A 72,089-nucleotide genomic window follows, 5' to 3' on the forward strand; every position below is an offset into this window, starting at 1 on the left:
AGGGGTCATCTCTGGTAGGAAAACCGAATCAATGAGGGACTTCTACCTGTGTTATCCTGCAATTCTCACAAACACATTAGTCCCTCAACCAGGTTTGTCGTCAATACTCCAAAACCAACTAGGGGTGGCACTAGATGCACTTACACTAACCAACTGTTTGAAGGAATAAACAAGGCAACAACGGCTGCTGTTAGGAAGGCATACATAGTATTTTCTGAAAGATTGAATCATTCCTAACCTTTCCTCTTGTTTTGAGCATATTTTGTGTAGTTCAACTAAAACAAAATGCCATCACCGCCTTGACAATTTAGTGACACTGTACAAAAAGAAATGACTTACCATTACATCATGATGTCAGGTATGTAATCGACAGGCATTAGAGACAAACATGCCGACCTCCTCCGATAACATAATAAGCATTAATTTTAACAAAGGTGTGACTAGATTTACCAGCATAATTTGAGTGAACTCTACACACGTTGTTCCTTCATATAAGACGTTTTCGCAGTTCAATTTAAAGTACCCAAACGTCTAGTATTTAGAAAAACAAGTAGTAGTTTTCTTGAGCACATATCTGGAAAAGCTTGCCACACCTTATATATGTCCATACACTAATGCAACACCATTCAAATAGTACAAATACACACTAATCTAGTGGCTAGTGCAATAGTAGAGTAGTTTTTTATTACGGGGTACAGTACAATGGTTTTACTGAACATATTTCCATAAGCTAGCACTGGAAGATTTCTATAAGCATTAACTATAAAAAATGTAAAGGTAACAAGTTTCAGCATTGGTATACTAGCTATGCAACAACATTAAACCAAATACAAATGTCTGAAGGTAACTAGCATTATTAATTAATGAAGTGTTTTTTGCAAACTATGTACCTTCAAGCACTACTGCAGGTTGCTGCTAACGCGACACTACAATCAGAGACCCTTTGACGAAACTGTGTGCGATGCAATAATCGCAAACTGTGGTGTAAAAGAACCGCCAAAAAGGTGCAAAATGTTTGCGATGCCGGACGCATCAAAAACGGTTCTAATTTTAATTGTGTGTGCGATGTAGGGCATACGGTTTAGTTCAATGAACTATTTGCGATGAGGCGGAACAAAAGAAACGTGCAGCGAGATGAAGGCATGTGCAATATACTCCCTCCGGTCCTTTGTACTTTGCATATTAGGTTTGTTCTAAGTCAATCTCATCCAACTTTGACCAAGTTTATATAAAAAATTATAGACATTCACATAACAACACCAATATCATTAGATTCATTTTGGAATATATTTTCATATTATATTTATTTGATATTATAGATGCTAACAATTTCTAATATAAATTTGGTCAAACTTAGCAAAGTTTGACTTTCGGCAAATCCAATGTGCAGAGTAAAAAGGACCAGAGGGAGTACAACATATAGTTCACTCGGATGAACTGTTTGTGATGAGGAGGAACAATAGAAACGGGCAGCTAGATAAAGGTGTGTGCGACTGAGGGCATATGCTTCAGAAGGATTTACTATTTGCGATTAGGCAACAGAACAGAAACGGGTCAGCCAGATCAAAGTGTCTGCGATTGATGGCATACACTTCACATGGATGAACTGTTTGCGATTAGCCACAACAAACAGAAACAGTTAGATAGATCAGCGTGTGTGTGCTAGACGGGCACACACATTCTAATTAAAAGAAGTGTGCGCGATGGTAATAACGAGCGCGCACGGTTGTTGGAACAAGACGTGTGCTGACATTGCCTATTGCGGTGCACCCTATGGTGCAAACGCCACATACGCGGCCGAGAAGGCGTGCCCACGTTACGCCTTCTGTGGAAGGCACTTATAACCGTTCATATATTTTGGGCTTGCGTCTCGTCACATTCCAAATTACGGACACACTATATTTAATTGCAAACATGTTCACACCGATCATAACCTAAATGGTTTCACACTAAGGAGCGTATTAGTACACGTTTATAAATACTACTACTCCAAGATGACTGCACATTCCTCCTCAACTCCTCATCCACAAAAACAAAGTCATTCATGATTGTTCCCTTGCATCTGCCATGGCCAGTGTGAGTTCTGGGTCGAGAGATTGCCACCAGGGAGATGCAAGCATGGAAGTGGAAGCACGAGAAATGTCCCGCCTCATCGAGAAAGCAACCTACATGTCCCGCCGCGCGGCCGTAGCATCACAGGGGTCCTGCCGTGCCGCCGAAGCAGCACCGCCGCGCCGTCGATGCATCAGACTGGTCGGGCCGCACCGCGGAAGTAGAAGAGATGTCCCGCCGCACCGCAAATGCAGCAGAGATGTCCTCCCGTGCCGTGGTGGCCTAGGAAAATGTCTCACGGGCAGGCGAGGACCCTTACAGGCGCATGCATGCGATCGTCCATAGCCGTATGGATCAGATCTCCGGCTGGGCGAGGTTGCAGGATGACATGAAAGCCTCTTTTGAACAGGCTACCGGCGTCATCCAACAACCAAATGAGAGAAATGCGAAGCTCCTGGCCAAGTGCGGCCTGCTGAGGGCAAAGATCGTGGGAAGTGCGGAGCAGCAGTAGGAGACCACTGCCTTGTTGAAGAGGACCGGCGTCATCATCGATAAATTTATGGACGAGAATGACATGCTGCGGATCGAGCGCAAAAGGCTAGTGGAGGAATCTATGGATGCTCTCAAGTAGCATCTTGAGGACAAGAAAGAGCTCATCGCCGCTCGGCGCGGAGACTAGTTCCCGCGGCATGCAGCAACGCATCAAGAAAGTAGAGATCGGTGAGCCGGATCGTTGTCTTCCTTCTTCTTTTGCCCTTGTGTATTTCGGGCATTGCTGCATGTGGCTTTTTTAGTTATGTTCCTAAATATGTAAGACAATTATTATCCATTGTCATCGTCCTTATATTCACCATGCTTGCTATAAGTCACAGTCGATGCTATATAGGTCCGTTGGATCTTACAGCAAGATCCGTGCAATTTTTTTTTCAGATTTTCATTTTTCTCTCTTAAATCTCAGTCCATTGAGACATATATCCACGCCGTAGAACAGGGGCTCCGGCGCCATTAATGGAGACGTTGGGAGGGAGGTGCGCGGCGGGTAGAGGTCAAAGGGCTCTCCTCCCGATGAGCACGTGCAGGGGTATGATCGCACGCCTCTCGTACTCAAATAGCTACCCCGCACGACACCTCCTAGCCAATAAAAAGAGGGGACGCGTGAAGGCATGTAATTGGTAAGTAGCACGCCCGCGATTTCAATAAATACTTGTGTTTCGGATTTGTAACATGACAACAATTATTCCAAAATGACTTTGTTGATTGTTAATGTGTGCGCTTTCGCATATCGGACAGAAAATTACCACAACATGTTGGTGCCATGTCATGACATCATGCCAACTTTCATGATTTTCAGGCATGTTTTGGATTTATAGGAATTAAAAAACCAAGTTTCTCAATCTTTCCGGTCGAGCCACGACGCCCAAATGTTTGAATTTCATTCCCACTTCTTGCATGGGACCTAGAAATTCACCCAAGGACACACATGTGATTTTTCAACCAACTTTGGTGCACTGGAGCATGTGCTTGTACTTCAAATTTGAATTATGGACATTAAATGCCTAGAAACTCAATTAATCTATAAAAAAGGCCAAACGAACCCGGAATAATTCCAAAATTTAGCACGATACTTCTATTTAGTCTAATCTGCCTGTGTAAAAAATTAAGGTGGGAGAAGGCACTGTACGTATGTCGTTTCGCACACGGAGGTGACACGTTCCCTCTTGGAACCACGAGCCTTCTTGAGAGAAGCTCCGGTTTGCAAGAAGCTTACACCAAAGCTTGTCCCAATTCGGCCAAAAAAAATTACCGTAGCATGTTGGTGCCATGTCATGACACTATGCCAAGTTTCATGATTTTCAGGCATGTTTTGGATTTACAGGAATTAAAAACCAAGTTTCCCAATCTTTCCGGCCAAGCCATGGCGTCCAAATGTTTGAATTTCATTCCCTTTTCTTGCATGGGACATAGAAATTCACCCAAGGACACACATGTGATTTTCAACCAACTTTGGTGCACTGGAGCATGTACTTGTACTCCAAATTTGAATTATGCACATTAAATGCCCAGAAACTCAATTAATGTATAAAAAAGGCCAAACGAACCCGGAATAATTCCAAAAATTAGCACGATACTTTTATTTGGTCTAATCTGCCTCTATAAAAAAATTAAGGTGGGAGAAGACAGTGTACATATGTCGTTTCGCACATGGAGGTGACATGTTCCCTCTCGGAACCACGAGCCTTCTTGAGAGAAGCTCCGGCTTGCAAGAAGCTTACACCAAAGCTTGTCCCAATTCGGCCAAGAAAATTACCACAGCATGTTGGTGCCATGCCATGACACTGTGCCAAGTTTCATGATTTTCAGGCGTGGTTTGGATTTACAGGAATTAAAAACCAAGTTTCTCAATCTTTCCGGCCGAGCCACGACGCCCAAATGTTTGAATTTCATTCCCATTTCTTGCATGGGACCTAGAAATTCTCCCAAGGACACACATGTGATTTTTCAACCAACTTTGGTGCACTGGAGCATGTGCTTGTATTTCAAATTTGAATTATGCACATTAAATTCCTAGAAACTCAACTAATGTATAAAAAAGGCCAAACAAACCCGGAATAATTCCAAAATTTAGCACGATACTTCTATTTGGTCTAATCTGCCCGTGTACAAATATTAAGGCAGGGGAAGGCAGTGTACTTATGTCGTTTCACACACGGAGGTGACACGTTCCCTCTCGGAACCACAAGCCTTCTTGAGGGAAGCTCCAGTTTGCAAGAAGCTTATACCAAAGCTTGTCCCAATTCGGCCCAAAAATTTATCGCAGCATGTTGATGCCATGTCATGACACCATGCCAAGTTTCATGATTTTCAGGTGTATTTTGGATTTACAGGAATTAAAAAACCAAGTTTCTCAATCTTTCCGGCCGAGCCACGATGCCCAGATGTTTGAATTTAATTCCCATTTCTTGCATGGGACCTATAAATTCATCCAAAGACACACATGTGATTTTTCAACAAACTTTGGTGCACTGGAGCATGCGCTTGTAGTTCAAAATTGAATTATGCACATTAAATGCCCAGAAACTCAATTAATGCATAAATGCCAAACGAACCCGTAATAATTCCAAATTTAAACACGACACTGATGTACTAGTTGCATGTTCACTGTACGTAAATGTTCTAGCAATTCAAACACCATCCTTTCCCTCCGTAACACCATTTTGTCTTTCAAAACATAATGAAAAATCAGGTATATGACAAACAGTTTACTAGAAAGAATAGTGTGGGATGCGATATAAAATATCTTGGGGCAGCATCTTGTGTGGCTTACGCAGGAAGCTTCATCGTCTACAGTCCACCGCCCCCACTTGAACCACACTTGCGCGCCAGTTTCTCGTGGCCCCGAGCGAAATTTTTTTTCCAACGCGGAAATATCTATCTCCCCGCCCCCTCCATCGCACCAAAAGTCACATTTCCACTGTTCCTCCTTGCTTTCCAAGTTCAAACCTTCACTGCTGCTTACTGGCAGCCCAGCCTCCTCGCCGGCGACCCTTCTTCTTACACCGCCGCCTCCTCGCCGGCGACCCTTCTTCTTGCAGCGCCGCCTCCTCGCTGGCGACCCTTCTTCTTATTGTGCAGCCTCCTCGCGGCCGACCCTTCTTCTTGCCACGGGGCCTCGTCGATATGGTCACGTAATCCATGCCCCACTAATAACCCACAAGTATAGGGGATCGCAACAGTTTTCGAGGGTAGAGTATTCAACCCAAATTTATTGATTCGACAGAAGGGGAGCCAAAGAATATTCTCAAGTATTAGCAGCTGAGTTGTCAATTCAACCACACCTGGAAAACTTAATATCTACAGCAAAGTATTTAGTAGCAAAGTAATATGATAGTAATGGTAACGGTGGCAAAAGTAACGTTAGCAGTTTTGTAGTGATTGTAACAGCGGCTACGCAAAATTAACTAAGCAAAGAACAATATGTGAAAAGCTCGTAGGCAATGGATCAGTGATGGATAATTATGTCGGTTGCGATTCCTCATGCAATAGTTATAACATAGGGTGACACAGAACTAGATCCAGTTCATCAATGTAATGTAGGCATGTATTCTGAATATAGTCATACGTGCTTATGGAAAAGAACTTGCATGACATCTTTTGTCCTAGCCTCCCGTGGCAGCGGGGTCCTATTGGAAACTAAGGGATATTAAGGCCTCCTTTTAATAGAGTACCGGACCAAAGCATTAACACTTAGTGAATACATGAACTCCTCAAACTACGGTCATCACTGGGAGTGGTCCCGATTATTGTCACTTCGGGGTTAACGGATCATAACACATAATAGGTGACTATAGACTTGCAAGATAGGATCAAGAACTCACATATATTCATCAAAACATAATAGGTTCAGATCTGAAATCATGGCACTCATGCCCTAGTGACAAGCATTTAGCATAGCAAAGCCATAGCAACATCAATCTCAGAACATAGTGGATACTAGGGATCAAACCCTAACAAGACTAACTCAATTACATGATAAATCTCATCCAACCCATCACCGTGCAGCAAGCCTACGATGGAATTACTCACGCATGGCGGTGAGCATCATGAAATTGGTGATGGAGGAAGGTTGATGATGACGATGGCGATGGATTCCCCTCTCGGGAGCCCCGAACGGACTCCAGATCAGCCCATTAGGGCTTGGCGGTGGCTTCGTATCGTAAAATGCGATGAATCCTTCTCTCTGATTTTTTTCTCCCCAAACGTGAATATATAGAGTTGGAGTTGAGGTCGGTGGAGCACCAGGGGGCCCACGAGGTAGGGGGCGCGCCCCCACCCTCGTGGACAGGGTGTGGGCCCCCTGGCCTTGATTCTTTCGCCGGTATTTTTTATATACTCCAAAAATATTCTCCGTTGATTTTCAGGTCATTCCGAGAACTCTTATTTCTGCACAAAAATAACACCATGGCAACTCTTCTGAAAACAGCGTCAGTCCGGGTTGGTTCCATTCAAGTCATGCAGGTTAGAGTCCAAAACAAGGGCAAAAGTGTTTGGAAAAGTAGATACGATGGAGACGTATCACCCACCCACACCATCCTCCTCCTTTCCCGTCCCACATGCCCCGACCGACGGTGCTATACCATACGCCGAAATCACTGCCCCCCTCCTCCAATTAAGCGCCGCCCATAGCCATTTTGCATGCAGTATAACATGGAGCTCGGTAGCATGCAGCCGCATGATCGCACGAGGTCGCTATGGCTGCCATGCGTGCCAGCCGCCAGATCTTGGAGGAGCACCTCATCTCCGAGGCCACCGTCGACACCGCCACACGGTTGTCTACTTTTAAAATATAGTTCATGCTTTTTCTTGAGGTCACCGTCAGTGCCTTCTAGTGATTTGTCCTCTGTAATGTTAATATGCAATCTGATGTTCAGTTAACAGTTTGGTCCTCTTAAATGTAATATTTAGTTAACACTTTGGTCCAATAATTGCTACATTTTGTAGTACCATTCTCAAGCATTCTTTGTTTTGTTAACTGTCTTATCTTCTAGTACATGTTTCTATTCTGCAATGTCGTGCTCAGTTAACTATTTTGGTTCATTTGGCCTGATGTCCATTTAACTGTTTGGTTCAGTCCTGCAATTTGATTTTTATTTGTTGTGGGTACAATTTTGTATTGTTATGCATGTGAAATAAATTGAATTTGGCTATACTCAATACACATTCTACTGATAGTATGGCAACTCTCAGTTAACCTGATGAAGATCTTCCTTATGTGTGTTGCAGGGAAACAATGGGAGACACCGCGATTTACCATCGAGGTTTGTTCAAGCATGGTCCTTTGGCTAATAGCACACTATGGTGCAGTTGTAGGAATCATTCTAATATTTAGGTTTCTTACAATTTGGTCTTGCACATGTAGGTCCTGCTGTCAGAGGCTTAGACTCACTGTTCGACCCATTTTGCATATGGGGAAATGAGATGTCCATGAATATCAGTCAAGTCAAGAAACTCAAAAAGATTGTTAGGATGAAGAAACTTGCAACGAATAACAGCAAGATCTTTGTTTGCACAATGAAGAATAAACCAGTCAACTATAGGATGGTACTAACTCTTTTACCTTGTTTTTACCCCTTGTGCCATTTCAAAATTTAGAACAGCGATTTATGCATATCTTTGTTTTCAGTACTTTTCAAAGCAGTTCACCGATGATTACCTCTCAAACCACCTGCATGGTCAAGAGGCGAGGAAGGTATTCATTCAACACCCACGATACAATATTGAAGTCTTGCTGAAGAGGACGAAGGTCGGGCGGGCAATTATCCATATCCACTGGCCTAAAGTTGCAAGGACATTCAACATCATTGAAGGCTCAATATTTTCCTTCCGCTTCTGCAGTTTCCCATATGAGATTCATTTGTCTATTTACCGTGTATGATGCTAGTTTCCAAAGGTTTTTGATGTTGCATATGAAACTTGGTGCTGTTGTGTAATGGCGTAACTAAGTAGCAAAGCTATCTGATGTAATTCGATTATGAAATCCTGGTTGCTGTTATACGGATATGAAATATCTCGTGTGTTTTTTAAGAAATATCAATTTGGTTAGTACATGGATTATCAATAATAGGCTAATTACCCTGCTTATTGGGGTTTTCTATTACAAATGGTTACTCAGACAACACCGTGGGCGATGAACTCAAACAACCCGCGCGATTTCTAGAAAGCAGGCGTGTTCGATCAAGTAACAATCACACACGACTTCTGGAAGAGAACTGTTTGTGTTAGGCCACCTTGCACAAACGTTTCCACACAAAAAATAGTGTGCGATATACATACGAACAGAAATGATTTTCTGGGATTCACCATGTGGGATGTACATACGAACGGAAACAATTGGGTTTCGATGCCCCACCAGATCGCCCACGAGCTCATTTTGTGTGACAGGAGGGCCTATCCCTGACGGTTTCTGGGTCGTGTGGGAAGGACCCCCCCTATCGACCACACTCACTTGGTGACGATATGAAATGCCGTCATGTAAAGGGGTTAAAAACCATTTGTATAGCACGCCGATGTACCAGTGAAGGTAGATATCATTTCGGACTCGAGCGGACCTAAAAATTGCTATCCCTATCTTGATAATCGATCAAACATAAAAACTTGATCAAGCGAATCAAGAAAACAACCGGAGGAGGAGGTGCCCACTCTTGACCTTTCCTCTTCTCTTCATAATTTTTTGTGCAGTTCAGCCAAAATAAAATGACATCAGTGCCTTGGCATTTTGGTGACAATGTACAAAAAATTGACTTGTGTCATGAAAGTGAGGTATGTAATCTATAAGCATTAACAGTGCAAAAATCTGAAGGTAGTAACAAGTTTCATTGTTGGTATACTGGCTATGCAACAACATTAGAGTGCCTTAGCTGAAAAATCTTTAATACATCCACAATCAATAGCTAACCCTAAAATAATATAATGATATTAAATGCCATTGCTTAAATTTATTGGTGCCATTAGACTGAGTGCGACATTAGTTAAATGTGGCATCACTTTAGCAGTAGCATTGCTTGACTTTATTGGTGGCGTTATACTAACAGCAAAAAAAGTGGCAATAAGAGCATGGGAGGCCCATTCGGATAGTGGGCACACCAGTACGATGTACCACCACGGACGCATAGAGTGGTGAGGAAAGTATGTTTGCCTAGAGCAACAAATATCCAGGCAGCATATGTGGATCATGTCCCATTTTTGTTCTCTTTAGCCACCTTTTTCCTATGTAAGGACAACAAACCTATCGACCTCGTCCTTCTCTATTGCGTTGTCATGCCTTTCTACCCTTTTTCAACCAAGAGACACGAGACTCATTCCTTAGCTACTGGTTTCCCCTTTTCCACCTAGACGCGGGTTCGATACCTAGTCTCTTCGACAGTACTTTCTCCCTTCCTTTCCTTATTCAACTCAGACATGGATTAGTCTGCATGAAGTAGGGTTTCCTTTAATAGTTCAAACTAAGGTTTTCCTCTACGTGACCAGTAGAGCAGAGGATAGAAAATTGGGGAGATGGTGGAGTGGAAAAGATCCACATGCAGCAACGTGGAAGATGGGGCAATAGAGCAAGGGTATGGTTCAAAAAAAGGTAGCATACCTGAGGGTCGGTGGGAAGTTACTTCGCTCGTGGTAGTCGTCCTTCGCACACACTACGCCAGCGAGCTTGGGGATGGAGGCCATCCCGCGCGGGCACTAGGTCTAAGACGACGGCCTTGTCATCAGTGTGTGACCTCGCTCGCTGACGACAAGTGTGTCAACAGTGCACGTCCTTTAATTCCCCGACGGACGAGATACTGGCGGATCTGTGACCACCGGTGAGGAGGGAGAGAGAGGGTCCACTGCCATCTTTTTTAGATCTGGAGAGAGGGTGATAGTGCGAGAAGCAAGTGGGTAGGCCTTAGCAAGCAAGCGATGAAGCTCCAACCTATATAGTATCTTTTTATACGTACTAGTACTAGAGGTGGAGTAGTGGTAGAGTAGTTTATATTTTGTCTACATACAGTACCAATTAGTTGTGCTTCAAAACTTAATGACACGCCATTAATTAAAAAAATAAAGTCAAGAAATAATGCGGAACCTCGGGCCAACGCGGCTAGATCGCATTTTGCACGAGAAATGACACACCATGATTCGTTGACATGTGGACCCGTTCCAACATGTTAGTGAGACGACGACGAGTCCTTTTGTACAATATCCAAACGGACGTCTATGTAGGCCGGGGCACCTCTTCCTGTACCATGGCAACCGTCCACCTCCTCTTTGCCTTCCCCTTTCGATTTGGAACTGTTGTCGCACGCTCTTCCTCCCTCCATTTGCCTTCACCCTTCCTTCTGTCATTGTTCGATCGTCTTCTCCATGAAGGGAACAGACCGGAAATGACCCCATTATTCTTGCCCCGATCTGAAAGATGATGTGGTGGAGGAACTCATTGATCGATGCGACATCATCACCTTGGCTAGCATGGCAGGTTCATTCAAGACCATTCTCAACTCAACAAAAAACATCATTACAAAGAACCCAAGGGTCCAGGAGCGGTTTGATCTCCCCTATCTTCTTCGCCATGACCCTGCTCGCTGGCGCGCCGACGACGGAAGCCTCGCCTTGTGCAAGTTGATGCCGCTTGATAATGATACGTGTGATGTTAAGATGCCATCGCTTAAGGGTAAGGCCTGGGCAGGTGCAAATGGAGATTGGGTTGTTTATATTGGGTACAACTGCGAGTGGGAACTTGTGAATTTGTACACTCGTCACTGGGTTCCACTTCCAAAAATCTCAGAGTGCCCTGAGGTTGAGCACACATATGATCTGCGTATGTTCAAATACGATCATGGTGACTGTCGTCTACGGAAGATAGCAATTTGTCGAGTTCCCAACCGCTCTTGGGATTACACGAATTATGATGTTGTTTCTATCTTCGACAAGCTTATTGCCATCCTTACTTCCACGCCTCGATGGATATTGCTCAAAAATGAATTTCTGTACATGGATGAGTAGTGTGATGCAATTCAATATGAGCATCTTGTGTTTGGTGCCACCACTCATGGCATTGTTTTTGCATGGGATCCTTATTGTTTCGGTACGTTTGTCTTCCACCGTAATTAGAATTTTTTCACCCACATGCATGCAAGTTAGTATCCCCATACTAACCAACCTTCTTGTGTTTCCACGGACCTGTGAACATTCCACCACCTATACTTGAAATTTTTTGTAACCAAGGGGGAGGTGACGATAGTGATGATCACAAGCACGAGGACGAGCAAGACCTACATACTCAGTGGCGCCTAGCAACTTATTCCGATGGATCACCTCTTCTTGTATGTATATAGGGCACTGCTGATGTTACTAATGAAGTAGGTGTTGTCTCCCATGGTCGCACTCTCCAGACCTATTCCAACATCCGTTGCAGGGTATTCAGGATGGATACTAGTGTGCTAGCGCCAACACCTTCTCCCTGGTTCAATATTGATAGTCTTGGAGAAAACTCGCTCTTCCTTGGACTAAACTATCCAATGATGGTGAACGACGATCTAGCTGTTGTTGGCACAATGTTACTATCATTTATGAGAAGCAACTGTATCTATACATTATACATTGCTATGGTTCCCTACCCTGGCTATCACAATATGCGTCCTGATATAGGCAGCTTCAGCCTGGATGATGAGTCCTACGTTGGTCTCGCTACTGACAATAGCTGGCGCTTCCCAGAGGCTTACTTATGGTTCAAAGCAAGCGTTTCCAATGCCGAGGATTGGTTGAGCTGAAGTTCATTTGATTGCTTGTTATTTGTTGTGTGATAAAAACTTTAGTATTTACTAGAACGTTTTGTTGGAAATAATCTATAATCCAACATGTATCCTCATTGTCGTTGTGTGTTGATGACTTATTGTATGTAATAAATGGTACATTTGCATATGCATGTGATAAAATCAATTTATGAATGGTTTTTGATTCACTTCTTGGAGTGTGAGTACCGTAGTAGTATAGCCAACATACAGTTATACGAAGTTGCCACATCACATAGAGCCAACCTAATAGTATGCTAGTACAATAGTTAGTCCTAGTAGTAGTATACCATCAACTAGAGCTAGGTGTCGCACGGAGGCCGAGAAATATGGTGATAGCGTGAGGTGGGCTTGTATGTATGATGTAGGCACATGGCTTGACGTGTTCCCTACTCCTCCGGTCTAAATGTGGAGAAGATTTGGTTGAGTTCTTCCTTCTTTTGCCGACACGTGGGACATCCAACATCCAGGTCATGTCATGCAATAAAATGGAGTGCTAGTTGAAGCCACATGATGTGCATCTTAGGTTAAACTGTAAATAGGATCTTACTCTTTAGTAACTCCAAAAGCGGCCACCGAAGATCTTTATTGTATTTGCTTTTCATCACCAGCACGTCGAGGTGAAATATGTGCAGGTTCAGTGGGTCATCTTGCGTTTTCATTGACATGTGGAACCACATGTGAGAAAACAGACGATGGGCACACTCCGCACGTCTGCTGGTTGGCTGAAAACAGAGAGGAGGGCTGAGCACAGACTCTAGGAAATTTTGCGATAATGTGAGTAGTACTAGTGGTTTACCGTACTCCTGGAGAGATAATGTGTTCGCTCTACGTAACCAGCACCTCGATATAGTAGGGTGGCATGGGCCATAACTAGCATTCACATCTAGTAGTATGGCACATGCCACCGACATGAGTCCCATCTGATACCAATTTTCTTGGAGTCCATGCTACAACTATCTCTTCTCCCTCCCGTTTTCTCTAACTCAGCCATCACGCGGTGGGTGGGGTGGGGTTTTGCCGATAGTCGGTTTTCTCAACTGCAGTCCCACTTGTAAGTGAAAATGCAACACAACATGCATTCCCCCTTGAGTGGCGTGCCGGAACAACTGTGTGGGGGTGCGATGCGAACACGACAGGATTTTCCTTTTGAACTTGTAACTTGTAAAATTTGGTTCTGCTCCTTGGCGCGACCAATAGATAGAAATAATGATTTTCCCTAGAGTAATGAGAAGTTTGGTTCTAGCGCGGTTCATGCCTCTGTTCCTAAATATTTGTCTTTCGAGAGATTTTAACAAGTGATTACATACAGAGCAAAATGAGTGAATCTACACTCTAAAATTTTTCTATATACATCCGTATGTGGTAGTCCATTTGAAACCTCTAAAAAGACGAATGGACGGAGAGAGTACGTACAATAATTATGAAGTTGATGTGAAAGGTAAGATAATTACTAGTACAATACTACTAGATGGAATTGACAGAAAGATAAAGATACATACGGATCCATCAACGACTTCCTCACGCCCTAGTGCACTGGGTCACCAACCAACGTGTGAGGAGCAGCGGCGTTGGCGGAGAGCTCAACGTGCTTCTGAACAATGCCGTCCAAGGTTGCTCTGTGATCCAAGAAGGCCAGCATCCTATCGTCCTCCTCTTTCACGTAGTAGTCCTTGTGGACGATTTGCTCGTAGACGTGGGTGACTATGTCGTTGGTGTCTTGCTGCGCCAGACGCTGCGCGGCGAGCGCGACCTCGAGGTGGACATTCTTCGGTGTGCCAGCGGGCAGTCACGGGGCCCCCAGTTCGTCGAAGAGGTTGTCACCATAGAGGCCATTGAGGGCGGCGGGCATCGCAGAGCCTGGGTGTGTGTGCTGGAGGCGTACGTCAAGGTCGTCCATGAGCTTCTTGACGATGGTGAACTTATCGAGGAAGCCGATAAGGACCTCATCGAACAAGGAGACGAAGCTGTCGTCCAAGAGCCTCTCGCCCTGGCGGCCTCAAGCATGACCTGGAGACGTTCCTCGGTGCTGGGCCACAAGCTGGCGTCATGAACCATCTAGCACAGCCGACTCATGCTCGCGCTCATCGCCTCCATGGGTCTAGCTTCTAGTCAACTGATCTTACGATTGGAGTGATCACTCTTGCCGTTGGTTAGGGTGTGTAGGTGCGTAGGATTTCGTAGATTGGACTGACAGAGAGCCTTTATATGAGAAGTGCATACTGCGTTGCATTCACGTGTGTGTTGGCCATCTACTCCTCGTCCCTCCCTCTGTGCTGGTGCAGTGTAGTAGTCCTCTCATCGATACCAAGTTGGGGGCAAAACGAGAGAACTTTCATTATTACTACTCCCTTCGTCTAGGTGTATAAGTTATGAAAACAAAATAATCCCAAAATACTTAGGCGGGGTGCATTAACTCCCACCTCATTTCTTGTTTCTTGACATATCAACCAATAAGAGATGCGAGGCGTGCATGCTTTCAATGACTTGAGACTACCAAACACGACAAGCAGTGGTTAGTTCATTGCATGCAATGCTATTAATTAGCAAATAAACATTAAGTTCTCTCGTTTTCCCGTCTTCCTTGGTCACGGTGCATAACCTACACTTATTCACCTACACAGAGGGAGTAGTATTTTGTAATCAATGTCATTGCATGCAGAGAATTGAGCACTGCATGTTGTGCTGAGTAGTCTCAAGTCATTGAATGCATACGAACTCCACGTCTCCTATTGGTTGATTTCTTTTTTTGTGGCAAAAAACAGGGAACGAGGTGGGTAGTAAATGCATCACACCTAAAAGTTTTGGGATTACTTGGTTTTCATAACATGACTAATGCACAAGTACGGAGGGAGTACAATAGTAGTCTGATTGATGAGATTTCAGATTTGAGCCATCTATCAAAAGGGAAAGGAGTAGGGAGAGTGTATAATATCACCGGGAACTACATTCAAAACCGAATAAAACAATACTCCATGTATTTATTTACAGAGGGAGTAGTATATTTTCTGTGACATGCATTATTAGATATTGCTAGTGAAATACTAAATCCAGACGGAGGTGGTAGTACTACTAAATCCAGACGGTGGTGCTAGTAATAGTAGTACTACCAATGTAGTAGTACTATACTACCCATTGGTCAAATTAATACGTGCTGCTCCTCACAGTGAAGTGACAAGACCTTGCACCGGAGATGACACCTGAGTTTAGGCGCCGTGTTCGGCATACCAAAGTCAGCCTCACCGCGTGTAGTCACTATCATCATGGCTGTAGAGCTAGCCTGCTTAACTAGCCGTGTTCAACATAATTTCTCGTCCGTTGCCATGAGTAATAATAAATATTGTACTCGAGCAATGGGTATGTACGCGAACATTTATCGTAACATAGTACCTCGTGCTGGATAGTCAGAATATTACAAGTTTCAAACTAATATTACAAATGCTAGGAGTAATGTTGCACCTATGAAGAGGGAATTACTAGGAAGTTTACATATGAACTTTCGTTACTTTAGGTGACTACAACATTATTGTACAAACTAAAATCCACCGCCCTGACAAGTCACTAGTGGGCAAATAAATTTTTTAGTCTCTGGCAACTTGATGTTTCAAAAATAAATTCAGCTTCTGTGGAGCCTTTGTCGTTTAGGCTTAGACGCTTGCGGTGATCACCACACCATTCATTGTTGCACTAGAGAATGCCAAACCTCATTACCTTGAGCACACTTGCCTTCAGAACAAAGAACCTCGCCAATTTAATCTCAGATGTGCTGCATGGGTGGTTGATCAAATCAATTTCCGTAAGATGGAGATCAAGGCATTCGATGAGATTGTTATAGTGCATCACATTTTTCACTTTCGGGTCTTTTTTTATCTGCAAAAGAAGAGAACATATTATGGCAGATGGTTGTATAGGATTGCCCTGTCATCAAGAGGTACCAATATCATTCGCTCATACGATAGGATTGGCTATATGGTTGTCTCTAAGGCTAGTGATATTCTCCCCCCCCCTCTCTCTCTCCCTTTCCTCTCATTTACCTAGGAGCACGTGAAGAACTTGGCCATTTGTTGCCTTCCACTATGTGGCTGATGCCATATTTCTCAAAAGTATGCCACATACAATACACATCAACGTCAAATCAAAAGATTCTCTAGCAATGTGAGAGAGTTGGCACCGCTCTGCACACAGACCCACATGTACAAACAAATTAATCAAACGAACTACACCAGCCTCTCCCTCTCCCAAACAAGTGTTTTTATTGCCTTAGTCCTCTCCCTCTCCCACAGAAGTCTTTTTCATTGCGTGAGTTAATTTGGCACCAGAGCAAAGTAGGTGATCCAGATTGGGGCACCAGGTGAGAAATGGAGGGCATCGATGCCAAATGCATCAGAAGTGAATTTGGCACGTGTTTTGGCCTACATAGTGGAGGGCTGTTATAGCCCACTTTTGTACTACCTCGTATTTAGTGTCAAATTTTGACCATACATTTACCTAAGAAAATGCCAATGCATGTCAACATAAATTATACCATTTGAAATTATGTTCAAATATGAATCCAACAATATAATTTTTAGTGACATGCATTAACATTTTGTCAGTTAAATCTATGGTTAAATTTTGACACTACAAAATACGTACGAAGAGTAAACCAGGACGGAGGTAGTACTTGCTCTTAGGCAAACCATAGTAGAGTTACTAGTCTAAGTTACTTGCCACTATGACTAGCCTAGGCTACTAGTACAACAACAAAATGATGTACGTGATCACGTGAGAAAAAAATACTAAAAACATTTCTTTCGGTGCAGTGCGTAGATGCAGTTTTGAACACTACACTTATCACCGTAATTTGGAAAAATTACGAAAAAATTGAGCTACATTGTGGTTACCGTTTACTAATCGGAAAGAACTTTCACCTTGATGAGTAGCTTCTTCGTGGATGGAAACCATGTAAGGAATCCAACAACTTGATCCATATAGGGGCCCGATACATTTTATTGCCAAGATATTCACTCTACGCACAGACTGGGTTAAGCTTGTGTGAATCATTTTCTGGTGACAGTTGTAAATACATAAAGAAGAAATTTAAAAATGTGAATTTCAAGAAGACAGAGTAGAAGATGAGTGTTGTACGTGAATGATTACGGATCCAATAAAGAGTTCGGAGAATTTGGCAGATGATTACACCAACGCTGTCAATTTCAGCGGTCAATGACCCTGATTTTTGTTGGACCTTCTAGATCAGATTCAAGCAATCTCTCAAGGAACGGCGCATTCTCAATGACCATAACATGGAATAGCTCGAGTAATCTCCTCCCAATTGATGTCTTGTTGCAGGGCCAGCAAGACACATAAATTCATCAGAGATTCGTCGAGGCAATGTGGAGGCTAATGAACCCGTGGATCTGCCGAAGACGAAGGTACTCAAGTGCAGTACAGCTGTAGAGCAGGTGCTCCATAGCCTTCTTCGAGATGACAGCATCGAAGAGGTTGAGTTGCTTGAGTTCAGGGAGAAGAAGGGCGGGCGCGACATTAATTTGGGGAAAATAGCAGGAGCTGAAGTTGGCACGATGCAGTGTTGGCGTGAGGTGGAGCGCAGATGGTGGCAGAAAGCGACATCATCCAGCTTCAAACTTGAGCTCCTCGAGCTGATCTAGGGCGGGGGATAAGAACCACTCGTCGAACTTGGCTTGGACCTTGCAGTTGGTACTAAACATGCAGATGTCAAGCCGTCTCGCTGGCCTAGGGTGCGATGCAAGGATTGGAGACTGTAGCCATGCGTTTGCAATCCCCATCGCATAGGCAGCTGTCGACAGTGACGGTGAGGCTGAGGGGGACGTGGTGCCAGAGGGGGCGCCACCACCGAGAGAGCAGGGACGGCAGATTTGGTGGAGAGGAGGGCAATGATGACAAGAAGCATGTCGTCGGGGAGGCTACTGATGAAGTCCAGGCTCGCCGGATGCGGTTTTGGCTCGAGCTGCCTTCGCTTGTTGTCTGCCTCGCCGTCCATCCCAGCCGGCGGCAACGCCAGTGTACACGTGTGCTGGTGTGTATTTTGTGCTGGGTGTGCACGAGTGCGTCCTTGATACGTCTCCAACGTATCTATAATTTATGAAGTATTCATGCTGTTAGATTATCATCCTTGGGTGTTTTACAATCATTTTATAGCAACTTTATATCATTTTTTGGGTCTAACATATTGACCCAGTGCCTGATGCGTCTCCAACGCATCTATAATTTTTGATTGTTTCATGATGTTATATTATCCATCTTGGATGTTTTATAATCATTTTATAGTCATTTTTTGGTACTAACCTATTGACATAGTGCCAAGTGCCAGTTCCTATTTTTCCGTGTTTTTACATCGCAGAAAATCAATATCAGACGGAGTCCAAATGCCATGAAACTTTACGGAGAATTTTTATGGGCCAAAAGGAACACAACGGGCCCTGGCTGTGCCAAGGGGTGACCCGAGGGGGGCACAACCCACTAGGGCGCGCCTGGAGGCCCAGGCGCGCCCTGGTGTGCCCACCTCGGGTGCCCCCTCGGGCCGCCTCTTTGCTCTATAAATACCCCAAAAATCCCAGAACCCTTGGGGAGTCGACGAATTTCATCCAGCCACCGTAGAGTCCAGAACCACCAGATCCAATCTAGACACCATCTTGGATGGGGTTCACCACCTCCATTGGTGCCTCTCCGATGATGCGTGAGTAGTTCTTTGTAGACCTTCGGGTCCATAGTTAGTAGCTAGATGGCTTCATCTCTCTCCCTTGATTCTCAATACAATGGTCTCTTGGAGATCCATATGATGTAACTCTTTTGCGGTGTGTTTGTTGGGATCAATGAACTTTGAGTTTATGATCAGATCTATATTTTTATATCCATGAAAGTTATTTGAGTTTCTTTCATCTCTTATATGCATGATTGCTTATAGCCTCGTATTTCTTCTCCGATATGTGGGTTTTGTTTGGCTAATTTGATCTATTTATTTTGCAATGGGAAGAGGTGCTTTGTAGTGGGTTCGATCTTACGGTGCTTGATCCTAGTGATAGAAAGGGAAACGACACATATGTATCATTGCTACCGAGGATATAACGATGGGGTCTATCTCTACATTGATAGATCTTGCCTACATCATGTCATCGTTCTTATTGCATTACTCCGTTTCTCCATGAACTTAATACACTAGATGCATGCTGGATAGCTGTCGATGTCTTGAGTAATAGTAGTAGATGTAGGCATGAGTCGGTCTACTAATCTTGGACGTGATGCCTATATAATGATCATTGCCTGGATATCGTCATAATTATTTGAGGTTCTATCAATTGCCCAACAATAATTTGTTTACCCACCGTTTGCTATTTTTCTCGAGACAAGCCACTAGTGAAACCTACGCCTCCGGGTCTTCTTTCTCATATATTTGCCTTTGCAATCTATTTTTATTTGCTTTTATTTTCAGATCTATTAAACCAAAAACCCAAAAATACTTTGCTGCAATTTTTCCTTATTTATTTATTTGGCATTCGATCTATCAATCTACTACAAATTTATCTCACGCCCGTTTCCCTATCTTGAGGTGTCGTACCCCGAAAGGGATTGGCAACCCCTTTAACACGTCGGGTTGCGAGGATTTATTATTGTGTGCAGGTGCTGTTTATGTTGTGTTGCTTGGTTTTCCTACTGGTTCGATAACCTTGGTTTCATATCTGAGGGAAATACCTACCGTCGTTGTGCTGCATTATCCCTTCCTCTTAGGGGAAATACCGATGTAGCTTCAAGCGACATCAAAAGGAATTGCTGGCGCCATTGCCGGGGAGGATCTTCAACATATACCAGGTTCCTAATCACAAATCTCATCTCCTCACAATTTACATTATTTGTCATTTGCCTCTCGTTTTCGTTTCCCCCACATCACAAAAAATTTCCATTTTATTCGACTCTCTTTTCGTTCGCCGTTTTCTTGCTGGATCTGTTTTTGTGTGCACTCTTGTTTGCATAGTCATGATGCCTCAAAGAAAGTATTATGATGTTCCTTACACAAATATTTTTCTTCAAATTGAGAAAAGTACTAAGGAATATATGACTACACAATTTGAGCATAATAAGTATTTTACTGAAGAACTAAAGGAGCAGTCCGTTGTGCTTGATGCTATTACAAAACAACATGATGATAGCAGTAGAGAAGTTTGTAATCTCCAATCTAAGTATTCTTTTGCTGAAAGTTTGCTAGGAAAAATAAGTGATGCACAAGCTACCTTAGTAAATCAAATGGCTGCTAAACCAATCTCGTTAGAAGATAAAAGTGATGAAGATCTTAAAATGATCGGTGTTTTTTGCATTGATTCCTTGTTTAGTAAAGTTAAGATTGATGAAAATGGGACTGGAGAAGAGTCAACTTTAGGTAGAAGGCGTCCCAATATTTTGGAGGGTGGAAATCTTGTTGAGAAAATTGATGAAAGTGGGTTTGGAGAGGTCAAAACTTTAGCTAGTGATGTACCCACCCTTTTGGATTACAAAGACTTTAATTATGATAGTTGCACTTTGATTGATTGTATTTCTTTGTTGCAATCCATGATAAATTCACCCCATGCTTAGGAACAAAATAAAGATTTTACTAAACATATTGTTGATGCTATGATGAAAGCTCTTGAAGAAAAATTGGAATTAGAAGTTTCAATTCCTAGAAAATTGCATGATGAATGGGAACCCACTATCAAAGTCAAGATTAAAAATTATGAGTGCTTTGCTTTGTGTGACTTGGGTGCTACTGTTTCTAAAATTCCGAAATCTTGAAGAATGTTTTGAATTTTCACTTGGCGGATTCTACTATTAAAAAGCCTATGGAAGAATTAATGATGTTCTTATTCTTGCAAATAGGAATTATGTGACCATAGATTTTATTGTTCTTGATATTGATTGCAATCCGTCTTGTCAAATTATTCTTGGTAGACCATTTTTACGCATTATCGGTGCCGTGATTGATTTGAAAGAAGGCAATATTAAGTTCCAATTTCCTTTGAGGAAGGGTGTCGTGGTTTTGTCACGGCAGATGTCCTCGTGAAAGGACATAGTCATGGAGCCATCGCGACGGGTTAGATTGAAGGGGTTAAAGCGGACAAGGGACGCGAGGAATTATACTGGTTCGGCCCCTTACGGTGAAGGTAAAAGCCTACTCCAGTTGTGATGGAATTGCTAGGGTTTCGATGACCAGGGAGCGAATCCGCTTTGCCTGGCTCTCGAGTTATTGTTTGTTGTCCCTAAACCGCCGCCGGGTCGTCCCTTTATATACACAGGTCAACGCCCAGCGGTTTACAGAATCCCGAGGCCGGCTCGTACACGTGCCCGGCTCGGTTTCTACTTTTCCTTGCCTTACAACATAAGTTACATATCATATGGCGGTTTACGTTTACGGGCCCTAATCCTCCTTCGGGCCCTTGACCTTCATGTTAGATGCCCTCCTTCTAGCGCCATACCTCTTGTCTTCATGGGCTTCAAACATGACTAACTCACTGTGGGCATAACCCGGCCCCTCATGCCCGGTTTATATTTAGTAGTAATATCCCCAACATTAGGCCCCAAATTGATTTGAACTTGTTCATGTCAATCTTCAACACTTAGAAAATTCCTCCTTTAGCACCTTCACATAAATTTTGTAAATCGCCATGACGTTATCCTCCCAGATTGTAATAAACCACCATGACGTCACCTATTCATTAAAACCGAAGATACCCTTCATTAATGATCCTCCAAAAATCGAGGCGACAACTTTGCTGCATATCCATTTTTTGGGCTCCTTGATTCCCGCGCTTGTCGCTTATCTCTTTGTCTTATGAATAGGGCCGAGGGTCCCTTTCCTTTCCTCCCGTTGCCTCTTCGTCTCTCTTCTACCTCGCGTCGCCTCAGCACTCAAGCGCCGCCGCCGTCGTCGACCTTCGCTTCTGCCTCAACTCCGGCCGCTGCATCACCATGACCGTACCAGAAACCCGCAGCGCCTCTCCGCTGTTTCATAGCTTCAGTAAGTTGTTCTTCCTTTCCTCTGTATATTCACTAGGGTTCGCGCGTGTTCATAGAAACTCCATGGTGTTCTTCCCTTGTTTTTCATTAGATCCTATGTAATGGACTCCAAACTTGATGTACTTCCGTGCGGTAGTAATGATAGCCCTTATTTTGTCATCAAACCATGTTCTTTGTGCATAAAAATCCGATCTGGAACTTCACAAACTGCTCAGGCACCAATTTTTAGGTCTAAATATTTTCCTTTTCCTGACATGTAGTAGATCCAAAATTCCAATGTGAAATTGTGAAACTTGTTTTTCCTCACTTAGTCATCCCTTTTGCTTTAGATATGCACTTTCATTGTTTGCATAGGTGGTTTATCCTTCAGAAAATACTCTGCCATATACCATTAGTCCCCTTGTAAACTGCCAACTGCTTTATCATTTATAATAGCATCGACTTCCAGTTTGAATAATTTTGCATGCTTGAATACTTTTTCGTTAACCTGCTACGCTTAATGCTTGCCAACCATGAGTCTTAAACCGGCATCAATCTTTTTCCAGCTTTTCATTCGAAATGGCCAAACAATTTTATGCTTGTAACTGGGTCCCTTCTCGGGTTACTGAAGAGCAGCTAGATGGATGCGTCAGAACTGGCGCTTTACCAACACGAAGCAAAATCCACTGGCGCATTCCCGGTCCAAAAAATCCTCCTACCCCCAAGGACGACGAGGTAGTGGTATTTGTTGATCACATGAGCCATGGTTTTAAACCGCCCAGATCCAAGTTTTTTCGTGATGTGCTTGCCAGCTTCCAGATCCACCCTCAAGATATTGGACCCAACTCTGTGTCCAATACTTGCGACTTTCAAGTGTTTTGTGAGGCCTATCTGCAAGAAGAGCCAACCGTTGAATTGTTCAGGGATTTTTTCTATTTGAACCGTCGTACTGAATTTGTAGACGGGCCCAACACTGAACTTGGCGGCGTCTCCATTCAGAAAAGGAAGGACGTCAGCTTCCCTCACACCAAACTTCATAGCCATCCTAAGGATTGGAACCAGACTTGGTTCTACTGTAAGGATACTTCCCCTGAAGATGAGAACCCTCTGCCGGTTTATCATGCTCACCGGCTTACCAACACACACCCATTTCCGCAATGTCTGACTGCCAAGGAACGGGCCACATATGCACCACAAATCGCCAAGCACAAAGCTTTCATAGCTAACGGTTTGACAGGAGTTGACTTTGTTCGTTGTTGGATATCTTGGAGTATTTTACCGTTAAGCCGTCGCCACGGTTTAATGTGTGAGTACACAGGGGACTCAAAAGATCCTCAACGACATATTGATATTCAGCTAACAGAGGCTGAAGTTACTGAGTCTGTTAAGAAAATACTAAATAAATCAGAGGCTGTCTGTAGCAAGACCAGGTTAAGTCTGTTTTATACCTTGAATAAACTGCCAGCTGTAAGAATTGCCTCACTCTTGCTTATACTTGATATTCTTAACTATGTAATCTTTGATATCCTCTGTCAATCTTTTAACAGGGTTACGACCCATTTTGGAAGAAGAAACCTCAAGATAAACCGGCCAAGACCCCTCGACCTAAGACGAAGGTTGTCAAGAGATCTGCCAAGAAGAAGGTAGTTGAATCCACCGAGTGGAACCTCGATGATGATCTTGATAATCCGGCCTCAGAGGTAGAACTTAACTCTCTTGGTTTGTTTTTCATACACCTCATTGACAATGATTATTATCAGGATGATGCTGAAGGCAGCCAAGCCGATGACGTAGAGGTAATTATCCTTTCCTCCGGTTCAGACCCTCTGCCAACACAAAAAATCCGGCAAGCAGTCCGGAAAGTAAGATTTTCTCACCCCCTAGCTCACTTGGACCCACACTTTCTTTTGAAGAAGCAGCAACACGAAGCTCGCCGCACAACCAGGCACAACGGCAAAGTAGTCACTTCAGCCAGTTTACCGAACACTCCGGTTCGGAAACGTCGATCTGAGGTCTCACATACTTCCGATACTTCTTATCCCAAGGTGGGTTATTTCTGACAACCTCTTAATCTATCCGATTCAAATTATCAGGGAACGCCTCATTCATCATGTGGCGAGTCAATGGCCACACAACTCCCTCCTCTTAAAACTGTTCGTGGGTAAACACTTTAAACTTAATCCTTTGACGCTTTATATTTGCGTGTTATACTAACCTTCACATCTTTTTATTTCAGAGCCAAAGCCAGACCCAGCAAGAAAGCTCGGGTAGATAAACCGTCTGACGACCATGTGGTTATTGAACCGGAAAGAACTCCAGAATCGGAAGGAACAAATACTGACGTCGTGTTTGATGATCCCCCCCTCAAGATCATGACTTTGTTGTTGAACAAGTAGAAGTTGATGCAACAGGCCATGCTGATAAACCGACAAGCCCGGTCCGCACTGATGATAAATCGTCCAGTCCAGCTAAGGCAACTGATAAATCGTCAACTCCAGTCAAGGCTGCTGGTGACAAGGAAGATGACATTATGATTACTGGTGTTGGCCACACCACCCCTGGCAATCCTGTTGCGTTATCAAAGCATAGTGCCAAGGAAGAGTTTTCTGCTATGGGCAAAGGCAAGTGGAGCACCGACTTGTCCAGCTACTCTCATCTCAACGCCCAAGAACTTCATTCTGGTTTTTTAAACCGTCTGTACACAAACCATGACTACGAAGCCAGTTTAGTGAATCTGATGAAGGAGTGTTATGAGGTAACTACTTAACCTTTTCTCTCTTATGTCCAATTTCAAGTACCAACTCTAGTAGCCCCCAAGGGCCGATTTATGATGCCAATCCAAACCGGTACTTTGCAATATCTCAACTTTGCATGCTTAGCCTCCAAGGGCCGGTTTATCTCTTTAAGATGAACTGGTACTTTAGAATTGTAATCTTTAAACTTTCACCTGTGTAGTCCCCAAGGGCCGGTTTATCTTTCCAAGCTGAACCAGGAATTTAACCAATATTACTTTGAGCAAACGTACATTATCCCCCAAGTGTCAAGAATAATACTTGTATTGTGCTTGGGACTTGTTAAAATTTTTCTGATAATCAAGCAAATAGGCATTAGCCCCCAAGTGCCAAGTGTATAACTTGTTATGTGCTTGGTACTTCCAATATTCACTGCCACCTCATAATATTTCTTTCTCTTATAGGCTGAGCTGAGCAAAAAGGAAGCCCAAACCGATGACCTTCAAGAAACTATCAAATCCCAGCAAGCAGAAACCTCCAAAGCCAAAGAGGAACTGACCAGTACCTTAGCAGCCATGGAGAAACTGAAAGAAACTTTGAACAAGGAACGAGTGGATTGGGGCATAGAGAGACCCGCACTACAAAAGAGAGACGAAGACGCAGAAGCAGCCCTTAAACCGGTGGTCGAAGAGCTAACCGTCTTAAAGCGGTAGATAAATGCCATGACCTCTGCTGTGTTTGGTAAGTATCCTCATCTAAAGTTTTTTTCAATATGCATTATCTCATCAGTTACCGGTTTACTGATGCTTGCAATGACACAGGAACTCACATTACCCATCTAGGCTCTGACACACGGATGAAGCTGAAGGCTTCCTATACTCTGATAGAGTAGTTATATTCCGGAGCCCAATGGGTCATCTGCACTGCTGCTCACAACAAACCACCTCCAACTTTGATAAAGGAAACCATTGAAAAACTGTCAATGTTGCCTGCCCGGTTGGACGAGCTAAAAAGATCAGTTGCAAGGTCAGGTGCACTGACTGCCCTAATCCGGGCTAAGGCATGGATACTAGATCTTGAACCATCGGATATAGGCAGCGGCTACCCTGGCGTAAAGGAGGACGGTTCAGAGTTTAACAACGACGATCTTCGAAGGTTGACAAGGGAAATGTGCCCCTTAGCGAGCAAATTGGCTGAGGAAACAGATCTCTCTCACTATAAGCCGGTTTATGATTCTGATCATAAAAGATATCCTGCGCCAACACATGATGTAGAGGATCTTATTCCGCCAATCCGTAAGCACACCTATGCCCCTGATGTTGACCCATCCAACCTTATAAGTGATGAAGTTGTGTTCCAAGCCTTAACTGGAATCGATTGGGCAACCATTGACTTCCAGCCACTGGGTAGAGAGGAGGAGGATGCACCAGCGCAAGACGACCCACAGCCTTCAAGTCAGCATGGTGACGAGCCATGATCCGTAGGCTGGTTTAGCCTTGTGCATACTGCCACAGTTGCTGAAAACAATTATTCTTTGTGGGCATTAAAGCGCCTTGTAATAGGCTAGTTCAAAATACTTGGTCTGCTATGCCATCACGCATATTTATGTTTCCTGATACTGTTAATCCATCCTGCTTCAGAATATATTATGTTCATAATCCGTAGCAGTGTTATGCAAACTGTTCCTGCATACAAGAAGTTTGAAAGTGTCCTAGCGGTTTACCGCTGGACGGGTCATGATGCCCAAATATATAGCCACTTCATAACCAAGGTTGTACTTTGAAAATAATCAAAGATGAAAGAGATGATACTTGTGATATTGAATCACTCCGTTGGTTGACCAACTTTTGTATATTTAGGGCTATAACCCCAATCTTGGGTATTGATAACTCCTTCCCTGTGTTGCCGGTTTATGATAAAACTGTACCGAGTTATAATAAACACCGGTGTATCCATATATAATGCTGGTGACTTGTAGTCGAAACCAGACCGGGTCAATAAACGCCAGATTATAACTGGTCATGTACTTACAACTTATTGTTGAAAGCCAACCCGGGTCCATAAACGCTAGTTTATCATAATATATTATAAATCTCACCAAAGGAGAAAAAACTTGGCAAATAAAAACATAAACAAAATATGCAAGGCTTTTCGTGGGCTGCCAGGCCCTAAATCGAGGCTTTTCATGGGCTGCCAGGCCATTGAGTTAAACCATTTTCGAAGCCTTTTAAGATGGACCTCACATTAACCAATCGTCATTTTAACTTTGACAAGTTCAGGGTCTATGAGATTTACATGTCAAACGTTCGACGAGTCATACCAGGATTACTTGGAAGAAGTGGCTTACTTAAAAAGGCAGGATAACCCGGGGTTTTAGGTGAATACACCTGGCTTCCAAGCCTGGCTTGATAGCCTATCGCAAGGGTGTAAGCTCTTTGTTCTTTGAGAAGCAAAGAGCCCCCAAGCAACATTTGAGTTGTGCTCTGTGGGTGCCTATGTTTGAGTTGTGTTGTTGCAACACTCTCTTTGGCCCCACATGATTTCCTTTTGGCCTTAAGCCGATCAAGAGGTGTAGCTATGGTTCAAATACAACCAAGCCCCCAAGTGATTTCCCTAATGGCCTTATGCCAATCAAGAGGTGTAGCTATGGTTCGAATACGACCAAGCCCCCAAGTGATTTCCTTTGATATATGTGGCCTTATAAGCCAGATCAATAGAACTCCGCTTTATAAACAGAAGCCCCCATGTAACCACACATGATGTAATAAAAACAACAGAGACCCCGCTTTAGCTGAGGCTCCGGTTTATTATATTTATCATAATATATATATTGTCATAAATATGTACATAAGAAGAGCCTGTGGCTTAAGTATAGTAAGGCCGAAGATGAGCTATATTCCACGGCCGTTGGGTCTCCTCCTCCGATTTACGGGAGTCTTTGTGCTCTCGAACATCGATAAGGTAGTATGATCCATTGTGCAGATTCTTGTTGACCACAAAAGGTCCTTCCCAAGGTGGGGACAACTTGTGCATATTAGTCTGATCCTGGATGAGCCAGAGCACCAAATCACCTTCTTGAAAAGTTCTGGTTTTAACCCGGCGGCTGTGATAACGTCGCAGGTCTTGCTGGTAAATGGCTGAACGAGCCGCTGCAAGATCACGCTCCTCATCTAACAGGTCTAGTGAGTCCTGACGTGCTTTCTCATTATCAGCCTCAACATAAGCCGCCACATGGGGCGAGTCATGACGGATGTCACTAGGGAGAACCGCCTCTGCTCCGTAGACCATGAAGAAAGGTGTGTAACCCGTATATCTGTTTGGTGTGGTATTGATGCTCCATAACACAGAAGGTAACTCCTCCACCGAACAACCCGGCGTCCGCTTTAAAGGAACCATAAGCCGGGGCTTGATGCCTCTGAAAATCTCTTGATTGGCTCTCTTTGCTTGACCATTAGATCGGGGGTGAGCCACTGATGACACGTCAAGCCGGATGTGCTCACGTTGACAAAATTCTTCCATAGCACCTTTGGACAGATTAGTACCATTATCGGTTATGATGCTGTGTGGAAAACCAAAATGGAATATCACCTTTTTGATGAATTGAACCGCCATAGCTGCATCACACTTACTGACTGGCTCTGCCTCCACCCACTTGGTGAACTTATCAACCGCCACCAAAAGGTGGGTCTTCTTATCCTTGGACCTCTTAAAGGGCCCAACCATATCCATCCCCCAAGTTGCAAACGGCCAAGTGATTGGAATCATCCTTAATTCTTGGGCCGGAACATGAGTGCAGCGTGCAAACTTCTGACAACCATCACACCGCTTTACTAAATCCTCAGCGTCAGCATGAGCCGTCAACCAATAGAAGTCGTGCCGAAAGGCCTTAGTTACCAAGGATTTTGAACCGGCATGGTGACCACAATCTCCTTCGTGGATCTCACGCAAAATCTCATAGCCTTCCTGAGGAGCACACAACGCTGAAACGCCCTTGTTACGCTGCAATGATGCAACTCCCCATTGATAATGGTCATTGACTTGGATCACCGGATTATCTGCTGGGCCAAAGTTTCATCCTACGGTAACTCACCCCGGTTCATGTACGCCGGGTATGGGACTGTACAATCCGGGATAACGTGAAGAGCCGCCACCAATTGAGCCTCCGGGTCAGGAACAGCCAAATCCTCCTCTGTAGGTATCTTGACCGACAGATTATGTACCACATCCAGAAAGACATTGGGCGGCACCGGTTTACGTTGAGAGTCTAAGCGACTTAAAGCGTCCGCCGCTTCATTCTTTTGCCGGTCTATATGGTCAAACTGATAACCCTTGAAATGACCAGCCACTATGCCCACCTCTCGCCGATATGCCGCCATGAGTGGATCCTTGGAATCCTAAGTGCCAGACACCTATTGAGGTACCAGGTCCGAGTCAGCAAAGCACTTAACCCGGCTTAAATTCATCTCCTTAGCCATCTGAAGACCATGGAGCAAGGCCTCATATTCAGCTGCATTATTAGTGCAAGGGAACATTAAACGGAGAACATAACAAAACTTATCACCTCATGGGGAAGTTAATATGACTCCAGCCCCCGAGCCCTCCAATTGTCTGGACCCATCAAAATGAATAGTCCAATAAGTGTTATCTGGCTTTTCCTCCGGTTCCTGCAACTCTGTCCAGTCGTTGATGAAATCCACAAGTGCTTGGGACTTGATTTCTGTACGAGGTATATATTTTAACCCGTGAGGCCCAAGCTCAATAGCCCACTTGGCGACTCGGCCAGTTGCTTCCCTATTTTGGATGATATCCCCTAAGGGGGCAGAACTGACCACCATGATAGGATGACCCTGAAAATAATGCTTGAGCTCCCGGCTTGCCATGAAAACCCCATACACCAGCTTCTGCCAATGTGGGTACTTCTGCTTGGACTTAATAAGCACCTCACTGATGTAATAAACCGGCCATTGAACCGGATACTCCTTGTCGACCTCCTTGCGCTCCACAACAATAGCCACACTAACAGCCCGGGCATTAGCAGCCACATATAGCAACAAGGGCTCTTTATCAACAAGAGCAGCAAGGATAGGTGGTTCAGCTAACTGTTACTTTAAACTCTCAAAGGCTTCATTGGCAGCATCACTCCAGACGAAATGGTCTGTCTTCTTCATCATCTGATACAGAGGGATTGCCTTTTCTCCCAAATGGCCGATAAACCGGCTCAATGCTGCAATACGACCCGCCAGCTGCTGCACATCGTTAATACACGCCGGTTTAGCCAGAGACGTAATAGCTGTGATCTTCTCCGGATTAGCTTCAATGCCCCTGTAAGACACCAGAAAACCCAAGAGTTTGCCTGCCGGTACACCAAAGACACATTTGGCCGGATTAAGCATCATCTTATAAACCCGGAGGTTATCAAAAGTCTCCTTCAAGTCATCTATCAATGTTTCCTCCTTTCTGGACTTCACCACAATATCATCCACATAAGCATGAACATTGCGCCCAATCTGTTTATGAAGACAATTCCGTACACAGCGCTGATAAGTCGCCTGGGCACTCTTGAGCCCAAAAGGCATAGATACATAGCAGAAGGCTCCAAAGGGAGTTATGAAAGCTGTCTTCTCTTGGTCCTTAACTGCCATTTTGATCTGATGATAACCAGAATAAGCGTCCAAAAAACACAAACGGTCACAACCCGTTGTAGGATCAATGATTTGATTAATACAAGGGAGAGCAAAGGGATCAGCTGGACATGCTTTGTTCAAATCTGTCTAGTCCACACACATACGCCAAGTGTCGTTCTTCTTAAGTACCAGCACCAGATTAGCTAGCCACTCAGGGTGAAAGACCTCCACAATAAACCCTGCTGCCAAAAGCCGGACTACTTCCTCACCAATAGCCTTGCGCCTTTCTTCATTGAAGCGGCGGAGAAACTGTCTGACCGGTTTAAACTTGGGATCTATTAAGAGTGTGCTCAGCGAGTTCCCTCGGTACACCTGGCATATCAGAAGGTTTCCATGTAAAGATGTCTCGGTTCTCACGGATGAACCCGATGAGCGCGCTTTCCTATTTCGGATCCAAGTTAGCACTGATGTAGAACTGCCTGGATGAATCGCCAGGAACAAAGTCAACCAGCTTAGTCTCATCGGCCGATTTAAACTTCAAAGCCGGATCATGCTCTATAGTTGGCTTTTTCAGACAAGTCATATCTGTCGGATCAACATTGTCCTTATAAAACTTCAGCTCCTCCGTTGCACAAACCGACTCAGCGTAAGCCGCATCACCTTGTTCACATTCCAAAGCAATCTTCCTGCTCCCATGTACTGTGATTGTCCCCTTATGACCCGGCATCTTAAGCTACATATAAACATAACAGGGCCTTGCCATGAACTTAGCATAAGCCAGCCGTGCAAACAGGGCATGATATGGGCTCTTTATTTTTACCACTTTAAAAGTTAATGTTTCTGATCTTGAATCATGATCATCTCCAAAAGCCACCTCTAGAGTTATCTTACCAACTGGGTACGCTGATTTACCAGGCACACACCATGAAAAATAGTGTTCGACGGTTTAAGATTTTTATCTGTCAACCCCATGCGACGGAAGGTTTCATAGTAAAGGATATTAGTACTACTCCCTCCATCCATGAGTACCTTGGTGAACTTATACCCCCAACCTAAGGTGCCACCACTAAGGCCAGATGACCCGGATTATCAACCCGGGGTGGATGATCCTCTCGACCCCACAAAATGGGCTGTTCAGACCAGCGCAGATAACGGGGCACCGCCGGTTCAACGGAATTTACAGCCCTCTTATGCAGCTTTTGATCGCGCTTACATAGGCTAGTGGTGAAGACATGATACTGCCCACTATTCAACTGCTTCGGATTACTCTGATAACCCGGTTGTTGCTACTGCTGACCCCCTGATGAGTAATGATTGTAACCGGCCTGGTTAGCCTGACTACCTTGGTTGCCATGTCTGGTTTGATTGCCTTGGAATCCTGAACCGGAGCTACCTCCGCCATAACCCGGCCCATGAGAACCGCCTCCTAAACCACCGGTCGGTCCCTGGTCGTATTGGAAAGAACTTGAATTTTTAAACTCCGGCATGATGAAACAATCCTTCCAAAGGTGCGTACCTGGCTTCTCTCGCGACCCGTGCTTTGGGCAAGGCTCATTTAACAGGCGTTCAAGATTGGGACCTGAACCTCTACCCCGCTGGGGCGGTTTACCCTTACGGCGTTGACCATCATCCTGGGTGTCACTACAAAAAAAGACACATCCATGACATTTTGGGCCGAACGAATTTTTTTCTGTCATACATATGACACTTCTATGATGATAATTGTGACAAAACCCGTTATCATCATAGATGTGGTGGGCTCCTACTTCTATGACCAAAAATCATGACAGAAAATGGGCTTTTCGTCCTGGGCGGGCCAGAGATGCAGCTGCATGACATTCTTTGGGCCGTCCATGACGAAGAAAACCATGGTAGAAGCGAGGGGGAGGAAAATTTCGAGGAGTTCCCGGTTATGGTGGGAGGTCGGGGGCCGAGCGATGCGCGTTTCTCTCATACACGTACGTGCGTGTGTGCGAGGCGTTGGCTCTAACTAAACTCGAGTGAGGCGTTGGGCTCAAACTGAACCCGAGCGATTGCACTGCAGGCTACGCGTTACTGAACCCGAGCGATCGGTCGACGGCTGTTAACTGAACCTGATCGAGTGATTCCTTCGCTACTGCTGCTAACTGAAGCCGATCGATGCTACCTCTGGGATGAACAGTAAGCGTTGCGGGGGGGGGGGGGTTGGATGAACAGTGAGCGGTGGCATTGCCTCTGGATGAACAAGACCCCGTAGTGTGGTGGAGGGCTGGATGAACAGTAGACAGTGGAGGGGTGCCCGTGGAGGGGTGGTTGAACAGGACCCCGTGGTGTGGAGGGCTAGATGAACAGTAGACGGTGGAGGGGTGCCCGTGGAGGGGTGGTTGAACAGTAGCCGGTGGAGTAGCGCGCGGTGGAGGCTGGATGAACAGGAGCCCGTGGAGGCTGGAGGAGGTCGACGATAGCCCGTGGAGGCTGGAGGAGGTCGACGGTGACAGTATCCCGTGGAGTCCCATTTTGCGGTACGCCATACCCCTCCCGATGAAAAGGACCCCTGTTTCGACTGTAGGAGGTCCGTTTTGTCCGTTTTGCGGTACGCCACACCCCTCCCTATCAACAGGACCCCCGTTTCGACCGTAGGAGGTCCGTTTCGTCTGTTTTGCGGTACGCCACACCCCTCCCGATCAACAGGACCCCCGTTTCGACCGTAGGAGGTCCGTTTCATCCGTTTTGCGGTACGCCAGACCCCTCCCGATCAACAGGACCCCGTTCCGAACGTAGGAGGTCCGTTTCCTCCGTTGTGCAGTACGCCAGGCCTCGTTTCCATCGCCTATTCCGTCCAAGCCCTCCCGATGAACAGGGACCACACATTCCGTTTCGACCCAGCCAGTTGGCTCCCACGCGTTCTGTTGCCTCCCGATGAACACGACGCATTCCGTTGCCTCCCCATGAACACAACGCATTCTGCTGCCTCCCCATGAACACGACGACAACGCTGTTTCTCCATTCCGACCCAGCCATGTACACGAGCCTTGGCCGTACGTATGCGCGAGTAGGCGTTCGAGACCCCGCCCGTATGTACACATACGTGGCCGTATTTTCTTTCTTGCACCCTGGCCGATGTACGTACGTGTACATGCTACGTGCGCACCTCTACTACGACACGTACGCGCCTCTACTATGACACGTACGCGCCTCTACTACGACACGTGCACGCCCCTACATCCACCAGTATATATGTACGTACACGTTCGCGACCAGAATGACAATGCTACGTACGCTTCGACCAGGTGGGTCCCGACTGGCAGGCACTTCCTTACCTGCAAAGATGTAGCTGGTGGGTCCCAGCAGTCACGGGGACGGATCGTTTATTTGCCCGGACGCACTTCCTTGCGTGCGAAGATGTATCTTGTGGGTCCCAGCGGTCAGGGGCAAACATTTTTTTCACGAAATATGGTGGCCCGTCCGGTGGGTCCCCGCTGTCGGGTGGAGGAATAATTATTTTGCACGTAATAAGGAGGCACTTCCTTGCTGCGGCCGTGGACCCAGCTGTCAGCCTCTCCATGTACAGTCCACGTCCGATGGAAGTTGTTCCTTGACCACGTTGACCACGCCGCGCCGAGAGCACCAGGGCGGTGGACGACGGCGAGGCCTAGGAAGGGGATGACGCGGAGCCGGGGAAGACGCGGCAGTGGATGCGCACGCATAGAGGAGTACGAGGGTTCACTGGTTCTCCGCGGTGTGAGGCTGCCGTCGCCGCAGAATAACAGGGGGTGTCGGTCGTTGACCACATTGACCAGGCCGCGCCGAGAGCACCAAGGCAGTGGATGACGGCGAGGCCTATGAAGGGAACGACACGGAGGAAGGGAAGACTCGGCAGTTGTTTCCCACGCGGAGGGGAGTACGACTGTACGAGGGTTTACTGGTTCGTCTGCCGTCTCCGGAGAATAACAGCGGGTGTGGGTGAGTAGAGGGATGGCTAGGCCAGTGATGGGAGTACGGTGGGGCGGTGAGGCCTGCGCGGCAGCACAGCCGGCCGCGGGGAGGAGGGAGCAGGCAGTCCCGCCGGCGCTTGTTTGAGCGGCTGGAGCAGGAAGAGCAGAGATTGAAGAAGCACGACGGTCGTTCGATGGACATCCAACAGTCACTGCTTGTGCGTCAACCTTTTTGTAGGAAAGCCTCAAATCTGTGGAAAATAGCATACATCCCATCTGCCATTATTTCTAATGATTTATAGCCCATTTGCTAATTCTTAAGGTTTTTTTGGAGCCCATATTCTTTTTGTTAGCATTATAGCCCATATTGTGGCCACGGTTAAAAAATTATATGAAATTTTGCATATTTCGGTGCGGTCGGAACTGTTTTTAATCCCGAAATTTCGACTCGCATTCAAACTGATTTCAAAAATAAATGTAGATCAATATAAAATCCAACAAATTCTCCACGCATAAAAATTAATGTAATTTAAAATGTCGAAATGAAAAAAAGATATTTGAAACTAATTGCCGGTTTGATGTGTTTTAAAAATGTACAGCCCATTTCTCATTACTGATGGGCCATTTTCTCGGCCAGCCGAATGAAAGCTCTCCTCATCTTGAAAGATTTGCAGCCCAACAGGCCTGACAAAGCGACTTACTTGGAAAATCACAAAAAACTGGGCTGTGGCCGTGGACCCAGCTGTCAGCCTCTCCACGTACAGTACTCTTCCAATGGAAGTCGTTCCTTGACCACATTGACCACGTCGCGCGGAGAGCACCACGGCGGTGGACGATGGCGAGGCCTAGGAAGGGGACGACGCGGAGCCGGGGAAGACGCGACAGTGGAAGCCCGCGCAGAGAGGAGTACGAGGGTTCAATGGTTCGGCTGCAGTGTGAGGCTGCCGTCACCGCAGGGCCTGGCCAGCGGTGGGAATAGTAGGGGGCGGTGAGGCCTCCGCGGCAGCACAGCCGGCCACGGGAGGCAGGAGCATGCGGCACGACCGGCGCTGCTTTGGGCGGCTCGAGCAAGAAGACCAGAGGTTGAAGAAGCACTACGACCATTGGATGGACATCATACGATCACTGGAGCTAGAATCGTTCATATTGACTAAGTTGACAAAGCCCTTCGTCCCCGTCAACTTAGTAGGCCCACAAGTCAGCCTCCCACCAAGGTGGGTCCCAGCTAGCCGGGGGAGTATTCATTTTTTTGTGCGTAATAAGGAGGCACTTCCGGTGGATCCGAGCTGACAGCGGGGGGAACGTTTTTCGTGAAATACGGTGGCTCGTCAGGTAGGTCCCAGCAGTCAGGGGGCAAACATTTTTTTCGCAAAATACGGTGGCCCGTCCAGTGGGTCCTTGCTGACAGTTGGAGGAATCATTATTTTCCGCGTAATAAGGAGGCACTTACTTGCTGCGGCCGTGGACCCAGCTGAGACTCTCCACGTACAGTATACTTCTGATGGAAGTCGTTCCTTGACCACGTTGACCTCACTGCGTTCCGTTCCATGCATGCGTCCGTGGGCGTGGTGCGTCCCCACTGTCAGCCTCTCACGTACAGTCATCTTCCGATGACTCTCGATTGTTGACCACATTGGCCACACTGTGCCGAGCGCACCCAAACTGGAACGACGCGGAGATGGGGAAGACGGGGCAGTGGAGTCGCAGATGGAGAGGAGTGGGAAACTTCACTGGTTCAGGTGCGCGGCAGCACAGCCGCGGTGCCGCCCACGGGAGATAGGAGCAAGAACAGAGGTTGAAGAAGGAGCACGGCTGTTGGATTAACATCCAACGGTCGAGCTGCTAGAATCATTTGTTGATTAAGTTAACAAAGCCGTGCGTACACGTCCGCTTAGTAGGCCCACAAGTCAGTCACCAAATCTGACGGGTCCCAGCTGTCAACAGGATGAATAATTTTTTTTGCAAAACAAGGAGGCACTTCCTTCCGTGCGAAGATACAGCCGGTGGGTCCCAGCTGTCAGGTGGAGGAAACATTTTTTTCAGCTTAATAAGGAGGAACTTTCCTTGCGTGCGACCATGGACCTCGTGGGTCCCAGCCGTCAGGCTCTCCATTTATAGTCCTCTTCCGATGACTCTTGTTTGTTGACCACGCCGCACCGAACGCAGCGAGGCCCCGGACGGGAACGACTCGGAGATGGCAAAACGCGGTAGTGGAGTCGCAGATTGAGAGGAGGAGAAGGGTTATAACTGGTTCTGTTGCGGCGTGGGGCTGTAGTATGTGGAGAATAACTGGAGGTGTCGAGGGGTGGAGGGATAGCCTGGCCGGCGGTGGGGTAGCGCTTTGCAGCGATGCGTGCTAAGAAGAGCCGCTAGCCGCCGGAGGCCCGACCAGGCGGTCCCGGCGACGCTGGAGGAAGAAGACGAGAGATTGAAGGTGCATGCCGGCCGTTGGATATAAATCCAATGGCTGTGGATGACACAATCATTTGTTGACCAAGTTGACAACGCCCTGCGTAGGCTTTGACCTATTGGTCCACATGTCAGCCTGCAAAAATGTGGCATATATTTAACCCATGTTTTCTAGAATGTACAGTCCATTTGCTGGGCTGGGTGAACAAATAATTTCGCGTCAATCAGGCCCTTTTATATTTTCTAAGAAATCCCAGCCCATTTGCACTTCCTTGAAATACACGTATTAGGTGGGCTCGTTATATATATAATGTTATGTTAGAAGGAGCAATTAATATCAAAGAATAAACCGGAGAGGCACATTATATATATATAATTAAGAAATTAGCGAGTTATTGCTCAAAATAAAAATGAGCACATTATTATTAAATTGGTCCTTAAAATCTTCACAAGCTTTTGTACGCAATCACCAGGATTTTCCTTGCTTGTGAGTCAAGAACAACCAGGATTTTCCTTGCCAACTTCCGTTAAACATTTACTTTTATAAGTTAATAACACGTGGGATGTTTTTATAATGTATATATAAGTCTCTATAAAATATATGATAATAGTAATAATATAAATCTTTCCCTAATAATAAAGCACGGATTGACTCTTTGGGTTCACCGTCACAATACGCTTCTTTCCGTGAATTTATGCTTTCAGTTTTTTCCGTCAGTTTTGATCGACAGTCCGTCCAATTGCTGTGAGGCGGTACTAATTTTTTTTCCATCCAATTGGTCCACGCCCACATTCTCTTATTGGGCCTGCACGCATGTTTCGGCCTGCATGCACGCTTCTGTATCTGTACCTTACCTGATTTTCACACATGTACTCGGAGTAATCCCACCTCGATTGCTTACATGAAAGTCTACCAGTTTATATACCTAGGAAAATTGCATATCAACAACGATCCTCTTGAATCAACAAACACATAATGAGAATGAAGGGAAATTGTACAACAAAACGGCAGTCCGGCGCGAAGCTGTTCAGTCTGGCGCTCGTCGGGGTGAGGAAGCGGAGGCGCAGCGCGCAGATGCCTGCGACGCAGCCTGTTCCACACACTGGCCACCTCTACACGACACATGACATGGACACGAGCGCGGCGACAGGGTTGCTTGAGGCTCGTGGTGGACCGGATCCAGCGAGGGGAAGGTCGGATCCGTCGGCTTGGAGAGGGAGGTGTGGAGGAGCACGCGGGACAGAGGGCGGAGGAGGATGGAGGCGGAATGCCGAGGTCGGGCTGTGGACTCGGAGTGGAGGAGCCACGGAGAGGCCCGGGAGCCACCACGGCAGCCACGAGAGCGAGATGGGCCTGGCCATGCTCGGCGGTCGTCAGCCGACGTCGTGTTTGTCTGCTGATGATCCCTGACCACCTGCTGCCCGGGGTTGGCTACATGTTGTTATCTCAGTTTGCTTGGGTAGTTTCATTCTTGCTTAAGATTAGACCTAGCCGTGTAGATGCAGATGGACATTGGAAGTACAGTGTTGGCACTGACGACTTGGATAAAAATATTTTTGTATGCACTCCGAGTGGGTCAGTCTATATACACTTAAATTTTCACATTTAGTTTTCTTCAGTTAGACGACAGCAAGGAGATAATGCACTCCTTTTTTCTAAAAAATATCATAAGGGACATCTTTTGGAAGAATGACGAGCCATGTTGGCCGTAGTTGGAGTGAAAGAATTACAACTTTTTGTGCCAAATAATCAAATATAGCACTGGTTCAGAAAAAAACCGAAACCATGAGAAATGTTGTTGTTGGATGTCAGTGCGCATCATATATCCTCTTGGCCATGCCGGTCATAACAGCAACAACTTTCTTCAGGCTGGTGATGCTCATATTGTCAATCATTCTCACTATGGTGCCTGAGACAAAAACTCCTAAGGCAGTTTGGTAATTTATGATGTTATTACACTGGAGCACATGTAATGACAGACCCGGTAAAGAAGAATAGAACGTAAGTGTGTGCCATATTTTTTTCCCGTTGCAACGCACGAGCCCTTTTGCTAGTATATATAATGTGGTTAGAAGGGAAAACATAAATTGGACACAACACTACTTTTATAAGAGACCTGCGTTTTATACCCCACAGTAGGCATACTAACAGGTTCACACACAAATACAACAGAAAAGGTAAACATTCATATCAAACTCAGGTTCACAGGACACGTTCATATTCATAGCCAACATTCACTATCAACAACTCAAAAGATTCATATATACACAAGCTCAGCATATCTATGCATCCAAATGATTGATAGATCACATGACAATATTCATACATAATTCACAAAAAGATTCAGATATACACATGTTCAGTATGTTTATGCATCCAAATGATTGAGATCACAGCCAATATGATCCATGGACGAACTTTAATTACCTAGGGTACAGACTGGTAAATGGTGTTCAATCGGAGGTACTTCTTGCTAAAATTAGTTCTTGTGTGAGTAAACTTCCGAGTACATAAGAGGCAGCACAGACAATCTGAACTTTGCTTGTAGGTTTATCCTCAAATAGTGGCCTCGTGCCAAGGGAGGTTTGAGCAACTTGGCCATTACTTTCATCCAACTAGTTTACTGGCTCATCTTGGTCCTCTATCTCGCCAAAATTTTACATTGCAGACGAGAAAGGAGGCGGTTGAGAAAATGAACCACCCAAATTTTTTGTGCAGTTCAACTGAAATGGAGCATCCTTGGCGTACAGACTGATTAAGTGCCAGATGAATATACGCGTCAACCAACTTGTCTGGAATCTTTAGACTCCATGTCATATAGTTCACTACCATATGTGCTGATAACCAAAAGGCACAAGTTGGGACCAAAGACTGGACTGCGTTTTTCTAGGCTATGCACCAAGCAATATTTTTGGCGTTCACTCTCCTAATACTTGGAGTTTGACAATTGGTTGACTCCGGTTGATATTCGAATGAATATAGGCACTTCTTGTCAACATTGATGCTTGTCTGAGTGAACTTTGGAGTACATAGCAGCAGCATAAGTACCTGTCCATCTGATCATTTTGTGCAGCTCTATTGAAATCACCCGATGTAATGATTTGCCTGCGAGTTCAGGCTCCAAATTACTCCTTTATGAAATCGGCAAACAGTAGCACAATACCAAATTACCAATGCATATGACAGGCACAATAATCAGGATAAAGACCAGTACCAACCTGTGTGAGGTAGCATATCAATTACTATTTCCTTTGACTGGAAGCTGAGATAAGCCAAGCGACTGACAGCAAAGAAAGAAAGCAAGCGGAGATTAGCGACTGACAGGAAAGGACGGAAGCTGTCGAGGCAATGAAGCACCCAAAGTTTTTGTGCAGTTCCACCAAAATCGAGCATCCCTGTTGGCACATATATTGAGAGAGTGTGATTACTGTAATAGTGGGACTAATTGATGAAACATACACTAACAAATAGAAGCACCCTCATTATCTTAATGGGTAAAGCTAGCAACATAGTAGTCTTGCTTAAAGAGAGGTATTAGTTTATTTAATCAGTGCGAATTAGCTCAACTCAACACTCAAAGCATTGCCATTTATCATAGGTTGCAAAACTTTAACATGCAAAGATAAAGGAGTTTCTCATGACAGTAGCATGATACAAATAGAGATGACAACAAACTAATATGGATGAAGGCCTTAGGCCCGTACCAACCTGAGAAAAAAGCTAATTCATGTAGTCCCATAAGAGATGATAAAGCACTCACTGGAATCACACAATAGTATATATTTTTGTGCACTTTAAATGTATGGTTGAAATCACTCTTGTTTACCAGTGCTGAGATTATATCGAAAGATTATCAAGAACTTCCAGCAGAGTTAAAGAACTGACTGGGATACAGTTCATTGTATTGTCTTGTGTAGTTCCGCTAAAAGGTATGATTGGCACAACATGATCCATGTTTGCACAAGTAGGAACAAGGTGAAACCTTCATTAGCTTTGTGAGAAAGGATAGGAAGACATTTGCATATTACTCAAACAGTAGCATCAAATTCATGATGGACAATACGCAAAACATTGCCTCATTGAACCAATGGCAATAAATTGACATGCAAAACAATAGCACTATTATGTCATGACACTAATAATATTCCCTCCCTGCTCCACCACATGATTCACCTCCATAGACAAACATACACACGTACATGATTCAGAATAGGGTCCTACTAAAGATTTGTTTAACTCCAACAGGAAAATTAGGCAGTAATAAATTAGTGGTACTTAGGTACTCCTAATTAATTAAGTGAGACAACAGAAGTGGAAGGGCTCCCTGGAGGATCGTCTCACATGTAAGGTAGTCGTTACCGGAGCCCTTGAATGGCCTCGACTAAGGCCGCTTGCTTCAACAAGATCGCCTTGGCACTGTTTCTTCTTCTTCTTCTTCTTCCTCTTCATGCTCTGTTTCTCTTTCTCCTCACCAGTTGGTGAAACCAAGTACATGATTGGCCTTCTAATTTAGAATTGGTTTTGTCAGTGAGGGAGTATAAGTGTACTAGTAAAAAGCATCATTATTTTCTCATGGCAGTCGGAAAATAGAGATGAACACATGCATTAAATATCATTCTTACCTAAAGGAAGGTTATGGCGCAAATATGGATGATGAGGATTGGAACACAGATCTCCCTTTGTGCAGTTCCACCAAAATGAACCAACTGTTCCATTCTGACATTCCAGTTAAACAGCGCAAAAGTCACTTATTTTAAGAAGAGTTTTGTGCAGTGCACCAAAAGGTCACAACAACAATCAGGTGAATTGGATATCCCTGTTTGCACAAAAAGGCACAGAGGAAACAGTCAGAGTCTCAAATAATTATAGGCAAAAACATTTGGCTAAACTTGTCATGGCTTATAACAGTGGCATGGCTTCATTTTTACCAGGGACATTAGATTAAGAACAGTGGGTGCACCAGCAGTCCAGCACCATGTACGTAAACAGGGGCATAAAGTGGTGATTCATAGTTTGTTGCCCCGAGAAACAAACATCCAAGAAACATATCTGGGTTGGTCCCATTTTTGTTCACTCTAGACACCTACTCCTATGTGTGGATAGCAAATCTAGTCCTGGTCATACCACTGTGTACATCGTTACCCCTATATTTCCCTTTTCGACCAAGAGACCGGTTGGATGACTAGTCTGTACTACTTTCACCCCCTTTCCTTCCTATTTGTACCAAGTCCGATGTACATACTAAATTCCCCCACCCCCACTTTATTTCTTGTTTGAACCAAGTACTCCCTCCATCCGGAATTACTTGTCATCAAAATGGATGTGTCTAGAACTAAAATACATCTAGATACATCCATTTCAATGACAAGTATTTTCGGACGGAGGGAGTACAAGATTCGACTCCATGAAGTAGCTTTACCTCTAACAATAGAAGAAGAAAAATGTGACGTTGGACCATCCGATCGAGAGGGGCTGAGAGGTAGAAAATGATGCACATGCAGCGACGTAGCAAGCTGGGGAAGTAGAGCTAAGGCGGTTTCGAACAAAGATATACCTGAAGGTCATCGGGATGTGGATACGTGGGCGGCGGGAGGCCGGATCCGCCCACAGGCAATGACGAAGGGATCGGAGGACCTCCCGCGCTGGCACTCGGCCAAAGATAACGGTACGGTCGGCAGTGGGTCTCCTCCCTTGCTGTCGACGACGGCCTAAACGCTGCACCTCCTCCCCTTCACCGGCGGAGGGGGATACGTCCGGATCTGTAACCAACGGTGAGGATAGAAAGCTAGTGTTTTTTGAAGGGAGAAAGACAGTGTTACTACCCCTATCTTGTTTAGATCTGGAGAGGATGAGAGTGTGTGAATAGAGCAACCCTAGCAAAACAATCGTTTAAAATTATGTACTACTACATGCCAGGTCGCGGTTTTTTTAGTTGTTGATTGTTTTTTGAGATAGCTACCCACTTGTTCCAAGTGGTGTTACGGTGTGCCAGGTCGCACTTGGCATCGTTCAAGTCTGGTACTACAAGTCCCTCCATTAAATGAACAACCACCCCCTCGTAAAAATTGTGAACAAGCCCATGGCTAAAATTAGCAGAAATGTGGGTTGCCCCAACATGCATCATTATTTATATTTTATACTCCCTCCATTCCTAAATATAAGTATTTTTTATTAGCCAAACCTAAGACAAGAAATTTTTTATTAGAAGTGAACCCCACATGTCATAGACACAAAAATTGTCGCAAGATTCCCTTAGGCAAGCAAAAGTGTGTCTAACAATTTGAGCAACTCAGGTTAGGCAAGTGTGGCAAGTGTGGGAAAAATAATGTGGCAACATAAGACAAACATACTCACAATCCAAACAGCCCCGTAATTTTTTGTGACATGCATGAAAATTTGGTTAGTTAAATTTATAATCAAAATTTGGCAAGGTGCATCAAATCAACACGTGCAAGTATCAAAAGGAAAGTCACGGCATGCATGCATGCGTTGTGCTCCCTCCGTTTCCAAAATATAAGTCTTTTTAGAGATTGCAACAAGTGACTACATACGAAGCAGAATATGTCTACTCCTACATACGAAGTAGCCCATTTGAAATGTGTAAAAAGACTTATATCAAGTGCAGTGCTTTGATGTGTCGCGTCAACTCGTACAAGACCGAGAAATTTGATTACTACAATGCCCTCTCCCTCGCGGACTGACCTCCGGTGCCTTAACTGCACCTGCCTTTGGCTGCATGACAGGAGGGCCAACCACCTGTTGCGCCCACCTATCATAGATGCAAAGGCAGGAGCAGTAAGTAGAAGCTTTCGCTACACGCTATCCCTCCCGCACAAGGTGGACGGACATGCAACAGTGGATTCGATACTGTAGAAATAGGAGTAACATCATTGTTCGTCTTCTCGAAGAGGCGAAGAGCCAAGCGCAACCCGAACGTGGCAGTTGCGAACGCTCGCGTGGTGCGGTTCCTTGGAGTACTAGCCAGGCTCTTGCATGAGACAAAATTGCTATTTTTTTAACAATTAAACTCCATTATCCATTGGTTGATACTCATTCTGCATAGGTACACGCGCTTAGCACCGTTTCCTCCTGGGGTCACCAATGTTTATTTGCTAATTAATAGCATTGCATGCAATGAACTAGCCATTGCAAGTCATTAAAAGCATGCACACCTCTCATCTCTTATTGGTTGATATGTCAAGAAACAAGGTAGAAGTTAATGCACCACGCCTAAGTGTTTTGGGACTATTTGGTTTTCGTAAGATGACTTACACACCTAGACGGAGGGAGTAGTATAGCCCTGTAAACCGGAAAGGAGTATTTGCCTTTCTAGAGATTTCAACAAGTGACTAGACTACACCGTGTGCAGTACTCCCTCCCTTCCGATTTATAGGGCTCAAATCTCAAATCTCATGAACCAAGGCATTTTGGATTAGAGGAATTTATCTCGTACTTTACAAAACTACCCTAATTAAACTCATGCATTAATTACGTAGTTCTCTCATTTTCCTCTCCGCCTTGGTCGCGGTGCACAATATTGAGCACTCCTATATGACTAGCCGCTCTTTCTACATGCGGGACATTTCAAAGCATCCGGGCCCGCGTGCCATCCACCAAATCACAGCAAGGTGCTACAGTCGAGACTCACCTGTCACCCCGGTGTGGCCGTCATGACCCGTCATATCACAAAACCCACACCTTTACCAGTAGTGGTAAGGTGGCCTCCAAGTTGGACTGGACGAAGCAACCATCATTTCACTGGAACGCTCGTTCAAGCCCTTTCTTCCCTTTCTTGAAGAAAACCTCACTCCAGGCTACTCACTTCTGCCATTTTTCTTCTGTACCGACGAAGGAAAGGTGGGCGAATCAGTTATGCTGCTATATTTTCATTCCAAGAATCTTATTTTTGTGAAGCACCCACCGATTCTCACACCCTATTATTTTCTCGTTTTTGTTCCGATTGTGGTTTCCTTTTGATTGCTTTTTGTTTGTCAGTTCATTGATGGATCCTGGAGCACTAGGCAAAGAGTTGCCGGTGGACAACCCACTAGAGACAGCGATCTCCAGGAAGCGAGCACCAACCAATGAGTTGACCATGTTGGCGGGCCAACCCATGGAGACGAAGAACTCCAAGAAACAAGCACTGGGCAAAGAGTTGAGGACGTTGGTGGACGAACTCCTCAAAGGAAGTTGGAAGAACAGCAAGGGCCCCACCGTGCCTACCCCAGGAACTCTGATTGCCACCTATGTGAGGCTCAAGACCGAGTTTGACGAGATAGTCGCCGTTGAGAAGCAGTATTCCCCTGGCAAGGTGATGGCCCCCATCGAGGACGAGGAGATGGCTCCCGGAGGGATGAGATCCCCCGGTGAGCTGCACAAGGTAAAAAATAATGGTTATTACCATAGTTGTGGTTTTTGATTATTTGCAATGTGCTTGCTAATATGTTAGGGTTGTGCAGGTGTTGGTGGACGTCCTTGATGATTCCGATGTCATGGCCCGTCTTGTTGGCATCGCCCTGGAGATAGATTCCGATGCCGCTGTCCATCCTGTGGACATTGCCCCAGAGATCGATTCCGATGTCGCGGTCAGTCCTGTGGACATCGCCTGAGAAATCGATTCCCATGCCGCTGTCCGTGCTGTGGTCATTGCTCGAGAGATCGATGACAAGAAATAGTTGGTCGCGCTAATCCTTTAGGGTAGTTTGCATTGCCCTGTGTTTAATTACCAAAACGGTGCGTGTTATCAAACCATCTTAGGGCTAGTGCACTATCTTGTATGGGCGGATCTTTCTACTTTTGTTTGATAGTGAATCATGCGATGAATCATGCGAACCCTCTCCGAGTTATGGAAACAGATGTATCCTCACCAGCTTTTGATGTAATATATGGCATGCTTAGATGTAAGTTTGAACTGTTTATCATATTAGCAGGGCTTGTTTGATGATTCTAGGTGTTAGTAGGCTAGCTACTGTGTGAGCTATAGTACTTGCAAAACAGTCACCGAAGAGAAACGTTGGGGCTGATGAGCTCGTGGTACGCTTATACTTATCCCTCGTCGATCGACCAATAGCCCTAGCTCCTAAAATTGTAGGCTTAGCGATCGATCAGACAATAGTCGACATACATTCAGGCCTCATTTGGTTCATAGGGTAGGAAAATTGTAGCAAAAGTACAGAGAACGTGCAACACAAAATCATAGCATTGCAGAGACGTACTCCCTCTGTTCCAAAATAGATGACCTAGGCGGGCTAGTTTGGCCTAGTGGGTTTCAGTGATATGATGTGGTACAGTGCCGTCCAGTCTTCGCGTGTGGTAGCAGTATTGCGAGTACAGTAAGTTTTCTTGAAGAAGCGGAATTCAATGAAGTCATGATGGTTCCTTCGTCCGAACAACTTACAGTGGGAAAGGTTGGGCCTGCGATACGACCGGGGTAGACCAGGATAATTTTGTGCATGGCAGGTGGACCAGGATGGTCGACGTCCCACATGTCGGGAAATGAAAGTATTCTTTCCGATATAGAGGACGAGCAACGAGTATTCATTGTTTATTTTTTATGAAAGCTATTTTCTCCACTGTTACGACGGAGGAGTGTGAAACACGGTAGTCCAGTGAACTTGGCATGTGCACCACTCCCTCCTTCCTCATGTAATGCCCAGGTTACAACTTTTTCTCACTTTCTCTCTATCTATTTCCTCTCAAATGTTTTTTACCTTTCTTTTTTTAAGACACAATTGTTTTTTATGCCTTTTTTAGAATTATTATTTTTATACCTAGGAGCATGTGTAGAGACGGGCTCTTGCAGAGCCCACTCCTTGACTTTGTCAATCCCTCTCTCTCCTCCACATAAGGAGTACTACTTGCTATGCATGCATGCGGTGGGCAGCTGGCGTCTTGAGGGGCCAGGGCGGTGAGAGCAGGCTCCGAAAGTGGTCCGGACTCCATCATGGCCCACCTCACATTATCACCATATATTTCTTGGAGTCCGTGCACGGCGGGCGGGCGAGCTCTTCTCCCTCCCCCGTTTCTCTCTTCTCAGCCGACGCCCTCCGAGCGATTAGATTTCGGCTATCGACGGTTTATTCAATTACGGCCCCACATGTCAGTGAAATTGCAAGACAACGCGTGTCCCCTGTGGTGAGCGGCCTGCGAGCCGGACTTGCGATGCGTACGAGTTGTAAGTGTGCCGCCTTTTCCTTTAGAACTTGTGAAGCGTAACATTTTCGCGTGATTGATCGATAGAAATCCAGAACAAAATGACGAGGGTGGTGCTTTCCCGCTCGTTAGGCAGGCTAGTTCGAGTGATATGACGTGCTACAGTGCCGTCCACTTGCTCCATTTTTATGTAAGCAAGAGTTTACACTCTTACGCAGGAGGAGTGCGAAACACTACGGATCTGATTTTGATCGAGGGATAACTGTTCCCTGCCAAATAATGGAGGATTGTTAGCGATTATAGCATGATAGTTAGGGCATCTCCAGCGCTGGCCCACAAATTTACACCGGCATCTGTCCGAGCACACTGATGGATGCCATCCGATGCTGCCCGCATACCTTTCGACAACTATATGAACTAACCAGATGAAATTCGTGCAAACAAAGCAAATTTCAAATTAAACGGATGAAATTCATTACATTTTGAAAACTTTTCCTACAAATTGGACGAAATTCATTGCATATTTCGCATAAACCGTACTAAAACCTACTGTAAACATAATCTAAACGATCGCCGGCGCCCGACCACCATGTCCGGCCATGAACCCGAGAAAGCCGGCCATTGCCTTTGCCTCCTCCTCATCCGCCTCGATAACCTCCTCCTCCGGAGAACAAGGTTATGAAGATTTCCGCCTCCACGTCGCCGTCAAGCGGCTAATCAGCCGCCGATGTTTACCCTACCAAGCTTGGCGTCGACTGAGTGGAGTAGCGGTGGTCTTCTCGGGACCAGAGCGGTGGCGACCTACCATGTACTACTCTTCCTCGCTACCGGCTGCGCCCACGTGCGCGCGCTGGCTTCGTGGTCGTGGCGGCGGAGGGTGGCCGGGGGGTGGCGGTGATCTCCTTCGTTTGCTAATGTGACTGTATGTCGAAGAGAGCTTTGGAGCGCGCCCGCAGTGGAGTCGGTGATGTCCCTCGTCTGCTCCTGTGACAGTACGTCCAAGAGAGCTTCGGAGCGCCAGGAGGCCATGGTTGAAGTGGTGCCGACAGAAGGAAGGGGCCGAAGGAGAATAAGTGTGGGTCTTTGGCTAAGGCTGGGAGCTGGGGCTCAAGTTAATATAGCGGGCGAATGGCAATGAGCCACGGCAGACGGATGGACAACTGGCGCCGGAGTAGGTTCATCGGGCGTGAATGCGGATGCTGCTTCAGTGACTTAACTGCAGATGCGTTTGGGTTACTGACATGTGGGCCCAATAGGCATCTGGCCCGCATGTCAGTGACACACCAATTGCACCTCAGTTAAGTCCGGTGAATGCGGCATTGACATTCTGGAGAGACGGTGACCGTTTCAGGCGGGAAGCGCGCGCTAGCGATGCAAGGGGTTTCGGTGTGGAGTGGTACTAAGATCGGTCGCTCACGATAATACATACTCCGTACCATACTACCATAGTACCCTCTCTAGCTTAGGTTGTTTTATAGATTGTCGTTGAGATGGACGATATACATGAGCAAGGCGGTCCGAGTATGACCGTTGGTGTTGAGCCAGGTGAATACATGCTCGGCGTTCGCGTAGGCCTCCATCAAACATCTAAACAGTAATGTCAGGCACCGTCGGGGCGCGCAGGTGATGGGCTCGCCGTTTGCGTTGCGCCATGAGCAGGACTTTGATTTAGAGGGCGACGTGCATGCATTAGCATGCTTTGACAGCGTGAGCGTGAGCGTCTGACGCGAAGTATTTCATTTTCATTTGGCTGACGAGGGTGTGTTGTAGCGACGAGTCCGTGGTTTGATTCCCCACATACGCATAATTTTGGTTTTTACAGTATTTCTTTCTCCATTGACAGGTAGGCCCGCGTAGATAGATAAAGAACACGAGCTGATGAGGCGCATGCGGACTGTTTGACTGGTCAACCAGACAAATACGGAGCTATACGTTGAGCCAGTGACCGTATAATCACCATATCTCGTATACAATGATCAAAGTGAGCTATCAAGACAAGTTCGATGACCGCAAATGCATTTTACTCGATAATAAATGACCAGGATTGAAGGGGAATCCAAATTTGCTTCGTCTTCTATCCTTGAGCTCTTGACAAACCAATGCACTATACGATTGTCCAGCCACTCCACCCCAGAGCTCTCCCCAAGCGTCGTTCATGCCACCGCGCCGCACACTAACCGGTAAGGTAGCGATGGCATCCCACCGCGCTGAGTTCCTCGCCGCCCACGACCGCACACAAAATGGTAGGGAAGCGATGGCATCCCGCCGTGCCGAGTTCATCGTCGCTCGCGACCTCACAACTATGTGGGAGGAATTTGAAGATGCCAACGCCGAATGGGCGGTAGAGCAAGAGGCGGCCAAAGCCGCACAGAGGGAGCGGAAAAGTCAGAAAGCACTCAAGAAAATAGAGGCCCACCGCCGCAAGAAAGAAAAGGACGCACACGCTGCTGAGGAGAGGTCGGCGGAGATCCAAGCACGGTCGGGTGTCGCCGACAAAGCCGGGAAGGAGAACGACGGCGTCTGGCCAGCATGTGAGAAGTAGTAGTACTAGTAGTTAGTGTGTGTGTCTGTGTCTGAGTGCGAGCATGTACCAATACTACTAGTTACTACTGTAGTTTTTAGAGCAAATTACCAGTACATTAGCCTAGACTAAATGGAAAAATTCCTATCCTAAGCATCAAATACCATCTCTTTCTCTATAGGAATTGAGATGCATGTCATCTCACTTCCTATGATTTTCATATTCCTATCCTATGAACGAAAGGAGGCCTCTGTTGGATTAACTACTGTAGCTAGCAGTACTGCTAGTAGAATAGTTTTCTTCAAGAAGCGGAATTCAACGAAGTCATGATGGTTCCTTCATCCGAGCAACTTCAAAGTGGGAAGTGGGCCTGTGATTTGACGGCTCATTAGTCATTTTTACTGCGGCGCGACGACCTGGGTGACTCTCCCTTGGAGTTCTGCGTGCATGGCAAGTGGACCAGGATGGTCGACGTCCCACATGTTGGCGAACGGAAGTATTCTTTCCGATATCGAGGAGCAAGGAAACCGCGTGCTATAGTATCACTGCTGAGTGGTTCGCAAAAAAATAGTATCACTGCCGATTTATAATTATTTTTTATTTCTCATGAATGCTAGCGTTTCAACTCTTACAACGAAGGGTGCCAAACACGGCACGTGCTGGATGTCCCACACGTCAGCGAAAGGAGTGGGACATGAACAGCGTGGTAGACCCAGCGTAAAAAAACAGTGTGGTAGAGCGTCTCCACTTCTTCCACTTCTGGGTCGGAGACCACACATAGTAGTACTTAGTGGTATGAACGATACAAAGTGCGACCTAGAGAGAAAGACACGTCTAGTTGGAAGGTCTCGGGGCATACACGTAAACAAATATAAAAGTTAATATGTGCCTCCAACTAATATAGTAGTAGTAGATTACTTAGTCACGTACTCCATAACATCACCATGCATTGCACGTACAATATTTAGTGGTAGTACGTAGTAAGAGACAAATGCCGCCCAAGAGTTCCCTTCTCGACCTACTTTTGAGTGTTTGGTAGAGTGTATGGAGGGTGCATGAGTCCACACTAGTTTAGCACAAATACACTAGAAGCATGCATGAAGAGAGCATGCATGAAGAGGGGTGTTGAGTTGAGCATGCATGAAGAGGGAACAACTATGCCGAGACGAGAACGCAACCAAACACACCCTATATGCCACGCATGTTCATACCATTTGTGCCTTTCTACTTCACTTACTGCGCTACATTACTCAGGTTCGTACGTCCACTCCTGGGTACATGTCCGTCTCGTAGTTCCAGTCCCACGTGTTCTTCATGTAGATGGAACGATCCTTGCATAACACGTGCACCTTGATGCTAGATGTCTCGTGTGTTGGCAAAAGGATGAACAAGCTCACGTAAAAAAAGTGGAAGAACATAGATTCCGGACGACCGAGAAGGAGCAAGGAACCTCGTGGTGGAGCGTCTGCACTCATAATATTTAATATTATTCAGCGATATAAAATTAACCAATCATCTCCACAGTGGACTGGAAGAGTACGAAACATGGCAGCACAGTGTAGTTACATCATACTAGTACATGGCTAACCCACGCTATCACCATATTTCTTGGCTTCCGTGCGACACCTATCTCTAGTAATCCAGCAGCCTGTATCGCTTCTCCCTCCTCGTCTCTATCAAAGTGCGGCGGGCTAGCATTTCTGCCGTCTATTGAGGTCGGTTAACTATCACATGTTAGCGACATGCCAAGAGCATTCAAAAAAATTCCTTTCACGTTCCGTTTTCAAAAATAAAAAAATCCTTTCACGTACGAATTTGCCTGTATGCTTTGAGCAACTTGCATGTCCTATACTGCTCCTGTTTGATACTCTAACTTAGCTAGAGGTTAGACTAACTCATGACTAACCCTGAACTAACTGTACCCAAAGAGGTGTTTGGGTGACAGGGTTAGATTGACAATAAATGCACTTCATGGAGAGAGAAAAGTGATTTTTCAGTGGTCCCAATGAGAACTATCTCCAGTTAGCACCTCTTGGGTGGGATAGTTTTTTTGGTGGGTTCGGTGCAACTTGCTCCAATTTAAACCCTCATGCTTGGATACTTTAGGGCTATTTGAGCCCCAACTAGCTCAAACTAACTCTAACCCATGGATCCAAACAGGGCCTATGGCCAGTCTCGACGCGGAGCAGTCGCGTGCACCGGGAAGCGGTGCTTTCTCGGCCGTTGCACCACCTCGAAGCCAACACCAGTGAGAGGTCGCCTCTGCTCTGGCCGGGCAATAATGCGGCACTGACGCTCCAGGGCGACGCTGACCGTTTCACGCGGGAAGCGTGCGCTGGCAAGGGAGTATAGGTTTTGAACCGTTTCAGGTGTAGTACTGGTAGTTTGCAAAACTACTCAATTATTGCACCCAGTTTCCTAAGAAATTGTGGTAAAAAATGTTACTCCACAGCCCGCTTCCCTTCTCCTTCCTCTTCCACCGCCCGCGCACGTCCGCGGGAAGCGACCGGTCAACCCTTATATAGGAGTGCTAGCACAAAAAGATGCATGCATGACCACTAAAATTTCCATATTAAAGCGCTGCTCCAGCAGGAGTATGGCGTATGTTGTTACCTTCGGCCGGCCCATGGCTACCGGGCGACGGTGACCAGAGAAGAGGCGGTGGGAGGGGAATGAATGCAGCTACTGTTTGGGTTCGCCTTCCGGCATAAATAAATGCGCAGCATCACGTGTACCCGCGGGTGCACAAATTGTAACATACGTGTCTGCTTAAGTGGGAGTCACGTAACTGGTGTGTGTGAGAGAGATTTTGAGAGACAGAGTGCATGTGTGCGACTCTACTCTTCGGAGATGTACTCAACCTTATGCATCGGGATATAAGTATAATGGTATTTACTTTATCACTTGATTTACGTGGCCATGTTAACATGGTTGTGTCAAAAAAATGTCACTTTCTTCTCGTGATTTGTGTTATATAATTACAAGCAAGATTCTCGTGCATTGCAGGGAACATCAATATGATTTTTTTTACAAAACACCTGTTGTCATTGACCCATGCAGGAGTAATCCCATGTGTAAAAACTAATGATATCTCGAGAATTTTATCGGAAAACTGGTATCTCGAGAATGTCATTGAAAAAATGAAAGATGAGAGATAAGGCGAGGAGGAGTGGAGCATGGTGGTGACTGGTGGTCGGAATGGGCAGAGGCATGGGGATGGACGACGCCGGCAGGCGGCAGCGGCCACCATGCATGCTAGATTGTTCCAGAGACTTATTCCTTTTTTAATTGCTGAGCAATGAGGTTGCGGGAGATAATGATGTGGAGAGAGGTGCGGGTATATTTTGTAAAATTATCATAGTTTTCTTTCTATCCTCAGATATAGATCATACGGTATGTATTACAAGATGGTAGGCACACCATCACCGCCAACTCATTTTTTTATAAGGGTAAAAATGATAAGTTTGCTGACTACTAAAGTAAAGTGGAATTTGTCCATGTTATGCAAGTAAATAAAGGTGATTGTTTATCATACAGGTAAGGTTGGATGAAGGGTGGTAGGAACAAATGCTCCGCCTAGAGCATGTGTGTGTGAGATGGAGTCTTAGTGTGTGTGTGTGAGAGAGAGAGGAGAGAGAGAGATGGAGTCTTAGTTTGTGTGTGTGAGAGAGAGATGGAGTCTTAGTGTGTGTGGGGGGGTGCGCGCATGCGTGCTGTGTGTGTGTGTGTTTGTGTTTGTGTGTGTGTGTGAGAGAGAGAGATGGAGTCTTAGTGTGTGTGTGTGGGGGTGCGTGCGTGTGTGTGTGTATGTGTGTGTGTGCGTGTGTGTGTGTGTCGTGGGGTCCTCTGTGGCGGATGTAATTTAAGTGTGCATGGATTCATCATAGAGAGGTGATGTGTATGGCAGAGGCCACCAACGATGGGGTGCGAGAGAGAAAATGCCCATAGAGAGGGAAGAGAAGGTGTGTGCGCGTGAGAGGAGTCGACATCGAGAGAACGTGTTTGTTCAAGAGACACCGAGGAAGACTACTATATATCGATAGTGCATGTAGGCGGGAATTAAACAAAGGGATGGTCTTATTGGTTTCGGGGATATAGGGGAAGAGTGGGAGGCGGGGGGGGGTAGCTAGAAGGAGATTGTTAAGTGTGAGTGTGTGTTTTACCCATCCAGGCGGAAGTTATGTGCACAAAAGAGGAGAACGATTTGATGTGGCGTTAGGATTGAGGGTAATTAACTACGTATGGAGACATAGAGACCTTGAACGTGCATGTGTGAGAGGTATACATGTATACGTGGGATGTGTGTGTGTGTGCGCGCGCATGATCGAGATAAAAGAAAGAAGACATAAGTCATAAGATCAACGACATGGGAGAGACGGATCGGTATGACAATATGCATGCATGTGAGAATGCAGGAAAGAAGGCCCGACAATTGAGCATGTGTTTTTGTCTTTAAGAGATAGTGGCGTGGGCTGGAGCATGCATCTATGGCGAGCAGAGGGAGTGAGGTGCAACGATTGTGCAAAAGAGACCAACCTATAAATGCATATGTATGGAGAGACATATATAGTGTGGGTGATAGGAAGCAAGACTCCGTGCGAGAAAGAAATGTTGACGGAGAAACTACAGATAGATACAGAGATGGAGATGCTAGCTGGAGGGACATCCGCTAGTTTCGGTGTTGGAGATGACCGTCAGGTGGTTCGAAGGGTGAAGTTATATATGTGTGTGAGAGGGCACTTGACTGCATGTAGAGAAAAACATATGTAGTGTGCGTGATAGGAATCAAGAGTGAGGGCGAGAAAGAAGGTTGATGGAGAAACAGATAAATAGAAAGATAAAGATGCTAGCTAGTGTGCGTTAGAGATATGAGTCGAGTGGATCAGAAGGCTGGGTTATGTGTGTGGGTGTGAGAGAGATAGAGAGAGGGTGCATGTGAGTCACATACAAACAGATATCAGAGAGAAATGAGATCCAGAGAGACGGAGTTTTGTGTCTGCGAGAGAGAAAGATATTTCACAATGAGAGTGATAGCTAGAGAGACATACGAGGGAACGCAAGATATCTCTAGGGAGAGAGGGTGTGTGTGAGCGACATACAAGAGAACAATGGAGAAATATGAGACCCTGGGAGATAGAGTTTGTGTTTGTGTGTTAGAAAGAGATATTGAAGAGGAAGAGTCATAGGTTCTCATATCTAAGGAGCGAAAGACATCTCTGTATGAGGGGTGTGCGAGTGGCACACATGGGAATAGTAGAGAGAAATGAGACCCCGGGAGACAAAGTTTTGTGTTTGTGTGAGAGAAAGAGATTCCACATGGAGAATCATAGTTAGAGACACATAGCAGGGAGCGAGATATACTTAGAGAGAGATAGAGCGATGAAGGTCGAGGGAGAGAGTACTGTCTGTGTCTTATGAAGATAAAAGATCATTGTCGACATACAGGTAGCACGAGAGATACCTGAGATACGATGGACGCGTATAGTCCAGAGAGATAGTCCTATATAAGCATGAGTGATAGCTATATGAGATGAATATCTGGATTAAAGGGGATTCAAATATTTAAACTAGAGATCACGACATCGATAATATCATAACACAAATTGGTGTATCAAACATGCAAATTCATTTGAATTTGGGCACATGTGTAATGTTATATAGTTTTATCAATATTGGTGATCCATAGATTCTTCAATTACAAACAATGCATGGTTTATATGCAATTAATGTCTAAACGGGATTACACTATATGTTGCGTGTGTGAAACACATTATACATGTTTGAGAAGTAAAAAAACCCGCATGAAACACACATTAATTGGAGACAGTTAGCGAGGAATGCATACATTGGATTTCAACATAAAGTGGTTTCAAATATTTGAAAATCCAAATTGATGGATACAACCTTATGAATCTGAGATCATGCCATTTGTAAACCATATTTATGTATAAATGGTGTTGTGCTTTTGAAAGTATATATAAAAAATGATGTATATAGAATGTAATTCCAAATGAAAATGGATCCCGCCCGAAAAAAATAGAATACAAACGGGATTCGAATTGAGTTCGCACGGTAAACGTGCACTCTGCAAAATTCGAACGAAGCGGGGAAAGTCGCAGTAACCGCCCGAAACCAAAATCTGCGAGATGGAAATCACTACTGCCTACCCCTGCCATGCAAAGCCTATCTGCTGGATTTCTATAGGTTTCGATAGGGGTAGGTTTGTAATTTCACCCAAACGTGACGTAAACGCCTCTCACCCGGATTCATACACGGTGGGCGCCAAAACACAGTGTGTCCTCGGCCGAAATCGACTCCCTCCCCGATTCATATTCATACACGGTGGGCGCCAAAAACAAACTCTAGTAAGCAAATATTTGGTGTATGCGAGATTACCGTCCTATCCCCAACCGACTAATGTTGCTGTGATGTAGTAGAAATTTGAAATGGGAGCTAAGTTTGTAAATTTCCTCGCATTTGAGACAAGTGCGCCCTGAATACAAGGTTCCCCCCATCCTCTCTACCTCCCTTTTCCCCATTTGTACTCCATGGGCGCCAAAACACCCTCTCCACCCCACCCTCCTCCGTTCGCCACCGTCCGCCACCCCATCCACCGCCGTCGTCCTCCACCATGTCGGAGCTGATACCCCGATGCCGCCGTCCATTACAAGAGATCGACCTCTCTCATCCACGGCTTCGGACTAGGATCCTTGCATCCCGTCCTCTCGCTTCATCCCCGCTGTCGTCCACCTTGCCGGCGCCGCTCTTACGACCGTCTCGTCCACCACGCCCCACCGCCACCGTCTGCCCTCCTAGATCTGCATCCACGCCTCCGACATCCATCGCTACTGCAGCACCGTCAAATTCTCAGTAGATGCGTACACGGCGCCGCACCAGAGGCGGTACTCTTTCGTATCTGCTCAACTTATTTATCGCAGCAAGAAAATAGATCACCACAGCTTTACTCTGATTTCTTGTCTTGGTTGCGAAGTTGCCTTTGTCCGGTTTGCACCTTCAGATCCGCCATGGCATGCTCAACACTATACTCCCAATGCTTATGGTTTTCCCCTTTTATATTCCACACTAGTTAAATCACAGTAGACTGAATTTCAAAATTGGGTCAATCGATTTTTTAGAGCTCGCCGGAGTTCGCCGGTGCGATCGAAGGGGGAACGAAAAAAACTCGACGCGGGTGGGGGTTGGGGCGGGGGTGGGGGTGGCGGAGGAACACAGGTGGTGGGGGCCGGTGGTCCGGCCGGTGGCCCGTGCGGTGTTCTGTATGGGAAGAATCAGAGACGAGGAAGAAGAAGGGTTAGGAGACGTAGGATCTTCATCCAACCGCCTGAAATGGTCGAGAGACAGCTGGGAGTTGCATTCTTAATGCGCTCTGGTTCATCATGTGTGGGCACTGCGCAACCAACATTTTATTATCCAAAATCTGCTTGCTCTTCTTTACCATGTTCCTCTTCCGTTCTTCTTTAATATGTACTCTCTCCATTCCTAAATACAAGTCTTTGTATAGATTCCAACATGGACTACATATGGAGCAAAATGAGTGAATCTACACTCTAAAATGTATCTGGATACATCTGTATGTTATCCATAGTGGAAATCTCTAGCAAGACTTATATTTTGGAACGGAGGGAGTATGATAGTAGTACAGTATGTTCCTTGTACTGAAGATGAGCAGGGACATTTGCAGTGTAGAGGTCTATACAGTCAGTTGTGATGGACACTTTGAGCCTCTTTGATTCGTAGATCTTGTAAACATAGGAATAGGATTTGTAGTGGTCTGCCCACTTGAATCCTATAAGAATAGCAAGGAAATGCGGGGAGCTGTGTCGCCTTTGAGAGTTACACTGATATTAACAGTACCGCACCTTCACTTGAAGAGAGCCGGTATCCGAAGCCTTTCTAGCCGTACCAGGAATACTAGCACATATATTCCAACAAGTTCCACTTTGCTGATTTTACTCTGATGCTTAAGGTTTTCCCGTTATATCTACACTATGATCTGTGTAGCCGCTTTGTGTCACACTAGCACTCTTGAAGCTAAACACTGCAATGACTTACAAAATTGGCACCAAGGCATTGAGTGACATTCTGATGCAATGAAACTCATACGCTCCCCACCTGTTGATTCTTGTTCAAAATATGATCCTAATGACTATTCTAACCTCGAGGAGTCAAAGGCAGATGGCCTGTCCTGTTCACCCATCAAGGTGCCTGTTCTAATTTGGCAATGTTTTATTGATTGCGGGTATCTTGCATATGTTGTCTTGCATTTCTTATACTTTGTTGCACCGCCATCTGCTTAGTTTACTCATCATATATGTCGAGATGCCATGCCCATCCATTATCAATACATATTCCACCTGTCATCATACCATGTTTTTCCACTCAAATGCTGTTCTTGTGCATCAGACATCAAAAAGGAAGAGGGTGATTGCCGAACCTGAAGGAGCACTAGAAAAGTCCTTGAAAAACGTGGTGGTGCCGGAGAAATCAGACAGCACCCCACTTATATTGGCTGTACAACCAGTGACACAAAACGTAGGACTGACTCCAGCAGACTATACCCATACTTCACTGGCCACACCACTAGCCCCACCACATAGGACCTGCACTCCAGCAAAAGGTATATCGATTTCATTTGCCATAGCACCAACTGTACCACAGAAAAATCCCACTCCAACAAAAAGTACAACAAGTCCACCAGCCGAAGACCTATCCCAACTGCAGAGACGGCCAATTCCTGCAGATTGGAACCCCATTCCATTTATTCTCAGTTTAGAAGACAATGCTTTCAATGTTGTTAGGGACTACGTGCATATATTCCCATCATGGGAAGATTATTGTGAAGACAAACACCATTTTCACATCTTCCTGTCCAACTTACGTGTAAGTGCTATTATTCATGGTTATTATTTTCCTGTTTTCTGCTGATTGAACACATCAATGATTTACATTACATTGTTGTAACTAGGCAAGGGTCAATCTGGATAGTCATGACGAGCAAAGCTTGCTTGTGCTTTTCAAGGAAGCATTGTAGCAGTATCGGTGTTACCTGAGGAAATCACACTTTGATGGCAAGTCTATAAACGAATTTCCAGTGAAGTCTCATGTGCTAAATTTAGAAGACATTGAATGGAAAAACCTTGTTATGCACTGGTCTCGTTCCCAGGATGAGGCACTTTCTATGAAATCACATGACAATTTGAACTTCTACTTTTCTGCATGTGCCTTACGGATCTTTATTGCAGGAAATCTGCTCGAAGAAGAATTCCGGTTTGACAAAAATGACAGGATATCGCAAATATGCTGCCCGCTGCTTTGCTCTTGTTAGTACCTGTTTGTAACATCCCCAATTTTCAATTTGGAATGTTATACAATAGATCATCATTGCATATCATATTTTATTGCTTTTGGTGGATCCTAGAAATTCTACGCAACTCAAGGACCCTCGGAGAGAGTTGGGGATTTCGTTATTTTCATATTTGAGTTTTTCTCAAATTTTGAAAATAGGATCATTTGATTTTATTTATTTTATCTTCAATTATTTCTATTATCAAAATATGAGAGAGGGATTAAAATGACTTTCCCAAAAATAAAGAAATATTGAGGATTTAATAAAGAAATCAAATAAGGTTTTATTCTGGTTTTATTTGCTATTTTATTTGAATTTAGGAAAAGTTGCACGTTTTCAAAAATTGCACTTAGAGCCAAAAAAATGTTCATCATGTTCTAAATATTTTATTTAGATGGAGAAAATTTGTTTTGGCATTTTGGATTTTTATTTATTTTTCTAGAATTTTTTTAGGCGCAGCGAAATTGTTTTTTTTCTAAAAAAAACCCGTGCCCGACTGGGCCAAGGGCCCAGCCGAGCCAGGCCGACCCAAGCAGCCACCGCCGCAGCCTTCCCCACCGGACTCGAGGAGGAGTCCGAGCCGGAGCCGCCTTGCGCCGCCGACCCCCTCCCCAAGTCAGCCACGCCCCTCCTTTAAATAGCCACCCCGGGGCCCCCCTAGAGCCCCGAGTCGCCGCCGCCGCCCCGCATCCCCGCCGCCAGCCGCCGCACGCCGCCGCCGCCCCGCATAGCCGCCGACCCACCGGAGCCTCGCCGGACCGAGCCGAGGTAGCCGCCCCGCCGCCCGGTTTTCTGAGAAAAAACGATCCGGTTTTTTAGAAAACCCTAGTTTACGTTTTTTAAAATAGATCGGTTTTCTCCGGTTTATTTATTTAGCGAGCGCCCGCTCGTCCGTTCGTTTTAACGAACGCGTTTTTCGGTTAGTTTCTGTTAATGAGCGTTCGTTCGTTAACCGTTCGTTGTTTTTCTTTTTCTCGGATTAAATCCGTGGTTTTTCTGATCGCGATCTCTGATCCGATGTTCGTTCTAGTTTATCTGTTCGCTCGTTTATCGGAATCAAGTGATTCAAGCGCCTGGAGTTTCGTCTCGAAACCCTCTTTTCGTTTAGCCAACTCAAACAAGTTTTTCCCACAGTAAAAATTGCCCTAGATCCAGAATAGTAAACGAAGCTTGTTTCTTTTGCCGTTTGTTCTTCGTTGCTTCGTTCATTTTGGTTCTTTTTGCCAACCAGAGTTCTTAAGTTGAACCTTCTAGTTAGGTCTTTTATTTGAGTTTTACCTGTGCATTAGTTGAGTTCTTATTGTATGCTTGTTTGTTTGCGATAGAGTACCCGGAGTGCGCCGCTTGCTACTTCGAATCGCTAGGACGGATCATCAGCAAGGCAAGTAACACTTTGATCATACTTCCAATTACCCAATTTTATTGCATTAGACCAATCCTCACACATTGCATGATTAGGATCTAATTAAATTGTGGGTTTGGGAAGTAGTTGAGGTAGAACCTATTACCTGTTTATTATCAAACCTTTGGGAGTTACTTCTATGTTTGCTTCTTATGCCATGCTATGCTAGTAGACGTGGATTGGGTGAGTGAATCCATGATAGATGTGAGATTTGTTAAATTAATGGTTTATCTAAGGTGGCAACCTAAATACACATCTGGGTGGATTGAGGCACCTGGGTATTCCAGCGATTGCCTGTTTTCTTTTGGACCGCCACCCAGGCTCAAAGGGATCATGAGATTATTCATGCTAGAAACTTCCGTATGCAGCCACAAGCTACTATGGGCTCTAGCATAGTTGACTAAGTCGTGCGAACTCTTACAGTGGTAGACTAGCAGATGTAGGGGATGTAGGTTGGTACGGTCTACCCGTTCGTGAGGTGCTAGCGCTTCTGAAATACTATGTCTCAGTCATCCGTTTCTCAAACATCATGTAGTGCGAGAATCCCAACGGAGGAGATCGGGTCTTGTGGGGAAAAGTGCGCAAACCTCTGCAGAGTGTATAAACTAATCATGGTTAGCCGTGTCCCCGGTTATGGACATCTTGAGTATCTAGTACCTGGATTGTCATGTGAATCTCATCATGTTACTCTAATTAAATTTTGTTGGGTTTTTAATGATGATGCTTAATTGGGATTGAGAATGCTGTCAACCATTCTCAATGTTTAACAACTACCATGATAGTTAAATAAAATTTACTCCTTTGCAGTAGGGAAAAATTGGCTTTACGCAAAACTATAACCATAGAGCTTTCCACCAGCCATACATGCATATAGAATAGCCATATTCTTTTATTACTCTCTGTGTGTTACATTGCGAGCATATTCCATGTGCTGACCCGTTTCGGGTTTCAACGTTAATGTTGCAGACTTTTCAGACAACGATTAAGGTGCCTTTAGGTCGTGGTTCTATACTCAGTGATGCCGTTGGAGTTGATGGACTCACTTATCTTCCAAGCCTTCCGCTGTTATCGTTATTAGATGGCCTTAAGCCATCATTATTGTAATAAGTTCTCTTCTGAGACACTTGATGTAATAGGTGTGTGATTGCTACTCTGTTATAAATCCTTCAAGTACTGTGTGGTGTCAGCATTACTGATCCAGGGATGACACCTGAGCACAGAGATTGGACCGTTTGAGGTCTGCTCGCTACACTATTGTCCTGTATCACTGTACTTGCATTCATACCAGGTTCATTATGTGACAGCAGTATGCATGATAGCTTGCTTATCAATTGTTCACTCCAAATTATCTGATCTGTATGAATGGTTACATTAGTGTAGAATATATCCAATGCCAATGTTTTTTAGCTCTGCATTGTTCTTGTAAGTACAAGCTGTCCTTTATCAGTGTACTTATAATGATAGGTAGTTGTTCTTGTAAGTACAAGTTGTCCTTTATTAGTGTACTTATAATGATAGGTAGTTGTTCGTGTACCATCACTCTGCAGCTTATTTTCCTTTGCCCTCCATTTTCTACACATCAGATCTATATTTACTCTTACCATAAGGTTGGTACTGAAGAAGTTTAGCTGTGAATTGCTCTTGGTTTTACCTTTTGCCTGTATCGCTGCACTTACATTTATAGCTACTTGGTTATGTAGCATGAATCTTCATCTTATCTTAAATATTCTCCATTTTTTCATATATTATCACATCTATATTTACTCTTAACAAAATGTAGAATAAAGGCAATGCTTTTGAAGAAGATTCTGTCGTAAACTTCTTGAATTGCCCCCCCCCATCAGCATGGACAAGGCCTTTATAGAGCCTGTCTTCACCAATAATGTAAGTTTGTCCATCTCAAGCCTTCAAACTTTGTTGTATATATTTGGTTAGGCATGATTGCAACAGCTATTTATTTTTGGTGTTTGCATCAAATTGCTTGTTTAAAGTTTATTATGTAGTTCATAAACAAAAGTTTGTCCTTTCTCAATTTAAGTTTTCAGTTGTACAACCAAGTTCCTTCTTCATACCATGTAAATTAAACTATACAGAGCAAGTGATCTTCTTTTGCACTGCATGTATGCTTCAGTTCTTCATCCGTAATCCAGTTGTGTGGTGAACCTACCCACTACAACACAATGCCATATTCTGCAATGTCTTAACTATGAACAATGTCATATCATTCTACTATTAACCGTCTCTTTATTTGCCAATCTGAAATGGTATAAATTGACAACACACTAACCATTGATACTTATGAGTTCTTGATCTGTAATCCAGTGGTGTCGTGAAGCTGCCAACTCCTTCACAATGTCATTTCCTGCCATGTCTTGACCTGAACAATACCATATTGTGTTAATGCAATTTTAAACTGTGTCACTTTATTCGTCAGTAAGAAATGTGATGAATTGTCAGCACTGATACTTTTATGTGCAAAACCTATCATCTATCTACTTGTTTATCTTTCAGAGTGAGGAAGATATAAGTGTTGACCAAGCACAGTCTCATCATCTTGCTCAGCTGCTTGCGCTACAGTTCCCCAGCAGGGCTAACCTTTCTTGAACTCCATTGAAGTGCTGTCGGTTTTGTATATATTATTTTGTCAACGTGTTTATTTGCACTAGTGGTGATCTTTGATGCCCAGTGTATGTAATTTGCTGTCTGCTTGTGCTTTATTATCATAGTGGCAAACTTTGATGCCCAGTGGATGTAATATGTCATAATTTCTTTATTGTATAGTCTAGGTTTTTTCTTATTCACGATGTTGTAGTTATTTTACTGTATATATATATCCTATCTTCGCAGTAAACCGGCCAAACCGTAAAATTACGGTACATAATCGGGCCGTCATGCAATCATGATGTAGGTTGGGCCTGAAATGTGCCGAATAGCTCACGGGCCGGCAGCAGCCCGAAATGAACCCCGACCCATGATTGTGCGAATCAAATCACGGGCTTTTAACAGGCCAAAATTGTCTCGGTCCTTGTTTGGCCCAATCAGATATCGGCTGCGAGCAGGCCGGATGCAAACCGGGCCATAGTTAGGCCCAACTATATGACGGGCTTTTAACAGGCCGAAATTAATATAGGGCCGAAATGTTAAGAGGGCCCTTAACAGGCCAAAACTAATATGAGGCCGAATTACTAAGTGGGCCTTTAGCAAGTGGGCCCAAAAGCATAGTGTCCAGTTGACGGGCCGAATCTGATATGGGCCATAATTGAGCCCAAAGCCTCTTAAAGGGCCGGACCTGATCTGGGCCGTAATTTGGCCTAGAACATGGTAGGCTTTTAATGGGCCGAATCTCATATGGGCCACTATTAGGCCCGGAGCGTGGCAGGCCATTAATGGACGGGATCAAATATGGGACGGCATTTGGCCCAAAACATGGCAGCCAGATAATGGGCCGGCCTACTAGGGTCCTCAAAATATTGTGGGCCTACAGCTGGGCCGACCCATTAATGTCAGAGAAATCACGTGGGCCTTTAGCTGGGCCGGCCCATTATGTCACACAAAAATCTTGTGGGCCTTTACCTGGGCCGGCCCATTATGTCACACAAAAATCTTGTGGGCCTTTACCTGGGCCAGCCCATTATGGCCTGCAAAATCTTGTGGGCCTTTAGCTGGGCCAGCCCATTATGGTCCGCAAAATCTCATGGGCCTTTAGCTGGGCCGGCCCATTATGGTCTGCAAAATCTTGTGGGCCTTTAGTTGGGCCGGCCCATTTAAACTTGATGGGCCGGTCGACGTGTCAACATATCATAGGCGCGTCTCGCCCACTGGATGAGTGACACCTGTGCCAACGCAGACTTGACATGTGTCTCCTCCAGCCAATGATGATTTTACACGTGGAAAATCCCCATTGGTTGGGGCTGATAACGGGTTATCGCATCGAAAACCCGACCCGATAACTTAACGGCATTCCGTTACGGTGGATGCCATGTGTCGGTCACCCTTGACGAAAGCACTTATGTGACGTGTGATTTATCATCATGGAAGTGGACACTTCCGTGATGATAATTTTGGTAATGTCATGGAACACTTGTACGAGAGCACAGGTATGACTATCTTGATTCTGTCATAAAATTGTCATGGATGTACATGCATGACAAAAAACGCGACCTACTGTGACAAACACGCATCATCACAGAAGTGTATTTTTTTGTAGTGTGTTGGTGTTAGCCACAAAATCCAAGTTGTTATCCGCCTTGCGCTTACCGTTGTTTCCATGACCCGTCGGGTTATGCTACTGCCCCTTGGCACTGCCATTCTTCTTTCCCTTCCCCGTCTTTTCATCCTCAGACTCAGGATCCTTGGTACTATCTGAATCGGCATACTTAACTAGAGCTGCCATAAGCGTGGACATGTCATTGCAGTGACGCTTGAGCCTTCCCAACTTCAGCTTCAAAGGCGTAAACCAGTAGTTGCCTTCCAATGTTGAGACTGCCGTGTCAGCATTGATGCGGTCTGATGAATGAAGAATGGCTGATACCCGCTTCACCCAATGGGTTGTAGACTCCCCTTCCTCTTGAACACAGGCGGCTAAGTCCATAATTGACATGGGCTGTTTGCATGTATCTTTGAAATTCTGGATAAACCGGCTTTTTAACTCGGCCCATGACCCAATGGAGTTAACTGGTAAACTTTTTAACCAAGTGCGAGATGTTCCTCCCAACATCATGGTGAAGTACTTAGCACATGCCGCATCATCTACGTCCAGCATCTCCATCGCCATCTCATAGCTCTCAACCCTTGACTCACTGGGTAAATCAGCAGTGTAATTGGGCACCTTACGATGACCCTTGAAGTCCTTGGGCAGCCACACGTTACGTAGGGTCGGGTTAAGACACGACACCCCCAAAGAACTGAAAACCACGCCTGGTTCCACCGAAGTAGTTGGACGAACCGGAGTAAGCTGATGAGCTGCGTACTGCGCTGCTAACTCGGCTTCTCGACATGCCCGACCGTGATCCACCACATCCTGGGCATTAGCACCGCCATCGCCGGGTTATGCCCTCGCGGCGGGTTACGGTTTTCGTGCACTGTTTGATACAGCCGGTTCATCAATGTGCCTGCTGTAGCTCCGACTTGGGTGGGGGTGGAATGAATTATCTCATGACTGTGCGAATAAGCCTGATGTTGGGTCAAAGCCGTCTGAAGGAGCTCTCTAGCCCGTCATGTTTCACCTGCTATTGGAGACTCGCCCTCGATCAGGAGAGCTGCCAATCGTGAAGCGGGGGCGACGATGTTATCCAACGTATTAAAGTAATGACCCGGAGGCGTTGAGACGTGCTGTGATGGGACATTGTTCTGACGAGGCGGATCCATCGCGCGCGGCTGAACCGGCGCACCCGTTCCAGGCGCCTCCACCCGGTTTACCGCTGGCTGGTTGCTGATTCCTGCCCCTGGCATGTTGAAGAGATTCCTTCCCTCGTAAACTGGAGGCAGGTGAGACCGGTACCTTCTCCTCATGACATCCTCTGATGCGCTTTGATCCAGCATAAGCCTATAAGCTTGTGCCTCTAACTCAGCCCACTCTGCGGCCATCCTGGTGTTCTCTGCTACCAGATCTACCATAGCTTGAGCTATCTGATCCTTCACCTTTGCTATCTCTGTGTTATGCCGATCCTGATCTGCCGGATTAACCTCAGCTGCCAGCAACGTTGCCAAAGTGTCGAATAAATCGGACAAAGCCTGAGCCAGCGGTGGTGCAGAGCACCCTGCCCCGGCTGGTGTTGCAGCTACTGAACCGGAAATCACTACTGCGGCGGTAGAAGAATGCTGCACCGATTGTGTACCAGCCATGAAGATCGCAACTCGGCTCGGCGGATCAGAGAGGTCCAGAATACTGTCGCCATCGGAACCGCCACTAATCCGGCCATCATGCAGCTGATACATCGACTCGGTCTCTCCGGTTGAAGAATCTCGTCAGAGTAGACGACGGTTTCGCCACCAGATACCGATCTATCCTCAGGTTCCACCCCGTGGATGACTCCCACGAAGGCACGCTTTACGGCAGGCTGAACTCGGGCAAGTTTTGCACACTGAGCCATCTCGATGATGTCGGTGCAGATGTTCGGCTCAGGGCCCGGTTCACCGATCTTGCCAATGAAGATATGTATTGCGCCAAAGGGGACCCGGTAGCCGTACTCAATCAAGCCGGCCTGGGGGCCCCAGCCTGCGTCATCGATGTAGATCTTGCCGCGACGACTCTTGGTCATCCGGCCCACAGCGTATCCCTTGAGTCCTTCGAAGCTGCCCTTCAAGAGCTCGAAACCACTGTGGGATAGCCCCACGGTGGGTGCCAACTGTCATGGTTTTGTCACGGCAGATGTCCCTATGAAAGGACTTAGTCATGGAGCCATCGCCACGGGTTAGCTTGAAGGAGTTAAAGCTGACAAGGGACGCGAGGAATTATACTGGTTCGGCCCCTTATGGTAAAGGTAAAAGCCTACTCCAGTTGTGATGGAATTGCTAGGGTTTCTATGACCAGGGAGCGAATCCGCTTTTCCTGGCTCTCGAGTCATTGTTTGTTGTCCCTAAACCACCGCTGGGTCATCCCTTTATATACACAGGTTAACGCCCGACGGTTTACAGAATCCCGAGGCCGGCTCATACACGTGCCCGGCTCGGTTTCTACTTTTCCTTGCCTTACAACATAAGTTACATATCATATGGCGGTTTACGTCTATGGGCCCTAATCCGCCTTCGGACCCTGGGCCTTCATGTTAGATGCCCTCCTTCTAGCGCCATACTTCTTGTGTTCATGGGCTTCAAACATGACTAACTCACTATGGGCATAACCCGGCCCCTCATGGCCGGTTTATATTTAGTAGTAATATCCCCAACAAAGGGTATGGAACACTTTCTTAGAACTAGAATTAATCCACCTTATGAATCAATCATGAGGGCATCTTATGGATCTCGAACGAAAGATGACAAAACTTAGATCCTTGCTTTATGCCTAGCTAAGGGCGTAAAACTATAGCGCTTGTTGGGAGGCAACCCAATGAATAAATTTTATTTTTCCTTTTTGCTTACTGTTTTTGTGTGTTAGCACAGTTATGCTACTGTTATGATTGTGTTTTTATATTTAATTAGTGTTTGTGCCAAGTAAAGCCTTTAGGATCTTCTTGGGTGATAGTTGTTTGATCTTGCTGAAAAAACCAGAAACTTTTACGCTCACAAAGTTAATTTTAGTTTTTTTACTAGAGAGTGATAAAATACTCATTCAACATACAGTGGATCAATATAAAAATTTCTCAGATCGTCCTAATTTTTCAGAATTTTTGGAGTTACAGAAGTATTCGAAATAGTCAGATTGCTACACACTATTCTGTTTTGACAGATTCTGTTTTCTTTGTGTTGTGTGCTTATTTTGATGGCTCTATGGTTTTCTTTGATGAGTTTATGCCGTAGAAAATTTGGAATACAGTAGATATAATACAAAAACAAAATATGAATTGGTTTGATACAGTACTTACAGTAGTGATTTATTATCCTTATACTAACAGATCTCATGGAGGTTTTGTTGAGTTTTGTGTGATTGAAGTTTTCAAATTTTGGGTTATCATACGATGGATGAAGGAAGAATGGAAGAGCCTAAGCTTGGGGATGCCCCAGCTTCCCAATATATTATCCAAAAATGAGCAACCAACTAATCTTGGGGATGCCCCCCGAGTGGCATCCTGCTTTCTTCCAACGATCATCAGTATTTTACTTGAAACTATATTTTTATTCGTTCATGATATGTGTTTTGCTTGGAGTATCTTGTATGATATGAGTCTTTGTTTGTTTTATTTTGTGTTTTTAGTCTTGATCCATTTCTGGACACACCTATTTGAGACAGCGAAAATTATGTCATGACTTGTTAGAAGTACTCTTGTAACGCCCCGAGACCGTTGCGCCAGGTGTCTTCCAGTTATGCGTCGTTGTTGCCTTGTCATTTGTCTGCGTGTTGCATTTTTTTGCCATGTCATCATCCGCATTGCATCGGCACTCGTTGCCGTCATTGTTTTTAAAACTTGCATCTGTCCGGGTTCCCCAGTTCCATCTGTTTCCATTCCGAGCCCAACCACACTCGCACGCGCCCGCGGCATGTCCGAATAGTATTTTTATAAGCGACCAGAAAATGTTCTTGGAATGGGATAAAAGTTGGCATGTGGTGTTGTTTTGTTGTTAGTAGACCGCCTGTCAAATTTCATCGCATTCGGAGTCCGTTTGACGCCCCAACGGATAACTATAGCGGCAATATAGTCAGTCAAACGTCGGACGTTTTCGGTCTCCGGAAACAGGAGCCACGCCAAGTCCGCCCCCGTCCTCTGCTTCGCCCGCACGATCCCGCTGCTGCCTGCTTTGCTCCATCGAGCAGTGCCACCGCCGAAGATCCTCGTCGCCGGGAACCGCCTCCTCGACCCTCGGACTGCCCGGATCCGCCGCGCCCGCGGGTCCCCTGCCTCTACATCGCGCCTCTGCCCGTCTTTCGCATCGCCATGACCTGCTGCTGCTTCTGTTGGTACGAGCAGCACCAGGTCGCCCGCTCGCACCACAGCCGCTCGCCCCGTTGACCGCGCCTCGCTCAAGCGCACGCCTGGGCTGCCTCCCTTCTAGCGCCCCAAGGCCCAGCCTGCTCCAGCTCCTCACCGGCCCAACTCGAGATCCGGCCTCTGGCCCGATGTGAGCAGTCCCCCCCCCCCCGCGCCCTGGGCCAGATCTCAGATTCGGCCCATATTGTTTTTTCTGACCTGCGATTTTGCTAATTTTCCAGAGACCACCAGTTTTACAAATTTGCAGAAAAACCCCTAAGCTCCATGCATATTTTAACTCACCAACCGTGCATCTTTTGTAAAAACTTCATATATGAAAAATGCTTAGATTTCTGTCTAGTTTCATAATATGCCACTTTCATCCATGTTTGAAATGCTTAAAATGATGTTTGATTAAATTTGCTCATATAGCATGCTAAATGATTTAATTCATAACTAAATAACCGTAGCTCCAAACCTAACAAACTTTATATGTAAATGGGGTAGAAAAAGGCCTAGTTTAACATGGTGGCATCACTTTGCATGTTTAACAACTCTAAAATATGGTTTAGGGCAGAACAGTACCAAATCCATAAATTGCACATGAGGATTTTTCCGGACTTGTTGTTTGTTGTTCCGGCCTCATTTAAACTTGCCTAGATAGGTAGTTATCTTTTGCTTCACCTCTTGCCATGTTAATCAACATTTAATATTGTTGGGTACATAAATGAGATCAAACTAAATAACTTGAATGTGGTGTTCCGTCAATATGCAACTCGTTGCATATTGAGCTCCACTTAACTTGTGGTGTTGTTTCTGCACTTTGCCATGCCATGCTTCATTAAACTGGACATGCGCCAGGTGTCTTCCAGTTATGCGCCATTGTTGCCTTGTCATTTGTCTGCGTGTTGCATTTTTTTGCCATGTCATCATCTGCATTGTGTCAACACTCGTTGCTGACATTGTTTTTAAAGCTTGCATCCGTCCGGGTTCCCCAGTTCCGTCCGTTGTCCGTTCCGAGCCCAACCACACTCGCACGCGCCTACGGCATGTCCGAATAGTATTTTTATAAGTGACCGGAAATTTTTCTCGGAATGGGATGAAAGTTGGCATGCGGTGTTGTTTTGTTGTTAGTAGACCGCCTGTCAAATTTCATCGCATTCGGAGTCCGTTTGACGCCCCAACGGATAACTATAGCGGCAATATGGTCGGTCAAACGTCGGACGTTTTCGGTCTCCGGAAATAGTCGCCGGGCCTCTCTCTCTTCTCTCTTCTCAGCCCATTGCCTTCTTCACTACCTCTCACTGAAAGTGCTAGTGATCGACTAGAGGGGGGTGAATAGCCGATTTTTATGGAAGTCTTCTAAACAGGGAAGTTTTGAAGACAAACGATAGAAGTAAACCTATTACCACACAGCGGAAGGTAGACTACACTAGGCAAACCTTAGTCAGGTAATCAACGAAGTGAAAGCATAATGACTTATAGTAGCTAGGCAGTAAGGATCGGGTAGGAAGATATTGTGAAGCCAATCAGAACAAGCAGTCACTCAGTGAAGACAAAAGATAATGAAATCATGCAATGACTTCACAAGGACCAACAGTAAGTAAAGGGAAGGGAAGGATGAAACCAGTGACTCATTGAAGACAATGATTTGTTGGACCAGTTCCAGTTGTTGTGACAACTGTACGTCTGGTTAGGGCAGCTAGGTATTTAAACCTGAGGACACACAGTCCCGGACACCCAGTCCTGAACACGCAGCTCAGAACCCTTAGTCTTCACCATATTCCCCTTGAGCTAAGGTCATACAGACCTCGCCCAATCACTCTGGTAAGTCTTCAAGGTAGACGCCCAAACCTTCACAGACTTCATTCACCGGTGATCCGCAATGACTCTTGGATGCTCAGAACGCGACGCCTAACCGGCTGGAGGATTCACAGTCCTCAAGTGTATTAAGTCTTCAGATCACACAGACATGACGACTTAAGTGATGCCTAACACTCTTTGGCTCTGGGTGGTTAGGACTTTATCCTCCCAAGGAATTCTCTCTCAAAGGCTTCGAGGTGGGTTGCTCTCAAACGACAACAACCGTACTTTAACTCTGAGCAGCCAACCGTTTATGGTTGTAGGGGGTGGGCTATTTATAGCCACTAGGCAACCCGACCTGATTTGTCCGAAATGACCCTGGGTCACTAAGGAACTGACACGTGTTCCAACGGTCAGATTTCAAACACACATGGCAACTTTACTTGGGCTACAAGCAAAGCTGACTTGTCCAACTCTGGACAAGATTCGCTCTCATAGTCTTCACTCGAAGACATAGGATTTTGGTTAAGCATCACTTCAGTCATTCTGACTGGTTCTCTTGGACCCCACTTAACAGTACGGTGGTTCCTATGACTCAACAAAGAAGAAAAAGAACTATGAAAGATCTAAGTCTTCGAGCTCCATAGTCTTCATGCGATGTCTTCTATTGTCATAGTCTTCAATGTGAATATCTTCACATACCACCTTTGACTTCAATGTCTTCATACATTTTTAGGGGTCATCTCTGGTAGGAAAACCGAATCAATGAGGGACTTCTACCTGTGTTATCCTGCAATTCTCACAAACACATTAGTCCCTCAACTAGGTTTGTCGTCAATACTCCAAAACCAACTAGGGGTGGCACTAGATGCACTTACAATCTCCCCCTTTTTGGTGATTGATGACAAACTAGTTGAAATTTTCAACGGGGAATATAATATGTGAAATTGTAAAGGATAAGGAATTGTCTTCATAAGTTGTAAGGGCTCCCCCTGAAGATGTGCATATAAGTAATTTGCTTTTGGAATGCAAATGCACATGGCAGGTTGTACTTGTGGAGATCCTCTTCAACTTATGATGAAAATTCATCATGCATGAAAAGTATGTGAAGATAATGACATGCATAATGGAAAATGGACGTCTGCAAAATGATCTAAGTGCGGATTTATCGTTGCACATGCGGAATTTATCATCGCATCACAAAGTAGCAAATGAGTAGCAGACGACCATCGAGTTTAA

Source organism: Triticum urartu, chromosome 5A (genome assembly GCF_056163025.1).
Source record: "Triticum urartu cultivar PI428250 chromosome 5A, HENAU_Tu73, whole genome shotgun sequence".
Taxonomy (NCBI): domain Eukaryota; kingdom Viridiplantae; phylum Streptophyta; class Magnoliopsida; order Poales; family Poaceae; genus Triticum; species Triticum urartu.